The sequence below is a fragment of the Macaca nemestrina genome, chromosome 1, assembly GCF_043159975.1.
Source record: "Macaca nemestrina isolate mMacNem1 chromosome 1, mMacNem.hap1, whole genome shotgun sequence".
Lineage (NCBI taxonomy): Eukaryota > Metazoa > Chordata > Mammalia > Primates > Cercopithecidae > Macaca > Macaca nemestrina.
Genome location: NC_092125.1, coordinates 111279126 through 111350727, shown reverse-complemented (window position 1 = coordinate 111350727; position 71602 = coordinate 111279126). Strand labels below are relative to the sequence as shown.

At 42.9% G+C, this 71602-nt stretch overlaps 2 protein-coding genes, 1 long non-coding RNA gene and 1 pseudogene across 5 annotated transcripts; 2 read left to right on the top strand and 2 right to left on the bottom strand.

Annotated features, from left to right (window-relative positions):
* Positions 1–22568: 22568 nt before the first annotated feature.
* On the bottom strand, positions 22569–23672 carry LOC112426158 (transcription elongation factor A protein-like 8; annotated as a pseudogene).
* A 17133-nt stretch (positions 23673–40805) lies between these two features.
* Positions 40806–41012, top strand: LOC139360261 (uncharacterized). The gene has a single exon (XM_071086735.1). It carries the CDS (start codon positions 40806–40808, stop codon positions 41010–41012), a length of 207 nt encoding a protein of 68 aa, XP_070942836.1.
* LOC105479015 (BCL9 transcription coactivator) lies at positions 40973–54162 on the top strand. 3 transcript variants are annotated; one of them, XM_011736758.3, is made up of 7 exons: positions 40973–41105; positions 42092–42186; positions 43635–43824; positions 45022–45121; positions 48012–50253; positions 51454–51714; positions 53045–54162. In XM_011736758.3, the coding sequence occupies exons 1-7, from the start codon at positions 41053–41055 to the stop codon at positions 54160–54162; spliced, it is 4059 nt and encodes a 1352-aa protein (XP_011735060.1). In that variant the 5' UTR covers positions 40973–41052. The 3 variants fall into 3 exon arrangements, with proteins under 3 accessions (XP_011735060.1, XP_011735059.1, XP_011735058.1); XM_011736757.3 differs by having other exon boundaries at positions 42092–42408; positions 53081–54162; XM_011736756.3 differs by having other exon boundaries at positions 42092–42408.
* Positions 44770–53324, bottom strand: LOC139360263 (uncharacterized). Its single transcript, XR_011617543.1, has 2 exons — positions 53189–53324; positions 44770–45168 (listed from the first exon to the last, which is right to left on the bottom strand). It is a non-coding gene; the product is annotated as an uncharacterized lncRNA (long non-coding RNA).
* Positions 54163–71602: the final 17440 nt, after the last annotated feature.

Sequence of the window (71602 nt, the reverse complement as noted above, 5' to 3'; positions counted from 1 at the left end):
AAAAAAGTAGGTGCAGCTAGAGACCCTCCTTTTCATCAAAGCAAAGCTCCTGGGTTGGGAGGAACTCAATGATCTGGGAATTTGGGGGAGAGTTTGCCACTAGCCCCTCCCCAGGTTATGTTGAAATCCCTGAGTTCTTCCTCAAACGTTGAAAAAGCACCCTTTTCTCTGTATCCCACTCCCATTCTCCTACAGAGAGACCTCAGGGTGATGGCAATCAGACAGAGGAAATGGCCTCACAACAAGGTGTGGCCGTAGGCAGCCCTCCAGACACAGTGGTAAGAAAAGCTGGACCTGCTGAGGGTTGCCTCCTGCAGAGATAACACAGGAAGAGGAGAGAATATGCGCCTTCCCAGATCTCTGCATACCTGAAGCAGCATCTAAGTTTCCTTGGTTTTGCCCCAAGCTCCTGTACGAGAACCCAGGACTCTATTCATTTTCTCTATGCATTTGATCCACATACATTTATTGAGCCTCTACTATCAGCCAGGCCCTGTTCGGGGATAAGAGATAAAACATCATGCCTGTAATCCCAGCACTTTGGGAGGCCGAGGTGGGCAGATCACGAGGTCAGGAGATCAAAATCATCCTGGCTAACACGGCGAAATCCCGTCTCTATTAAAAATACAAAAAAAAAAAAAAAAAAAAAAATTAGCCGGGCGTGGTGGCGGGTGCCTATAGTCCCAGCTACTCGAGAGGCTGAGGCAGGAGAATGGCGTGAACCTGAGAGGCGGACCTTGCAGTGAGCCGAGATCGCGCCACTGCACTCCAGCCTGGGCGACAGAGTGAGACTGTCTCAAAAAACAAACAAACAAACAAACAAAACCCACAAAAAACAAACAAACAAAAAAACAGATAAAACACCATAAAACACACTTCTGTCCTGGAGTTTACATTCTTGTGGGGTATAAGACTAAAGGCCGGGTGTGGAGCAGACTTTCTCAGAAAAGGCTCCTAAGAGGTAAGTGACCAATGTGTTTCCATTTCAACCTCTCCTAACATTGATAGACATCACTTCCAGGACAGGCTAGAGCTCTGCTGGCTGGGAAAACTTTTGACCTGAGCTGACCATAGGTGACCAGCCAGTATGCATTCTGATCACCTTAACACCTCTTTAGAAGGAAAGATTCACAGGTAGAAGTTTTTGTTTGTTTTTGAGACAGAGTCTTGCTCTGTCACCCAGGCTGCAGTGCAGTGGCACGATATTGGCTTATCGCCACCTCTGCCTCCTGGATTCAAGCGATTTTCCCGCCTCAGCCTCTTGAGTAGCTGGGACTACAGATGCACATCACCACACCCGGCTAATTTTTGTATTTTTAGTAGAGATGGAGATTCGCCATGCTGGCCAGGCTGGTCTTTAACTCCTGACCTCAAGTGACCTGCCTACCTCGGCCTCCCAAAGTGCTGGGATTACAGGCATGAGTTGCTACACCTGGCCACAGGTAGAAGAATTCAGTTCTCGGTGGTAACATTTAAGATGAGAAGCTGGGGCTTTGGTCATTCATTTTTGTTTCTCCGGATGGAACAATCCAGCAAAGAACATCTATATGTGTTTGTGTACCCACATATTTGTGGAATGTCTTATTAGCCTTATTTGTCATGGTGTTTTGTATTGGGGTGAGCATCTTATTCTCCATAGGATGGAAGACTTATTAGACACACAATAAAGACTTAATAATTGATGAATATCGTTAAGAACAAGGTTGAGGCCGGGCGCGGTGGCTCACTCCTGTAATCCCAGCACTTTGAGAGGACCATGTGGGTGGATCATCTGAGGTCAGGAGTTCAAGACCAGCCTGACTAACACGGTGAAACCCCATCTTTACTAAAAATACAAAAAAATCAGCCGGGCGTGGTAGTACACGCCTGTAATCCCAGCTACTTGGGAGGCTGAGGAAGGAATCACTTAAATCCACGAGGCAGAGGTTGCAGTGAGTTGAGATCAGGCCACTGCACTGCAGCCTGGGCAACAGGAGTGAAACTACATCTCAAAAAAAAAAAAAAAAGGATAAGGTTGAAAGGCTCTTTCTCGAAGGTGTTTTCCCCGGTTCCTTCAGTTACAAAAGGGAGTGGAAGCAATTCGGTGGGTCAATGATTGAGAGGATAGGCTCCGGAATGAGACCGGGGTTCACTTCCTGACCTTGTCATTTAATAAAAGTGAGGGTTTGTTTTGTTTTGTTTTAAATTATTTATTTATTTAGGTCTCAATTTCCTTATCTCCAAAATGGGGAGCATTGCTGTAAAGGTTAGGTCAGAAAATTCACTTACTACATTCAACACAATGCCTGCTTCACTATATGCAGTGAATATTGTTATTTTCCAGGAAGGAGAAGTGACTTCTTTAAGCCACACAGCTAGTTAGTTAGAGATAACCTGAACTTAACTAGATTTCCTAACTCTCAGTAATGTGTTTTTTTCCCGCTATCACTGCACTATGCCATAAAAGAGTAGCAAGACAGATAAGATGTGGAGCTTAGTTCAGAGGTGGATATTATGGTGCCTTGAAGGAAAAAAAAAAAAATCCTATTGAGGGTTCATTGAGGGCTACTATGTGCCAAGTACTGTCCTGCATTCTATATGTGTTTCCTCTTTAATCCTCGCAGGATCACTATATGACATTGTTATTATCCCCACTCTAGAGATAGAAAACTGAGGCTTAGGTAGACTCATTTACATAAACCCAGGCCCATCTGACCCTCAAACCCATCACTCTATCCTGTGATGACTGTGGTAAGAATATTGAGGTCTAGCAAATGTCACTGCAAGGCAAAAGGCACCCTGGACAAGGCTGTGTGGGGGTCAGCTTTTGCCACTGTCTCCACTCTCAGTGGCAGCCCCTTCCTGAGACTGCAGTTGTCATTTGTGGAAGAACGTAGTGCGATTTGAGTGGACAGTGTTCTTACAGTATTTGTTTCACTGTGTAGGAGAATCTGTGTAGACAAATGAAGAACCTACTGCCATTTAGGACCAGAATTCCGGAGGAACCAACCATCTGTGCACCTCCATGTCAGGGGAAGGTGCTTTATTTCCAGTGTGAAATGCCAAATAGTCCAGGAATGATAAAATCACCCTAGTTTTTCTTATGAACTCCTAGAAGTCATCTTTGTTGGTATAAATGAGATCATTTAGCCTAATTAGTTCCAAGCTTAATTAGCAGTAATTATCCCAACATGGGAGTAATATCCGAGCAGGAAGTGCCGAGTCCTCGATTAGATAGATCTCTAATTGGTGTTACAATATTGTAATTAAAGCGTGTTTGTACGCCTCTGCCACAGCACGCGATTTGTTTCATGTCTGATTAAACAGGGAGACCCAGCAGCCTTTGAAGGGGCCAAAATTTTAGATCTGACTCACATAGCATGTTAACCCTGTGACAAAAAAGATATGGGGACCTACCTCAGTGGCCAAGGTGAGTGTACAGCTCTGAGCCAAAGGCATTTTTGCAGACAGGATGAGTCCTTGGTCTACTCTACCCTTTGACTCCCACGTAGAAAGTATAGGAAAACATAAATATATTGTTGAGGGGCACTTTGTAACCTTTATACCTTTGAGGACTGACTCATATATAACCAGGGAAGACTGTACAAAAAGGACAAATAATAATAGCTAATGTTTATTGAGCATTTACTATGTGCTGGATGCTGTGCTAAATGCTTTAAATGTCAAATTCATTAAAACTTCAAAAAACCCTCTAAGGCAGCTATTACAGTCCCTGTTTTACAAATAAGGTCCTGAAGATGAGGGAGATACTTCACCCAACTAAGTCTGTGTTACCCTTCAGGTCTTGCCTTAAGCATCACTCCTCTAGAAAGCTACTTCTGATCCCTAGACCATGTTAGTTTCCTGACACAGCTCCTTGTAATTTCCCTTCATACACTTTAATATAATTTCATTGTCTGCCTTTCTCACCAAACCGTAAGCTCATTTTTGCCTTGTTCACTGCTTTTGCCCAGTGCCCAACACCAATCTAAGTGCCAGCAATGTAGCAGGTGTTCAAGGAGTAAGAGCCAAATGAATTGTCAGAAGTTACCCAACTGATTGGATGATTTGAACCCAACTCTGTGTGGTTCTGTAGTCCTGTGTTTTCCATTACATCATGCTTCTTTTTTTTTTAATGTTAAAAACTTCAAAGTTTCTAGGTAGCACAAGTATAATAAACATGGATTTTGAGGAAGGATGGGGAATAGAGATTTTCTTTCCTCTCATTTCAAAGTGCTTTTTAAAAATTCTGCAATAGATGCCTTTACCATTCACCATATTTATCTACTTAATGCTTCAACCTTATGTTATAATTTAGATCATTGTGTGCATATTCAAATAATTGGTCACTGAATTTAATAAGCCCAAGAGAATTAGAATAAACCAGATAGAACTTATATGCATTTATACATCACTGGATTCTGCAAATCTTTAAAAATGTACCTAACACTTTCGGAATCTGTATTTCAGTGATTCACAGCTGTGGTTTTGGCACACCCTAAGAATCTCCAGTTATTCTGAATAGTGACATAAAATTCTCAGTTTTTTTTTCAAATTAACTTTTATGAATATTTAAAAGAAAACATGCCACATGATGCATTGTGGGGGAATAAGAAACAGGCTAGATCAGAATGGAGCCAATGCCTTTGACCCTTTGGAAATCATTGCTATTTAATCTTGGTCACTGATGAAATATATTCAGGGATTAAGAACCTTAACAAGAATTTTTGTTTATTCATTAAAAAGTGTTAACATAATTTTTAAAAATTAGTAGATGATACTTGCACAAAGTATAAAATTCACAAAAATATCTAAGTGAAAAGGCCCCTTCCACCTTTCCCCCATCTCCCAGACACTCTAGAGATAATCAGTCTTGCATATCTTTCTGGAATATTCTATGCATATGCAAATATATAATTTTAAAGGTATTATATCTTGGTAAAACACCAGAGTGCACACTGACTCATAAAGGTCAATTCACTCACTTTTCAGTTTAAGCAAAGACAGAAAGTGATAATGAGAAATTCACTACATAGAAACCAAAGGCACAACGCTTTGTAAGTCTGTTTTCTTGTAAAACTATTACTAAACATTGTGGTGATGTATTGTAATGAAATGTGGTAATAATGAAGGAGAAATGCTGCTTGACTTATGACAATAATGATATCCAGTGTGGGTCCTGAATCTTCCTGGGTTTTCTGTTCTGATTAACTCTTAGATGATGTTTCTGTGTGGCGATTTATCTCAATACCAGCAATAAAGAAGCCAAGCTGGTAGGTTCCAGTCACTGTAGGGAACTTAAGTGAGGAAACTTACTGTTGGTCTCTTGTCACTAGAGGAGGCGGGTGAGAAAGTGACAAACGACCAGCAGTAAGTTTCCTCACTTAAGTAGCCTACAGTGTGGAAAATAATGTAAAGATGATACCTTTTATATCAACAGACATTTCTCTTTTGATGGTAATAGATTTGCAGCATCTATCTATTACCATCAAAAGAGAAATATCTGTTGATACAAAAAGTATCATCATTATATTGTTTTGTGTGGACGGGGCTTAATGAATCTTTGGATGATTATTTTAGTGCAAGAAAATTCATAAAGCTTCCTGCAGTTAGTATGCTAACTTTTTTTTATTGTTTCTGGCTTTTGAATAATCAGAAGTGACCGAATCAAGATATTACAATAATTGAATTGCATTTGGACAAGCCTACAGATAAACTGGGTTTAAGTAGTTGTAGCATGAGTATCTTACGATACCCAAGGAGTACACTAGCCAAGGTCATCGTCAGCTTTTGATAATTTATATTTAGAATTTATTGAGCCCTGCACATGCTCGGCTCCGTAGAAAACTTGGTGGCCTACGAACTGATGGTCTTCAGTTATTTATCATCTCCTTTTGTTTATCAAAGACTTGCTGCAGTCCCTGTGGCTTTTCTTTTCTTGGATGGAGACAGATGCTGATGCTCTTCTTTTATGACTATGGAAGGCACTCATGACTGAGTAGAGTGTGATTTTCTTCTGGAATGTGTCTTTGGCAAACAAAAGGACGAATGCCGTGGAATGTTCTGGAGGTATCATCTAAGACCACAGTAATCTTTTGTCTTTATTTTAAGTACTCTGTTCCATTGTTATTTTGTGTCTCAATTTTTGGCTTAGAAAACATAACCACTAGAGCTGGAACAAAGTGTCTCTAGAGTTGGGCCCAACCCTTTTTGCTGTCCTTAGTGGAAAGATAATTTTGTGTTTTGTTTTTCTGGACCTGGATCTTTCCATTGTAATGGTATGTTGGATCAACTGATTCCTAAGACCCCTTTTGTCTTTGGCATTCTACGAGTCTACCATCTGAACTTTGGAGCAGTGCTTCTAAAGTTTTTCTACCAATATCTTTGTGTTTGTGTGTGTGTGTGTGTATGTGTGTGTGTGTGTGTGTGTAAATGTCTTCATGATATCAAGCTCTGAATGAATGTGGCTATAATTGATATGACAAATGGAGACATTATGTCTGTAAAGACAAAGTCCAATTAGTTTTGATACATGAGTTAATTGATTATTTCCCCTTTTATTCAGCTTAGATGTAGAAAACCTTCCCCTCAGAAACCTTAACACGATTTGAGTTTTCCCTCTCAAGGAATAGCTCTTCATGGGCCAGCTTCTGTTTGCCATCACGGCATTTCCAAAAGTCTGTCTGCATTTCTCCTCCTGCTGGCGAATGACTGTGTGACTGACTTCAATTATTCCCCGTTCCCCATTAATTTAGTCAGTACTGCTTTCTTTTACAGCAGGAACCACGTGATACTCATCTTACTGGACTTCCTCCTTCCATGTCAAGTGTTTGCATATAGAGGTTGAGCATCCCTAATCCAAAAATCCAAGATCCAAAAGTTTTTGAGCACCAACGTGAGGGAAAATTCCACACCTGACTTTCATGTGGCAGGTCACAGTCAGAAAGCAGTTTATTCAGTATCCTCAAGGAAAAAATAGAATTACCTTTAGGCTGTGTGTATAAGGTGCATATGAAACATAAACGAATTTTGTATTTAGACTTGGATTTCACCTCCAAGATATCTCATTAGGTATATGCAAATATTCCAAAATGTAAAGTAATCTAAAACATTTCTGATCACAAGCATATCGGAGAAGGGATACTCAATCTTCTACTAGGCATTCAGAAAATGGTTGTTGAATTAAACTGAATTTCTGACAATTTCCTACCCCTGGCATCCTTCAGAACTTCCTCCAAAGAAACCTTTCTGGACTAACTCAATTCAGACTTTGCATTCCCTTAATTTGCATTTCATGACACTTCTGTGCACATGGTTTGTATCATGTTAACTTGTGTAGTTATTTGTTCTTGTTATTCCTTTTGAATTATATGTGAAGTATGAGGGAAAGGACCCAGACTTGGAGTCATGAAACTTGGTTTTCTTTCTTTTTTTTTTTTTTGAGATGAAGCCTTGCTCTGTTGCCCAGGCTGGAGTGCAGTGGCACAATCTCGGCTCACTGCTACCTCCGCCTCCCGGGTTCAAGCAACTCTCCTGTCTCAGTCCCCCAGACAGCTGGGATTACAGGCACCCACCACCATGCCCGGCTAATTTTTGTACTTTTAGTAGAGATGGGTTGCCATGTTGGCCAGGCTGGTCTCGAACTCCTGACCTCAATTGATCCATCTGTCTTGGCCTCCCAGAGTGCTGGGATTACAGGCATGTGCCACTGTGCCCGGCTGAAACTTGGTTTTCATCTCTGCTAATATGCTAGTTGAGTGACTAAGGGCAGTCCATTCAACTTCCATAGATTTCAAATTTTTTTATCTAAAAGATGGAAGGAGAGGTGAGGCAGGAATGGATCAAATGATTCCTAGGGTTCTTTCTAACCCTAGCATTTTGATTTTTGGCATATTCATTCCCTGACAAAATCACGAACTTCTCAAATGCAGAGAATTTCCTTTCTCTACTCTACGGAATATATACACTGCTTGACACAGATGGTGCTTAATAAATGCTTCCTTAGAAAATGACTGCTGTTCCCCCCCTGCTAGCAAGAAGTTAAACCTGAAGGTGTCCCTCTTATAGCCCATGTCCTAAAGGGACTCTCAGACCCAAGCTGGAAAATGCTATCCTGGACTTGGGCATCAGAAACTGAGACTAGCACACTGTATTAGTCATGAATAGGGGCACACCTAACAGCTTTGCCTTTTTAAGTAAATGTGTTTATGGTTTGGGCTGCTTTCCTCAGTAAGATCATTTCCTTGCAAGTAATGAGAGCTGTGTGTGATATGGTTGAAATCCTGTCCCTCGGCTGAGATGGAGAACTCACGTGATGCTGAGTGGGGCCCATTATCCCAACGGCACTCACAGGAATGCTAAGTCTGGCAAATATTAACTCGAACCACAGCAGCAGTTAGGAGGCAGCAAGCAGTCTACCCACCTTCCTATCACTTTGGGTTTTTCTGATTTTCCTTTCCTTGGCTTGAGCATTGTGTTTATTCCCCCTTTCATTCATTCTTCCTCTTCTCTTAAAAAGCAAAAACAAGACATTATATTTCCTCCATTCATCTCTGACTGGAAACTCTGATGTTCTCATTCATTTCAGACAGAAGGCTTTCCCTCTTTCGCCTAAGCGATGTACAACATGTTTATTCATCCTCCCTGCCTCCATGCCACAGGCCTGGGCATTGGAAGAACTCTGGAGTTTTCCAGAGGTCTTGGGGAACAGACTCTCATTGCAGGCAGCTATGGATAGAATAGATGGATTGTGAAAGCCCCTCAAAACCAATCCTGTGTGCTGGAGAAGCTTTCCTTGGAGGAAGAGAAGCCTATGATATTTCCCCATGTGGCAGGGAAAGGAGTGACAGATGAGATGGAAGAAACCTAACACACATCTGAATGTATGTAAAGAAAAGACTTATAACTAAAAGGGAGGAGTTGTGGTTTAGATTAAAACCACAAAGGAAGTGAAGGACGTTACCACTTTCCTCTTTGTGGGTAGAAGATTCTCCTTTGGCTCATCTAATGGGCTCTGTGAGACTGAGTCTTCCTATAGGAATATGTTTATCCCTCCTACCCTTCTAGAAAAGCATCGTGCACAGTGGTTTGTGGTCTTAAAGAGTTTAGACTTAATTTTGAAAGCATAAACATGCCACAAAGCACCTCCATTTCTAATCCATTGTCCCAAACATGCTTCTCTTATTGTAAATAGAAAAGCAAAGAATTAAAGCTCTCTGGGAAATGAAGGGAAGAAAAGCCCTTTTCCCAAGTTACCTAAGCTATTTCCCTACCTCACCTTAATTTTCCTTTGTTTTCCTGGTAGAGACCTTGTGCCTGTTGTGACTTAGCAAAGGAAATTATTAGTAGCTCTGTTCCTCTAATAGCCACCATCATTGAGGACCTACTATGTGCTGGGTATTTCCCCTGTATTAATCTCTGAACTTCCAGTACTTCTGAGAGAGAGATTTTATTACTACCATTTTTATAAGTGAAAAATACTGGGGCTCGGAAAAAACCATTGCCCAACTATACCTCAAGCCTTGTATCCAGGTGTGTGTGATGAGAACACCGGTGCTCCTCCCTGCCTCTCCTTCAAATCTGGTTTTAGAAGTATTTTGGCCAGCGATGTCACAGACTCGGAGGTGGGTTTGAAACCTGGCTCTGACTCTAGTTACCAACGTGACCCTGGGCAAATTATTTGACCTCTCTAAAGTCTTATCTGGTATGTCTTCTCTGGTATGACAACTGCTTAGATAATAGTGGGAAAAGGCTTCCTTATTGGCTTCTTCTTAGCATTAAATGAAGCAACAGATAGAAAGACATGGCATATCAACTGGGAAACAGTAAACTCCCAAAATGACAGCTATTCGCTAATTGTGTGTAGGTCAGGTTCATAGACCAAACTGTGAAATAGCTGAACTCCGCTAAAGGGAACCCTCTGTTTTCTTAAATTCCTCATCCTCATTCCTGTCACTCTCACCTTCTAGAAAAATGCATCAAGGTGTAAGTGGCTGTGAACACTTGGAAGTCATACTTCTTCAATAATGAAACAAAAGAAGCAAGTGTTAGCTGTAGAATTTCATCCTTCTAAAGTGTGAACCGAAGGTTGTTTTTTGGTCTTTTGTTTGGGGGAAGGTGGGTTGCTGTAGGGTAGGAAAAAGGAAACCCCGCGAGTCCCCGAGCCACACTGTGCACAGGACCTACGGCAGCTCTTTAATCTCATGCTTCTTTTTCTGGATACATTCAGTGTAGGGTCAGTTGTAGATTCCAGGTCTCAGCTGCTTTTGATCAGAACTTTTTTTTTTTCTTCCTGTGGTGATTTTGCATGAATTTTAGACGCTGGCGACTTTCAGTTGCCTGAGTCTGTTTTTCATTGCAGATATTTGTCAGATTTTTACATCTAGGTTGCATTTTGAAAGCTTTTCTTTTTTGCTTCTCTGACTATTCTGTGTGAACTTCTGATTCTGGATTTTTTTCCAAATTATTTTAGACATAATATTTATATACTTTCCTGATTACAAAATTAATAACTATTCATTGTGGAGAATTAGAACAAAAGAAGAGAAGATTTGAATCACCCATAAACCCAGCATCCAGAGCACTTTTCACATTTTATTGCATTTTCTTCCATCCTTTCTCTACACATACATGTTTCTGTCTATATATATAAATTGTATGTATGGATATGTTTTGCAAAATTGGGATAAGATCATGTATGCATTTTGTATCTTACTGTTTCATATAACTTTATGTCATGAGCATTTCTTGCATATGATAAAATGTTTCTGTGAAAGACTTATGTCTGCATAATAGTTCATCATATGAATGTACCAAGGTTTATTTAACCATTCCTATTCTGCTCTGTGTTTAGATGTTTTTTGTATAAATTTCTGTCCAAGTTTCTCCATTTCCCTTTGCTTTGTAACTTATTCCTAGAAAGGGAATTATTAAGGCAATTAGGGCAAAGAGTATGAACAGTTAATTTTTTTTATTTAAAAACGTATTTATACTTGGTTATTTTAATACAGACAGCCTTTTAAAAGCCTCTTGCTTTTAGTGCCAAATTAATTTCCAGAAATGTTCCTGTAGTACAGGGTGGCAAACTAAGACCCGAGGGCCAAATCTGTCCTGTGGCCTGTTTTTGTACAGACTATGAGCTAAGAATGGTTTTTACATGTTTAAATGCTTAGGGAAAAAATCAACAGAATAATAATACTGCATCACATGTGAAAATTATATGAAATTCACATTTTAGTGTCCATAAATAAAGTATTTCTGAAGCAAAACTATGCTCATTCATTTACGTATTGTCTGTGACTGCTTTCACTCAACAGTGGCAGAGCTGAGTAGTTGCAATAGAGACTGTATGGCCTGCAAATCCAAAAATATTTACAATCTGCCCTTTACAGAAATTGTTTACTGATCCCTGCTTTAGTATGTAATCCCACAAGCTGCATATGAAAGTGTTCAGTTGACCACACACATACTAACATTGAACGCTGGAAATTTTTTATTCTTTGTTAATTTGAGCAAGTCAACAAATACTTACCAAGTGTTTGCCATGGACCAGGCCCTCATGAAAAATACAATTAACTTAGCATTTCTTTGATTACGAGTTAGCATGAGTTTTTCCATAAGTTCATGAAAATTTTTTTGTATTCATATTCTGTGTATATGAAATATTTACATTTCAACTCAGGCATTTACATTTTTCATATCCCTTTGTATGAGCTCTTTATATACGAAGAATATTAATGTCTTTTCCGTCATTTGTTGAAATCATAGTTGTTGGAAATATTTTGCTTTTATTAGATTGTTTGCCATTTATTTATTTATTATTTATTCATTTATTTTTACTTTTTTTGAGATGGAGTCTTGCTCTGTTCCCCAGGCTGGAGTGCATGGGCACAATCTCGGCTCACTGCAACCTCCACTTCCCAGGTTCAAGTAATCCTCCCACCTCAGCCTCCCAAGTAGCTGGGATTATAAGCATGCACCACCATGCTCAGCTAATTTTTGTATTTTTAGTAGAGACGGGGTTTCACCATGTTGGCCAGGCTGGTCTCGAACTCCTGGCCTCAGGTCATCTGTCTACCTTGGCCTCCCAAAGTGCTGGAATTACAGGTGTGAGCCACTGTGCCCAGCCTAGATAGTTTGCCTTTTAATTGTATGATTTTTTTTTTTTTACACACAATTTTGCATTTGTATGTAGTCAAGTCTATTCAATTTTTAAAAATTTTTGGCTGGGCGAGGTGGCTCACACCTGTAATCCCAGCACTTTGGGAGGCCAAGGTGGGCAGATCACCTGAGGTCAGGAGTTTGAGACCAGCCTGGCCAACATGGCAAAACCCCATCTCTGCTAAAAGTACAAAAATCAGCCAGGCGTGGTGGCTGGCACTTGTAATCCCAGCTACTCAGGAGGCTGAGGCAGGAGAATTGCTTGAACCAGGGAGGTGGAGGTTGCAGTGCGCTGAGATCACGCCACTGCCCTCCCTCCAGCCTGAACGACAAGAGCGAGACTCTGTCTCAAAAAGAAGAAAAATTTATTTTAAAAGTATCTTTCCCTGTCCCCAAGTTCAGATAAATATTAACCTTTATTTTCTGTCATTTCTTTAATGGATTCTTTTTTTTTTTTTTTTGAGATGGAGTTTCACTCTTGTTGCCCAGGCTGGAGTGCAATGGCCTGATCTCGGCTCGCTGCAACCTCTGCTTCCTGGGTTCAAGTGATTCTCCTGCCTCAACCTCCCAAGTAGCTGGGATTACAGGTGCACGCCACCATACCCAGCTAATTTTGTATTTTTAGTAGAGACGGGGTATTGCCATATTGGTCAGGCTGGTCTTAAATTCCTGACCTTAGGTGATCTGCCCTCCTCGGCCTCCCAAAGTGCTGGGGATTACAGGTGTGAGCCACCGTGCCAGGCCGGATTCATTTTTATATTTACCTCTTTCATCCCTCTGTAATTCTTTTTCTTCAACTCCGGCCTATAGAACCTCTGAAATTATTTGTTGTGTGGTATGAGATGAGGATCTTAAATTTTCTTCCAGACAGTAGAAGAATTATTCCAATAGTATTTGTTGACTTATCTTTTTTTTTTAATCCACTTATCTGTGATGTCACCTTCATCAATTCCCAGTTATGTTCAATGGTGTGTGTGTCTCTTGTTTCTGTTGCTGATTCCTTGTGGATGTCCACCTTATTGTTCCTGATTAGGCCTACACAGAATACAGACCCTGGCAGGATTTTCAGATTTATATCTTGTGTGCACCTCCCAGGTACTACTCCTTTTCTCCTGTAAATTTCAGTAGCATCTTTCCTTCATTTGGTCAATTTGTCACGAATGGAGTAGAAGTTTAGCTCCTAAAGTACACAAATGGTAGGGAACCTTCCAACTAAACGAGAGATGAGGGCCAGGGCCGGCCCTTGCACATAGGTGAACTATGAACCGTGATGCTCATTCATAACCACTCCAGGTGACAAAGACTTTAACTTTGTAACCTTGGAGGTTGGAGGTTTTCTGGCCAAATAGCATCAACTGGCATAAAAAGAGCAAATATCTGGAAGGGGCTCCCAGAAGAGCTGTTACATGATGCACAGCCCCTAACCTTCTGTTAACAGCTCACCCCAACCCAACCTTGGTTCACAGTGGAGTTATTTCATTTACCAGGTGTGAAAATTGGATTTTACCACAGAGGAGGGGAGTTATTACCTATCAGGTCTGCTCTTTAGGGGAGCAGAGATTGTGGTGGGATTTATTAAAAGAGATTTGCTATGCATGGAACATATAATTAGAGATGTGTTCCTTTAAAACTGGATTTGCAATCTTTGTCATTTTAGGAGTGCAGTTTTTTGCTTTCTGTTTTTCTGACAGCCTTCTTTTCCATGTAGGTTGCACACATCCTACCTAGGATCTGAATATTTTATATGGCACCATTCTGCCAAGAGACGGACCTCAGGGGTGTGACATGTGACAAAGAGTACAGCTTGGGGGGATGGTGGGGACTGCCTGTAGTTTGGATGCTGATATTAGTCACACATGATGCCAAGGATGGGGAGGGGATGATAAAGCAATTTTCATGTTAATTAATTGCTATGTAGTCCAGACCTCGGTTTCATGGAGGTATTAGGGTCATTCTGAGACCCTCTGATGAGGGTACTCTTGAAAATCGAGTTCAGATTTAATTACCTGTTGTTAGAGGCTATGTAAGACAGCCTCAAAGTTAGTACCTAGTTAACTACACCTGCTTTTAAAAAAGACACCTTGTTTATTATCAGAGTGAACTGGGGGTGGCTGAATTTATTATTGTTTAGCATTTCTAGCACACTTTGTTCTTGCTGAGTGCTTCAAGCATATTTATGTATGTATATTGGTTGCTCTTCGCAGCTCTCCCAAGGGATGAGTGGGTGATAGGTTTTATTATCACCTGCTTTTCCAAGGAGGAAAGAGGAGCTCCTAAGAGGAGAAGGGACTTGCCTGGTTTTATAGCTCAGAGCTCCTGCCACCTTGTTAGGGGATCCTCAACAAAATGGTGATAAATTCAGCCCGCTGTCAGCCCAGGAGTACCACCTGTGCTCCATCCTGTGTCCCACTAACTACAGTGGGATGCAAAATAAAAACCGTCACTAGTATTGGCCTCTCTGTGCTTGGCACTGTATCTCTCAACGGATCACCTTCCCCATAAAGTCGCCTTATTAACTCTACTTTTCTTTTAAAGGCTCTGCTGTTTTCCCCCACCGCCCAGCTTAGCTCCCTGAAGTCATGTGTGACTCAGCCTTTCCACCCACTTCAGTTGCCCGGGGAGCCATGTAGATTCTGCCACCCAAATGTCTTACATTTGTCCCTTCTCCCTTCTTCCCCCTCCCACTACCAAAATTCAGTCCTCATTACCCGCTACCTGGACTACTGTAATAGCGTCTAACTGGGTCTCCACACTTTCCATCCTAAGTTCTTCTGTCTGGTAAACCTTCCTCAAGTAAGACTCTGATAAATGCCACTCTCTCACTGGGTGCTTTCTCAGGAGCCTTCCCATTTAAGTGCAGATTTTTACCCTGCACTCAGAGGTCACTTTCCTTTTTGGCCTTCTCGCCTACTAAGCCACTGAACAACTTTACTGCGCATCAAGAGCTTGGCTAGCAGGCGCCTGCCGTGAGCGATTCTGATTTGGGGTCTGCTTCGGGGCCAGGGGACCCGCCCTTAATAGGCCTCCATGTGATCCCAGTGCTCGGGACCCTCTGGACCACACACTGCTCTCGCAGGCTTTTCCCAAGCCCGGAGTCTTCAGCCCCTGTGCCCGGCTATGCTATTCTTTTACCCTGAAACCCTCTCTCAGCCCCCTCTCCACCTGTTGAAATTTTTCTCATGCTTTAAGGCCCAGCTCAAATACCTCCTTCTTCAAACACCTTCTTCACTGCTTCCTGGCAGTGAAGAATTTTCTGATTGTTCCAAATGGATAAGATGCAAACTCCTCAGCCTTAAATTTAAGATGCCCTGTTTTACAATTCCAGGCCCATCTCCTGCCTTCCTGCCTGGTTCCTCCACTATCGCTAAGCGCTCCCACCACGCCGAAATGGTTCTCAGCATAGGCCCTTTACACATACCTCCGCCAGGAATGTGGTTCGTTCTCTCTCTCTCTCTCTGCGCCCCCCGCCCCACCCAACCCCGTCTCTCCTAAACTTACCCTGCTAGATAGACTCGGCTCATATGTCACTTATTCCGTGCCACATTCATCACAACGACAGTCTTTCTAGACTCTTTCCCGCCCCCATAGCCGCTAAGTCACTCCCTCCTCTGTGCTTCCCCAGACTTTACACGCCCGAGAGAACCCAACGACAGTAGCTTACTTGTGGTTTATCTGTTTAACTTGAACACTAGGCAGTGAACTTGGCTCAGGCTGTGTTCTGAGGACCTAGCCCGGAGTCCACAGGCAGTCAGTCCTTCTAGAATGCACGCATGAATGGATCTCTTGCTTCCCAGCCGCCCTCCCCCGGAACAGGCTTTGCTCTTTGCACCTCTGGCGTTGCGTTTCTCTTCCTGTCTTTTTTGTACTTCCTTTACTCACCCTACTAGATTGCAAGCCCCCTTGAGGGGAGAAACCTTGTGGGATTTTGCTCCCTATCCCCAAGTCTGGCTCCTTAACCATGGCAGGAGGTCAATAAACGTTTGTTTAATTGAGTTGTAGGATGTTGTGCCCAGCTAGCTGCTAAACAACCTCATTTAAGGGGTTAACTAATAACACTCTGAGAAGTTCTTCTCCTTAGGGGGCATTTGCATTTTAATGGGAATCTTAAAAACCCAAAGGAAATGTTCTCTAATGGCGGGATTTCAGGCCTTGTAGGGAGGCGAGTGTGTGTGTGTGTGTGTGTGTGTGTGTGTGTGTGTGTGTGTGTGGTGTTTGATGGGGATTAGGGAAGAGTTCCTCCAGCCCAGGGATGTTTCCACTTTTCTGTGCTATGGGCCCCCATGAACAGTCTCGTGAAGCCTACGAACAGAATAATAATTTTAGATACATAAAATAAATTACTTAGGATTACAAAAATAGGTTATAATGAAATATAATGATCTAAATATTTTAAAAGTCAAGTTTGTGATATAGTAATATGTGCTTCTTTATTAGAGCATTAATTAAAAAGTCTACTGGCAGGTCTTATAATTATTGTACTGCCATAGTGATGACTATAAGCGATATTTGGGATATCTGTGATTCTGCTGGTTAAAACATCATGAGCTGCTCATACCACCTTGATCTGTTGCCTGGATCCATAATTGAAGGAAATGATAATTTTCATTAACTAATGGAAGCAAAGATGTATTTTTTTTCTCCATCCAAGTTCTAGCCTTAGTTTCCGTTGCGGACTCAAGGTTAAGAGGCCCGACTTAGCTGAACCCTCAGTATGATGTGGGTGGTCCTGAAGCCAGTGCCATTTCGGACCCTAGGCTTGCTTTTCTACTCACCACTACTTTTGACCTTGAACTCTCAGATTCTTATTTTTCACCCTTTAACAAAAAAGGACAGTGTACATTTACTTCATTTACAGAAATATGAAATAAGATGAAACAAAAAGGATTGTTTGGGTTCTCCCTCTATCGCCAAGGCATCAAGATGTCAGACTTTAGGAGAAAGAGAGGCTCACTAGTTTCCTAGCGTGGGAGCACCCCCTCCCAGAAGTGCTATCGATGGGGTGGGGTGGAGCGAAGCCAGGAGGAAGAGGAGGGTTTGTCCCAAATTCAGAGGTGGGAAAGCAGTTGCAGAGTTTACCTGAGAGTCTCTGCTAGCTCTTTCTAAAGTCAGAAGCCAATATCGGGACCAAAGAGCACTGTTGTAGGGGTGGTCCAGCATCACATCCCCAGTGACTAAGTGAAATACTGCTTTTGAGACCCTGCACTCCCTAATGCTGATGTGATTTCTAATTTAGGTTAAAGTGTTTGTTCAGTTTTCTTTTTAAACCCAAAATACAGGGAACATATTCAATCCATTCCCAGTTATCTTTGTGTATTTTAGTCATTTAGAGGCAATTTTCCTCCAGACAGATTTACCCTACTGTTTGCCATGCCTTGGGGCTTATACCTCTGCTCTCAGTGGGTGCATGCTTAGAGGATATCAGTGAATTTTAACATTACCTGGACATGTTGTTACCAGGGTGAGCACCATATCAGCCCAGGCAAACCATCATCCCTGCTCCTAATGGTAGTGATACTGAAAGCTTTACCCTTGACATCTTCCTTTTCTCTTGCATACGTTTTCCTTTGGTGAGCTCATTCATTTTCTTGGCTTCAGCTCTCACCTCTGCACCTCCAGCCTATCCTCTCACTTGGCAAGATATCTCCATTTTGGTGTTCAGTCCCCCATAATTCTAAAACTCGACTCTCTTTCGTCTTTTACAAATCAGCTTCACTTTTCTAAAACACAACTTTATTGAGGTATAATTTACAAACCATAAAATTTACCCATTTTAAGTGTATGACTTAATGATTTTTTTTTTGTAAATTTACAGTGTTGTGCAACCACCACTAAAATCCACTTTTAGAACATTTACTTTACCCCAAAAAGATCCCTATACTATCTGCGGTCGATCCCCATTCCCATCTCCACTAATCTGCTTTCCATCTCTATAGATTTACGTTTACAGGACATTTCATGTAAATGAAATCATGCAATATGTAGTCTTTTGCATCTGGCTTCTTTCAGGCTTCTTTTGCTTAGCAAAGGGGTTTTGAGGTACATCCATGTTGTAGTGTGTATCAGCAGTTCATTTCCTATTGCTGTTCATTTCATATTTCATTGTATGGAGAGACTGCATTTTATTTAACCATTCATCAGTTGATGGACATTCAGATTGATTCCACTTTTTGGCTATTAGGAATAATACTGCTATGAACATTCACATACAATTCTTTGTGTAGACATACATTTTTATTTATCTCAGACACCTAGAAGTAGAATTTCTGAGTCACATGGTAAACTTACATTGAACTTTTTAAGAAACTGTTAAACTGTTTTTGAAGGTGACTACAGCATTTTACATTCCCACCAGCAATGCATGAAAGTGATAGTTTCTCCCCATTCTCACCAACACTTACCAATGTCTTTCTTTTTTATTATAGCCATTCCTAGCTGATGTGTGGTGGTAGCTCACTGTAGACCAGTGTCATTTTTTATTTTATTTTTATAGAAATGAGATCTTGCCATCTTGCCCAAGCTGGTCTCTAACTCCTGGGCTCAAGCCATCCTCCTGCCTCAGCCTCCCAAAGTGCTAAGATTACCAGCATGAGCCACCAGCACGTTCTACCCAGTGTCATTTTTGAATTCGTCTCACTTCTGACCATACTGCCCCCACTTTCCACCAATTTTATGGCTAGAAACCAAACACACTATTCTTCCTTCCTCTTACCTTTATATGCTTCAGAAGTAAGCTGCTACAATCTTCTTCAGCTAGCACCTGAATCTCCTACTTCTTCATTTATCTTTACATTGCCCTACCTGGATCTGCATCATTTCACACCTGAATTTCTGCTGTTTTCTGGCTTCTCTCCTTGCCTGTTGTAGCTCTTTCTTCAAATCTTCCTTCCTATAGCTGCAGATTAATGGTTAAAATAGTAACATGAAAAGAGCATGCATGGATATGGAATCGGGGGATCTGTGTTCTAGTTCAGGAATCACCACTCATCATCACGTGACCTTGAACCAGTCTCGTAACTTACCTGAGTCCAGCTCCTTCGTTAAGTTACTTAACCTCTCTGAGCCCGTTTCCTCATATGCAAATTAAGGATAATTATAGAACCTTTCTTATAGAGTTGTTATATAATACATGCAAAACCCTTAGCACAGTGCCCGGATGTATGAAGAACACTCAATCAGTGCTGGCAAATGTTGTTATTTTAATGATTATTATGACTATTATTATTAATCATTATGATGGGAGCTATCTACTAGGCCTATCATATGGTTGTCATAAGGATCAAGTGTGGCTGTGAATATAAAAAATACTTTGAAAAATACCATGCAAATTGCAATGGTGTTATTTTTACATGTTTTTTTCCTTTGCATAAGGAGAAAGGCAGTCCAGGATAGCAGCAAGAATACAGGCTTTGCCATTAGCCTGGCATTCAAATCTGTACAGTGCTTTTTAACCGTTGCGAGGCTTGAACAAATCATTTACCCTCTCCATTTTGGTTTTCTCATCTGTGAAATGGGTATAATTATAAATCACATTCAGGGTAATGCTGTCAGAACGGTGCCTATTCCACAGCCAGTATTCTGTAAACCGTAGCTTTTTTAAAAAAAACCTCAGTGTATTCTTCTTATATACTTTCTCTAAATTGTATTCTTCATAATTAATTCCCATCTTATTTATCTATCTGTATTCCCCACTGATCCTAACACATACATTGAAGAGAGGCTATAATGTGGAAAGATTAAGCATTTTCACCTCAGGCTGACTTTGGCTTTAATCTCAGCTCCACCACTCTCTAGACACATGACTCAGCACAGTTACCTTACCTTTTTACGTATCTGGCCCCTCAACTGCAAAACAGTTGAGGGAGAGCAATTCATACCTCATGGGGTTATTGTGTATATAAATAAGATCATAGAAAGTCCTTAGAATAGTGCTTGGCACATGCACATACTAAATACTCAATAAACAGCGGCTGCTATTATGTTTGTTTCTACTCACCTTTACCACTATCATTTTCTGATTCACTACCCGCACATAAACTGTGCTCCTTTCAGTCTCTGGCTTGGCTCCTTGTCTCTCCCTCCTGGCCATCCTCCCCTGCTGGAACTGCCCAAATCCTATTCTTCAAGGCCAGTTCAGCTTCTGATCCTTCACAAAATTATCACACACTACTCCAGATTCTAATCATTGCTTCTCGTCCCGCCCTCCCACTCCCCGGAAATCTATCATTTGTGCAGTGTCTGTAATTCTGTTTAGAAATTAATTATTAAACATCTTCTGTTGTAGTTGTTTCCTCGACTGGACTGTAAGATTCTGGAGGAGGGGTATTTATTCAGCTTCCAATGAAGCTCTCACTCTGCTTTAGTTTGGCATTAGACACGTAGTAGGTGCTTATTAATGCTTGACTGATAAACAATAACTAAGAAAGCAAACACATAAAAGTAATTGCGAGATTTTACAAACGGGGGTTCCTTAACCACCTGGATAGTGCCCTCAATGACTGTGAATCAAGAGTGATCCTGAGCAGTGTTATTCCAAAACACTAGCAGAGAGTAGAGAAAAGAGCAGTTGATGCAGAGCCCCCAAATCAAGGTCAGCACTGTTTAAGTTAGCAAAGCCTGTCTTTACTGGCACAGATGACCTTGTTTTTGTTTTCCTCATCACTTCTTGGCATCTCTCGCCAATCTGAACCACTTCTTCCAATCCCAGAGGACTTGCTGCCCTCAGAAAGCCCTCTGAGTATCTTTCCCTCTATCTTGAATTTCTGGGGAAAGTTCTCCAAGCTTCAAAATTAGCCTTTTCTTTCTTCCCCACGATATTCCCTCAGTGCAGTTAGCAGTTAAGGAGGATAGAGGTCTGGCCAGATAACTTATTAAAATGAAACAGGGCTAACCTTTTATTATGTTATCCCCCCCAGGGGCTGGGCGAAGTGACATCTTAAATCCAAAGTATGAATTTCTAATGTCAGAATTTACAAGAGTGTGTCAGGAGAGTTGAGGAGATATCAGTAAGCGAGGTTGGGTGTGAGAATGAGTGAGGTATTGAGGGGGTAGCCTTTCAGTGTCCCTAAAATCTCCCCACAGGCCAATTCCATTTTGGAAAATCCAGAGACGGCCAAATGCAACAATAAGAACCAACATTTATCGGGCACTTAACTATGTGCTAGGCACTATTCCTACATGTCTACAGTCACTCATTTATTCCCACACTACTCTGGGAGAAAAATACCTATTATCAGTACTCCACTTTATGGGGGGGAAAACACCCTAGAGAGGTTAAGTAATTTTTCCAAGGTTATACAGCCTGCTCATGGCAGAGGTAGGATTCAAAATCATGTGGTTTTCACCCAGAAGTGGGTTTTTGAATCACGTGTCTCCCCTTGTAAACATTCTGGGAAAACAGAGGAACAAACTTCATGAGAAACAAACCTAGATATTATCATTATTACCATCACCATCATCATCACAGCAAACAAGGTGCTGTCCCTGTGTATGCAGGGCACTGCATGAGGTGCTGAGAAGACGAAGAGGCATCCAGCCCCACTGTATGCCTGAATCAACCTGACCCTCAGATTGCCTCAAGTGCTTCCACCTCTGTGAAGTAGTTCTGCTCATGTCTTCTCCCTCAAATAATGTATTTCCTCTGATGGCCGATTTACTTTTTGCTTCTGCTCTGCCATTTATTTATTACCTTCTATCTTGCATTGTGGTTATTTATATACATTGTCACATTGCTGAGTCCGTTGCCTGGCTGACTCCTACGCATTCTTTAAGATTCCACTCAGGTCTTATTGCATACCCTGACTCTCCTGCCTGGACTAGATACCTTTCTTCTGTATGCCCAAACACTTGGCATTTATTCATATTATGCCACTTATTATAAGTGATTATAAGTGTTTACTTGTCAATATTTTTAACAAGCTAGATCCCAGATCCCAACATCAGGGGAGTTAAGTTATACTTTTTTTGAATCTTCAGAACTTTGCACAATACCCAGCACATGGTAGGCACTTAGTAAACTCTTTTTTTTTTTTTCTTATTAATGAATGAACCCTCCATACAAATCTGATTATACTTTGAAAACAGAATTGAATGTCAGATTCATTTTTTGTATCCCCCAAGCCCTGCACTTAGTAGTTGCTCAATAAATATTACGATAAATAAATAATTGAAAAACAAAAGAGATGTGAGATTCTGCTCTTGGGATATGGGGGAAGACTGGGACCTAGAGCAAAAGTTTGCATATCTGGGCTATATTTTTAAGTTGATTATAATAAACATCTACCACTAAAATAGATGAGAAAGAAAACATTGTTTTTGATCAAAATTACTTGGCTACAAAAATATAGTTTAATATCCAAACCCAGGTCCATATGACTCTAAAACCAGTATTGTTTCTATTATACAATATTGTTGAGAGCTTTTTTTTTTTAATCTGTAATAATTGCCAGTTTATTCCTCTGGCTAAGAGATCCAGAGGTAATTTGAGGTTTACATTTCTTTTTTATTGTTCTTTCATCAAGAGTTTAGGTGCCCCCATTGCCCTCATAAGCTGGTTGCAAATTATTTGACTCTTACTTGTAAAAAAAATCCTTAATTCTTTTTGTGTGTGAGACACGTGTTCACTAAAAAGCACATATAAGCAAAAAGAATAAAAAGAAGAAAACAAATAAAATTTCACATCACACAGAAATAAGCTTGGTTAAGTTTTTGATGTATGTTATATGGATGCATGTATACACACATGCACACACACAAAGTTTGGAATTTTATCCTATATATGTGAGCTGATATTAAATATGCTGCTTTGCCATAACCTGTTATGTTTTACTTTACAACATGGAATGAACACATTCCCATGCAAATGTGTGAAAGTTTCCAATTGAGAAATAGACCTGGAAAATGGGTCAAAATCCAAAATCCAATGAGGTGCTGGTACCAAGGAAACTACCTAAAACAAAATTTCATCAGATTATTAAAAGTAAAATGGAGGTCAAAGATACAACAGAAAATGCTAACAGAAAGCAAGCTTGGGCCAGATTTTAACATTAGGCAAAAATGAATTCAAGGCCTAAAGCACACAGGATAAGGACAGCTGCGTGAATGTCTTTGCTTCCAATGCATCATCACAAACTTGTTTCTTACTCTTCTTCTCTCTTCCCTAAGCCTTTCAAGCTCATCTACTCCTCTTATCATTTCTTCAGGGTTCAAAGGCCTAACGGGTGTGTCCTCTTTAAATCCCTGGCCAGGCTGTTTCCTTCTGCCTCCTGGCTTACACCTTCTTCGGAAGGTTGAGGATTTCCTTCTGCCTCCTGTGGTACATCCTCCAAAGGGCGATCTTCCTCGGCCTTTGGCATGTTCTGTGGTTTTCCCTCATTTTCTTCACAAGACTTTTGCATATTGAGTATTTTTTATTTCCTTTTTGAATACATTAATTCTGAAAGGATCTTGGGCACTTTTCTCCTTCTCCAGCAATAGGGAGCTGCTACAGGGAAACAGGCCCTGGCCTATAAGGCATATCGTTGAGATCTTAAGGTAGATAGAGGGGCCCTCATTGGGCCCAGCAGAACCAGCAGGGCTTAAATAATTAAAAAGGAATAGACACTGCATGAACTATGTAAAAAATGGTGGTATATGTAAACCGCTTTTTAAAGAAAGATCTATCTGGCAAGAGCATGTAGAATTGACTGATAAGGGGAGAGGCTGGAGGCAGGGATATCTATCGCAACAGTCCCATCTTGGAAACAGAAAACAAGAAATTGATTTAAGGAGGAATTTGTGGACACTGGTGATGAGAGGAGACAAAGACAGAAGATGTTGAGTCAGGATTACCACAAAGTTTTAAGTCTAAGTGAAAGATATAGGGAATTCAGAAGTGAGACTTAATCTTGACAGACGGTGAGTTTGCTTTTTGACATGTTAAGTCACTTTAGATGAGCAAGCTGAGTAGGTAGAAATGCAGGATTAAGTTCAAGAGAGGCCTGAGCTAGACCTGTAGATGTGCTGGTCATAGCTAAAGTTCTTTAAACTTCAAAGAGATGATAGCTAAAGTTAGGAGAGTGAAATGACCTAGGGAAAATTGGAGAGAGACAAGATCAAAGAACCAAAGACTTTAAAGAACATCCACAATTAGGAGACAATGGGAAGAATTTAAATCAATGAAGAAGGCAAAACTGTAATATCATCACATCTTGGAATTAACAACTAAAAAGAGATTCAGGGAGGAAAGGATATTCGTTACATGAATTTGGCAATTAGGTTTGGCCATATTGGACAGAGCATTTTGGTAGAATGGTTGGGTTAATTACAAAGGAGGAAACACAATTGTTGTGGCAGAGAATGTAGGTTGCCCTCTGGATAAATTGGGAATTTTTTAAAAAGGGGGAAAAAAGGGTACTAATGTAAGAAAAATTTTACTGAAGATTCTAAAGCAAAGAGTAAGAAGCCAATGGATGGGAGAAGAGTGAGCAAGGTCCTTCAGAGGTGAGATGAGATGACAAGGTTGGTCTTGCAGTGTAGAAGTAGTATGGATAGAATTTGGAATAATTGCTGTGGAAAATGATAGAGACAACAATGAGGATACATAAAAGGATTACAAAGTGGTAAGTAAAGAAATTCAATGTCATCACCTTAATTTTGGTTGGGATCCATTTTCTTGGCTTCATGTTTTTTCTAGCAATATCTGGTTGACCAGATGTGGAAATAAGGAAGTGAAGGTACATCTTAGCATTGGGAATTTCCATGGCCAGAATGGTGGATGGTCAAGGATTCCATGGAGACAAAGTGGCCAGTGAGTGCAACCTGAATGCAAACCATAAAGGTGAAATCAAGGCTGAAATAGTTGGGTAGTAATTCTAGAGAAACTGGGAAGAGATTGATTGTGTGAGCTGGGAAGAGTCCAGTGGGACAGGCTGAAATCAGGAAAAACAAAATAGGTCATCTGGAGGGCAAAATTCCTACGGAAATGTCTAGGAGAATTAAACAAAGTAGTAGAAACACCCAGAATTATTGTTGGGAAAGCAGTTATGAATAAGAAATGAGGCTGGGTTCAGTGGTTTATGCCTATAATCCCGACCCTTTGGTAGGCCAAGACAGGAAGATTGCTTGAGGCTAGGAATTTGAGACCGGCCTGGGCAAACATAGGAGACTCTCTCTAAATAATAAATTAGTGGAAATTGAGGAAGAAAAGGAAAGTGGGATTCTAAGAATTGATGTGAAGAACTGGTATGAAGAGCAAGAGATTTGGAGAGAAATGGTTAAAGCATGTGGAACACGTAGATTGTCCTTTGCTAAGGCATGATGGACAATGGTTAAATAGGAAAAGTGGTAAGGATCAGGATCATTATGTCAATCATTTAGGGCTCAGGAAATGAGAATGTCATAAAACCTGAATTTTAGAAGGTAATGAGAATAGGAAGCACAACCATGCAGGTTTGAGGATGAAAACAAAGGGGAAGCATTGGTGGTAGGATCTGAATGTCACTTCAAAGCTTCATAATAATGGTGACTCTGATTCCCAAGTTGTGAAGAACAGGTATGTGGTGACGCAGAACAAGACTCAAGCTCTCATCGAATGCCAGGGGCCTCAGGTGAAGCTGCAGGAGGAAAGGAGGCGGGAAAATTGATTTCCACCTAACAAAGGAGACAATTAGTTTTAAATTTTCCAGCCAGGGATGAAGCTCTGGGACTCCCCCATTGACTTCAATAGACTGGTGAAAGGTAGGATAAGGAGATTTGTTTCTTTTTCCTAGGAAACCTAAAAAAGAAATAATTTCCTGGCCATGTTATTACAGCATTGGGGCACAGCACTATGAAAGTCAAGAGATTAGATTGACTTTCTAATGGTTAGATGCTATTCCATTCTTACCCTTCATTTTCAATCATTAATGACTCTCTTGATAGTATTTTTTTGAAGCTGAAATTCACCAGTTTTAGTGAACAATGAGGTAGATGAATCGGTAATAAATATTAATAGTACAAGCAGCAGGAGCCCACGGACAAGCTGAGGGCTTTGACCAAGGCAAGAATTTGTTAAGCCTTCTCATAACCCTGATACCAGCTGGCTGAGTGGGCTCAACCTTTCTTAGTCTTGGTTTCATCATTTCTAAGGTAGACTTTCATATTCTCTCCTACAATAATAAATATTGTTAGGAATGAACAATCATTGGAATTTAGAATACTGCTGTGGAGTCTTGGACTTAAATTCTAGTCCCTAAAACTGAGCATAATCTTGGCAAATCATTGAACTTCTATGCCTTAGCATTCTGTAAGACAGGATGGAATTCCTTCCAATCCTAAAATTTAGGTGTAAGTTTATCAAGAACTGAGGAAACAAAAGCACTTGTTGCCTCAACTTGAAAGTGGAGTTTACAGGTGGAAAAACTGGAGGCAAACCTAACATAAATGCTATGATTAGCTAAAGAACTAAGAAGTCAAACTTACATCATCCATGTTTGCAACACAGTGAGTGCTCATCATTATGAGAAGCAAATTTCAGTAAGTGAGAAAATCAAAACCAAGTCTCTTTAGCATCAAAATCCTTTATTTTTAGCAATTTTACCATTTGGGTAAAAAAATGATTTCTTATCTTAAAATTTCTAGAGTAGCAGTAACAGTTTGAAGCTTTTATTCATAGGATGCTTTTTAAAAAAGCATTTCATTATCCATTAATGTTTATGTATATACAGTGTGTTAAATCCTTATACACCAAAATAGAATTCTTTGTCAAGTGAGATGAAAATGCATACAAGGTAGAAAATTCAGAGTGCAAAAATTCTAGTAATATAAACTATTTAATAGAATAAATTCTATTTTAAAACACATTTCTATCCCATCTGCAATGTAGCTAAATTACCATTTCTATGGAACCTCTAACCTTTAGATTTCATGACTTTTAGCATGCTTAAATTCTCAATATTATTATTCTTTTACCCTAGTGTCGTATGTTTAATATTCGTTTGTATTTTTCTTCTGATTCAATAATAAGTTTGAAGTTTGACACATATGGCTGCATGAGGGCTTAACGCTTAGTAAAATGGCTAAGACTTTCTTTTAACATGTGTATTATTGTTATTGAGTTTGTTTTGAGCTTGCTGAGCAGAGGTGATCTGGTCTGGGATTCCCCCCAGGCCAGAGCTTATTTTGGCAGTGGTTTTCTCATACAGATAAGTCCTGTGAGTTCCTTCTTTCCACCTCTTTCCACCTAACATTAGCAATCCCAAATGTTTCTTGCATATTCCTGATTTGGTTGTCTTTTCTAATACCATAGGAAAAGTCCGTTAGGTCCATACCTGACTTTTTCCTCCTGCCTTTTCTTACAAGGGTTCTTAGCTATGTTACATCAAATATTCTATGCCCCAAACTTAACAAAAGGCATTTTAATTATTTTCTGTTTGGAATTCTTCAATTGATCTTAATATTGTTTATACCAACTATTGCCTTTCTTCTTTAATTTATATCCTCAGTCATGACAGAAGACAAAGAGAAAATACCTTGCCACAGTTTTTCATAGGATCTAAGCAGGGGAGGCAGGGTATAGTAACTTACATTGACCAGTTAAAGAGTTTTAAATGATTTCTAAAGCAGATCGGCTTTATCATTTAGGGCTCTCTTGACCATCCTTTACAACTAGCACCATTCCTTAAAAGGTTGCCCAAGGAAGGTTTCCTTTAGGAAGGGAAATCGACACAGGAATAAGTACCCTGGTTAAAACCATGGGTGACAGAAGCAAGAGCAGAAGACTTATCTCGTTCTCCTGGCCATATTGCCTCCATCTGTCTCCAGGGAGAACACGCAGTACACTCTAACATGGGCAGTCTTCACCTAACTGATTCAGAAGAGCTGCGGGGTCAGTGCACAGTTGCCAAAGCAGCTTACTTAGATCAAGACCCCACAAGGCACAAGCACAGAGGTGCAACAACAGTGTATTTTGGGGAGGGTGCAGAGCAGACAGATCTATAATAACAGTTGTTCACAACAGCAACCAGGGCCACACAGATGAAGCAGGAATAGCCCGAATCTGAGCTTTGATTCAGCCACATGCTCTAACCATGATGCTGTCATTTTATCCTTCTGAGAAAAAGTGTAATCTAATGGGCTACCCTCTCACGACAGCGCCGGGATCCTCGGGCTTTGAGCCCTCCAGAGCAGAGATCTTCCAAAAAATTAGGGGAGCTACCCCGGCTGTGAAGCGACGTGAGGTCCTGGACAGAGGTCCCCTCTGTAGGCACCAGGCAGCGATGCCTGAGCCAGGCTGGGCTAGGCCTGATGTGAAAGGAGACCCGGCACCCCTGGCGCATTAGCGGGACTCCTGCACTTCGCAGAGGGTGGAGGAGAGCGCAGTCCCGGGCAGGGGTTGCTCCCCTGCGAGGGGAGAAAGCCGGCCATGGCCCAGGCGGTGCAGACTCAGGGGTGGAGAGAAGGGACCGGAAAGCAGGGTGGAACTGCGTCCCGGAGGTGTGAGGAGGTGGCCTTGAAGGTTGAGGGCTAGGCCGGGACCTGGGCGGCAGGGAAGAGTGAAGGAAAGACCGGCTCTTCAATTCGTTTCTGTCAAAGATGGCCAAATTCCACGCTGCCCTTCCCCCTCCGCGCCTTTCCTAGCCCCGCTGGGTTGCTCCCAGGGCTGCGCGAGGCGGCGGGGAGGTCCGGGAGAGTGCGCGCGTGGGGAGGAAGGGACGGGAAGAGGAGACCCTCCCGGGCCGCACCTCCCGCCCCGCCGGCCCCTCGGGAGGCTCTGGAGTTGCGGACTAGAGCTCTGCCGCTTTAAGCTGGGGAGTGGGCGTCCCCTCCGGCCGGGTGACGGTCTGGGGTGGGCCCTGGCGGGCGTGCCTATGCAAACCAGGAGGTGGTGCCGGCGGTGGGCGGGCCCGTAGTAAAATATCGGGGGCGGGGCGCCGGGAGGCGCGGCTGCCTGGTGGGCGGGGCCCTGCGGGAAGGGGGAGGGAGGAGGCCGCGGCTGGTTGGTACCATCGCGCGCGTCCGGGGAGGGGGACGAGCGACTTTCCCTGGAGGGGCGGGCCCTTCCCGGTGGCGGGGCCGGACGCTGAGGCGGGGCGGGGCGGTCCCGGTTCCCTGCGGGCGGGACGTCGGGCCGAGGGGAGGGGGCACCCTCCGCTCGCGTCCGAGGCGGGGCCGGCTGTACCTTTCGTGGCGCGGTGCGGCGGGGGAGGGCCGAAGGGAGGGAAGGGGCGGGACCGGGAGGGGGGAGCCGGAAAGGGGGAGGCGCCGGCGGACAATGGAGCCTATGTGTGCTTGCCGGAGTGGGACGGCGCCGCCGCCGCCGCTGCCGCCGCCGGGGGGAGACGCTGCGCCGCCGCTGCCGCTGGCCCCGGCCCCGGCCCCCCGGGGCTGAGAGCCGCCCCGGCCCCAAGCCTCTTCCCCTGCTCCGCACCTCCTCTCCCCTCCCCCACTCCTGCCTCCGGGGTAAGTGGCACCTGGGGGAGGGGGAGGGGAAGGACCGGAGCCGGGGGTAGTGGGGGCCGGGTCCGCGTCCGCGTGTTTTGAGCCGGTTTGGGGGCAGGGGTAGCCACAGCCACGAAGAGCGGGGTGGAGGGGGGCAGAAAAGGGGCGGGGGCCAGGGTTGCGGGTTTAGTGAGACGAGTCTGGAGGAACCTGTGGGGGGAGGTGGGGGTGCTTCACGGGCGGTGGGGAGAGATGGGGGCATCTCTTTTTTTCAGAGGTTGTGTCCCAAGCAGTGCTTGGAGAGGTTAAACCAGGAGAGTGAGCACGGTCCCAGGGTCTTGGGATGCAGGTTGGAGGGGCGAGCTGGAGAGCTAAATAAGGGAATTGGGATTGAGTTTGATGGGGTCTGTAAGACCCCTCAGATGGAGAGAGGTAAAGCCGACTTTGCAGGCCAGTGACTTGTTGAAGGGTAGAGGGAGGTGGAAGCTAGGGAGAATGTATGAGTAGTTAAGGGCCGAGGCAGGTGAGTTGGTGATGTCTAGGTCACTGAGTCATTGTGGGGGTCGTGGGACACACCAGTGATTTCCAAAGTGGAGCCCTAGTCACCGGCCTTTGAAAGTTGCAGAAACTATTAAGATGTCACTGATTTAGTGTTGGGTGAGCGAGCCTGGTGAAATGGAGATATCCTAAGTAAAACAACAGCAGGGTTGGTTATTATGTCCAGAGGGAAGGAGAGGGAGGGGCCAGAGGCCTATAATAGTATTGCTGGGGGCCTTATGGGAAGGCTACCAAGCATAAAGGAGGAGGCCAGAAATCTGTCCTCCCAAGAGGTCTGAAGGAGGGGGAAGGAAGAATGGGTTTTTAGTGATAGGAGAGACTTAGAGCCTACATTGGAGTCCAATTGGGGACTAATAAAGTTACTAGATAAGTTAGAGAAATGGACATAAGTATCTCGTAGTAGAGAGTCTGTAAGATGGGATAGAATTGATGCAAAATTTGACTTTGGTTACGGCAAACATAGGTAAATCCCTGGCAGTGATTTCAGTGGGGAAATGACTGTCAATGTAAAGAGTTACATTTTGGTCAATGATGGGTATTGGAGTATTAGTTATCACTTGATATATTCAGGAATTAAATGTTCGTTTTTGGGGCAGAGATTTGGACTCGTGCACTGAGCAAAGTGATGAATTAGAACTAACAGACAGTAAGGATAAATTGTAAAATCATTGAGAGATGGGAGGAGGGGGCAAAAGGATGTTGGAAGTAAGACATGTGGGTTTAGAACCTTTGTGGAAATTGTGCAACATGATTGTCCTGTTTTGTGTTTTTTACTGAATACTAGTGATTGGAAAGTTTTAGCAAGGAAGAGATGTTTGTGTGAATAGTGTAATGGCCCTACATAAAAATTTAAGAAAGACCTCCTTATTCACTATTGAAAAACACCCAAACTATTAAAGACAGAGATGGGTTTATAAGAGGAGCTGTTAGTTAAATGGCATAAGGATGCTTTGAGAAATGAAGATTCCATTAGTTGTTTGAGGGTTTGGATAAAAAGAGAAATTGTATTTTATTTTTTTATTTTTATTTATTTATTTTTTGAGATGGAATCTCGCTCTGTTTCCCAGGCTGGAGTTCAGTGGTTTAATCTCGACTCACTGCAACCTCTGCCTCCGAGGTTCAAGTGATTCTCCTGCCTCAGCCTCCCAAGTAGCTGGAATTACAGGCACATGCCACCATGTCCAGCTAATTTTTGTATTTTTAGTAGAGATGGGGTTTCGCCATGTTGGCCAGGGTGGTCTTGAGCTCCTGACTTCTGGTGATTCACCTACCTCAGCCTCCCAAAGTGCTGAGATTACAGGTGTGAGCCAACGCACCTGGCTAGAATTTTTTTTTTTTTTTTTGAGATGGAGTCTCCCTCTGTAGCCCAGGCTGGAGTGCAGTGGCACGATCTCGGCTCACTGCAACCTCCGCCTCCCCATCCCAGTTCAAGCAATTCTCCTGCCTCAGCCTCCACAGTAGCTGGGATTACAGGCATGCGCCACCATGCCCAACTAATTTTTGAATTTTTAGTAGAGATGTAGTTTCACCATGTTGGCCAGGCTGGTATGGAACTCCTGACCTCAAGTGGTCCACCTGCCTCCACCTCCCAAAGTGTTGGGATTTCAGGCGTGAGCCACTGTGCATGGCCTAGAAGAGAAATTTTAATGTAAATTTGAGAAGAGTTGAGATGAGGGATGGGAGTATGAGATTTGGAAGTTTTATGACTTAGAGATTTGGAATTGAACCATTAAAATATTTTGTTAATAGCCATGTAGAATATAAGATGATAATGATTTCAAAAGAGATGGTAGATAGGGAGGTCATTGGCTAAAAGATAAAAGAACAATTTCCATAGAGTTCTCTTTGTATAAGGTAAGTGTATGTCACTTGGCTCCTCAGAAGTGTCTGCTTCTGTGAATAAAAAGAAAATGCTCTCTGGTTTGTGGGGAAAAAGAATACAGATGTTTCACAAGCATTATAATCAACTAAATGTTTGTTCATGGTGACTTGGTACAGTAATTAGAGCCTTGGTTGTAGAATCAGGAAGTTCATTCTCCCATTGACTTATGTGTGACTTTGAACAAATCCCTTATATTTCTCCAGTTCTCCCATCTACAAAGTAGTAAGACCACCTGCCCTAACCACTCATAATGGCGTTTCTGCCTGACAGGTTAGTGCCTAACTGCAAAGTGCTCTGAACATCTCTTAGAATGAGGGATTATGTAGCCCAACTCTTCCAATTTCTGTAAAACTACTATCTCACTAACAGACCAAATTCAGCTTTGGTAATGTGCTTTATCAAGGAACAAAAAGGAGTATCTTGTACATCTGTCTTGTTCTGTTGTTTGGGTTTTTGTTTTATATTAGTTTTGAAAGGTAATGCCTTTCTCCCTTTAGTGGCAAGACAGTAATAGTGATGACAATTGTAGAAATGTAAGCAAAGGTCCCCATGGGAGAGTAGGAAGATAGATGCTGTGAGTGCTAACCTGGGCTACGCCAACCCCAAATGTCTGTGGCCTTGGATATGTTTCCTGGCTTCCTGGCAGCTTAATTTTCTTCAGCTATGAAATAGTGTTGGTGGAATAACTTCTCTTCCTGCCTTGGTGAAGATTACTTGCTCTAGATCAGGGTTTTTTGTTTGTTTGATTTGTTTTTTTTTTAATTGAGATGGAGTCTTGCTCTGTCGCCCAGGCTGGAGTGCAGTTGCACGATCTTAGCTCACTGCAACCTCCGCCTCCTGGGTTCAAGCAATTCCCCTGCCTCAGCCTCCTGAGTAGCTGGGATTACAGGCACACGCCACCATGCCCAGCTAATTTGTGTGGTTTTTTTTTTTTTTTTTTTTTTTTTTTTTAGTGGAGACGGGGTTTTCGCCACGTTGGCTAGGCTGGTCTTGAACTCCTGACCTTGTGATCCACCTGCCTTGGCCTCCCAAAGTGTTGGGATTACAGGCTTGAGCCACCGTGCCCGGCCAGTTCAGGGGTTCTTAACCTTATAATGTCCCATGTATTCCTTTGGCAATCTAGTGAAACATAGGACCCCCTTCTGAGAATGTTTTTTAAATGCACAAAATAAAATACATTGAATTATAAATGAAATGGAAGCAGTCATCAGAATATTAGTTGTAACATATGTTTCTTTATAACACATTATTAAATAATAAAATACAGCTGCAGGTCTAATGAGACTGTAATTTTTGAAGTAGTGTATATATTATACCAAGATATCTGCAACAAAACTATGTGACATGAAAATGTCTTGTGGTTTCTGTTGGTGACAAGGTCACAGAATTGCTAATGCTATCAGGGATGGTTACTTCCATTCATCATTGAAGGCCATGCTAATTATTACTTAGAGGTTAGTCAAAATGAACATCTGAGCTTTCCCCAGGAGTTTCACAAACATCTTCCCCTCCCCCAAGTCTATCCACAGACCTGTTGAGAGTCAGTGGGATCCCAAGTTAGGAACTCTTACCCTAGACCAACTGATTTTTGAAAGTTATATTATCTCATGGCCTGTTGCATTTTAGGCTTTGCAGTGTTTTTTAGCATCTCCACCATGCTAAGAACAGGAGCACAGAGAAGACATGAAACAAAAGTCCATTTCACAACCTGTGGTGACTGTTTTTGGTTGTGGAAAATGTTAAAAACAATGATTAAAATGAGGCTTTTGTATTTGGTGGCTTTTGATTTTCTAAGCTCCCAGTCATCCATTAGCATGGTTAGGCCTCAGTGGGATGGAGATGGGCTGCAGTGACCCTATCTTGGACTTCTTGTATTTTGAGTTTTAGTGGTTTTGCCTTCCTTCTCCATTTTTGACCTAATTGTTTTCTTACTGTTTCTTCTTCCAAAGATTGCTTTGGCTGCAGAGCATTGGGGAATGGGTGGTTTTCCTTGGAATCAGTATAAATTGAAGTATGAACTTTACTTTTTCCTTATCCCTATAGGACTGAATGTGGGACCAGTTGCTGTCATTCCGCTTTGACCGAAACATTCCCATCTGATTGGGCGGTAGAGATCATTTTTGGAAAGTTCTTCCGTGTCCTGATGTAGAAGAAATAGCAAATTGGACATATTGAAAGGTAAAGAACATCCTGATAAGTCGTTACTTTTGTGATTCAGTCTGAATATGTTGGATTTTTGTTTCTGTTTCTGTAGGGCCTCTTGTAAGTTAAAACTACATTTATTCATTATTCTAAGAATTCTCAAGGCAAAAATCATCAAACTAAATGCAAGTCAAAAATATAAGAGCAATTATCTTACACCTTTCTGTGAGCAGGGACTTGTGCAGTAACTCATTTCATAGGGCCAAGGATAAAGGCAGGTGGTGAGAAGTTAAACAGGTATTTATCATGTCATCTTTAGTTTGTGTGAATGCAAGGTAAAGGTAGCGATACAAGAAGCCCCAAGCTCATTATAATACATGGATCAAACAGCATTAATTGAGTTTCTACCAGGTATCAGGTGCTGAGAGGAGGAATGACAGTGCCCTCAGGGAGTTCCATGTCTACACAGACAGTTTTGTGTTATAATAGTATTGTGATTATAATGCCGGGGGCCATGGAGGACATAGAGAGGAGAGTTAGTAATCAAGGAGAGTTTCACAGAGAAGGGGCATCTGTGCTGAAATAATATTCTGGGTAGCCATTATTCCAGATGGTGATAGTTGAAATTCATTTTTGAATGCTTGAATTTTGTCAGAAATCTTTAGCTTGATATAAAATTTTATTTGCTTAAAGTTAGCTATTAAAAGGTGACAGAGGTGTTTTTACCCCACGAGTACTAAAATGTACATTAATATTTTGCTTGGACCAAGGTTTTCTCTACATGCCCATTGCATAGTTTACTTTTCTCCACATGTTGGGGAAAGTTTGGTTTTTCCTATTGTGTACTTTTTCTGAGAGGAAGCTTTTTAGTAGTTGGTATGCCAGAAGTTAAGAATGAGCTAGGAATGGAATCCTGAGGCCTTATAGTTCCACATTCTAAGTTTGATACTATGCCTTTTATGGAGTAGTGGTCATAGCATAGAAATGAAATTTGTTAAACATGACATCGTTCTAATAAACTGGACTTCTTACAGCAGGGAAATGGGAAAGCATCACTGGAAGAGTTGAAATTGGAATCATAGAGGTGATTCTGAGCTTGGTTAGATTAATTTGTGAATTTACTTAAACAACTTGATGGCATGCCTCTCTAGGAATCCTTTTAAAGATTCCTAAATAATTTAGCCCTAAGACCGTCTGCAACTTACTTCTCCCTTGCTATTTCAAAATTGTAAATTCTGGGCAAAGAGGGAGGCTCAGTGTCGTAATTTTAGTTTATAAGGACTAATGGTGGAAATTGTTCTGCTTGGCCAGTACTTCATGTTTTATTGACTTAGCCAGCTCAATTCAGTACCACACTTTGCACACAGTAGGCACTGAATAAAAGGAAGTCATCTGGTCACGTTATTCAGCTCTTAAGTTCCCCCAAAAGTGTGTGAAAATAAATGTTCTTGCTGGATGTAGAGTTATGGTTGAGAGTAGGGAGAACTGTGAATGATCTTCACTTTGTAAGTTCAGAGACATATCTGGAATTTTGTCTCTTCTCACCTTTACAGTCAGCTTTCAGATCTCTATACTAATAAGGAATGGGAAGAAGCAAAATTATGAGGGGTTTCTTTCTACTACATTTCCAGAATTCTAAAAAGTAGAAAACTTGATTTGCACTTTATATTTCTCCAGCCTCTGAAAATAAAATGTGCTGTTGGGAAGGAGGAAAAGCCACACGAGCCTTGAACTGGCTACAGATCAGATATAACTCTTTAAAAATTGGGAGTTGATTCTATTTGTGTGGGGGATGACAGCTTCCTCTGAAACTGATATTCTGGAATAAATAAGAAACCTGTTTTTGTCTTAAGATAGTCATTGACAGATTGATGTTTTTGATTTTTTAAAAAATCTGCTTAGGACTTTTTTTTTTTTCCTCTTCTAGACGAGGGTCATCTTTGAGAAGGGGGTTCCTGGACTCCTCACCTCCAGGATGAGCACTGCAGTGTCGTGACCCTTGGGGTTTTGGTGAGTACACTGATGGCTGATAGCACTGGAGCACATGCCTGGCTTAGAAGAATGAGCTTAGGGAAAAACTTCAGCTTTTATTTAATGATTTTTTTTCTTTACATCACCCAACCCTCACCCCGCCACCTCCACCCAGCCCCTGCCCTTGGTCACCACCACCATTTTACTGTCTGCTTCTACTGCCAACTTTTTAAGATTCCACATATAAGTGAGATCATGTGGCATTTGTCTTTCTGTGCCTGGCTCATTTCACTTAACCTACTGTCTCCAAGTTCATCTACATTGTTGCAAATGACAGGATTTCCTTCTTTTTAAAGGCCGAATAGTATTGCATTGTGCATATATACTACATTTTCTTTATCCATTCCTCTGTTGATGGATACTTAGTTCCCTGTCTTAGTTATTGTAAATAATGCTGCAGTGAACATGGGAGGGCAAGTATCACTTCCACATACTGATTTCATTTCCTTTGGAGAACACAACAAATTTTTTTTTAAGCAAATACCATCTGCTAGGCACTGTAGTAATTGCTGGGTATACAGAGATGAATAAGTCAGTTATGGTCCCTACCTTCATGGAGCTTGTGGTCTAATTGGAGAGATGAATATTACACAGATGATCACATAAATTGCGTATATAATTACAAAGCATGAAACATAACCCTAGATGCTTTAAAAAGAATGTAATATAAAATTTCATGTAGATTGATGGCATTAAGGGATTCTTCTTCTCTGAAAAAGAAACACTTAAGCCAAGACTTCATTCATTCAACAAAACTATTCAAACTTGATATAGGAAAGTTGAAGTTTAGGGAGAGAGGTGTCAACAATGACTTCCGAATCTCTGGCATGAGCAACTGGGTGGATAAAGGAGCTATTTATTAAGATACGGAAAACTGAAGGAAAAAGGTTTTAGGAGGAAGGCTATATACAGAATCGAAGAATTCATATTTGATCCTGTTAAGTTTGAGACATCCAGGGAGATGTCAAGCAGGTAGATGTATATACAGACCTGCTGGACTGGACCTGTGAATTTGGGAGTTGTTGGCATGGAGAGAACTTAGAGCATGAGAAGAGAAGATGACTCAGAGTAGAGTCCAGAGGATCTCTAAAGTTTAGAGATCAGGTAAAAAAGAGGCCTGCAAAGGAAGCAGATGAAGAAGGCCTGGAGAGGTGGGAGGAAGGCTAGGAAAATGAGGTGTTATGGAAACCAGGAGAGGAGTTACAAGAACGAAGTGAGCAACTGGCAGAATCTAAGAGATGGAGTAAGATGAGATTAGAAAAGTGGCCAGTGGTGACCTTAACAAAAATAGTGGTCGCTATGATTTGGGGGTGGAAGTTGGTTTAAAATGATTAAAGGATGAAGTGAACACTGTGTCTTGTCAACCCTGTGCAGAAATTTGGCTCTGAAGGGTAATAGAATGCTAGACCTGGGTTTTGTTTTGCTTTTCTTTTTTTGCACTGGAAGATTCTACAGCCTGTCTGAATGCTGATTGGAAAGATCCAACAGACAGAGGGGATGGCCAGAGGGGAGAATGAGCTCTCAGAAGGCTGGAAGGGATAGGCCTAGTTCACCTGTGGCTGGACTGACTTGGGAGAAAGTGGGCTATTTTTTTGTTTCAGTAATAGAAAAGAAAGAAGAGATAGCTATTGATGAAAATTGGTTTGTGTATTTACTAGTGAGAACTTTCTGCCTGGCAACATCTCTTCTTATTAAGTACTGGGCAAGTCCAGGTATTGGGAGTGGGAAGGAAGGAAGGAAATGTGGTACCTAGGAGATGTAGAAGGTAATTTGAAATGGATTCAGGCATGATAAGCCAGCGTGCTCGCTAGAGAGTAGTAGTAGTCATAGTGATACTTAACGCTGGAGTGCTTACAGCATACTGCTGAGCACTTTATATGAACTAGCTCACCTTGCCCACCAAGGCTCTACTTTGACAGGCACTACAGTGATGAGGAGCACAGACTTTGGGGCTGCAGTGACCAGAGTGCTGGTTAAAGGCCCACTCTACCATTTACTAGGGTGTGAGCTTGGGCAGGTTACTTAACATTGCAGAGCCCGTTTTCTCATCTCTAAAATAGAAATAGTAGTGGCACCTGCCTCCTGGGGTTTTTGTGACTGTGTTAACATGTTTGTACAGTACTCAGAACAATGCATGGCACATAGTAAAAACTTTAAGTTTTAAATTAAGAATAGAAGAGAAAAACATCGTATAAGTGGATCTAAGGTGTTAGGAGATGTAGTTATGTTGGGGAAAGAAAAAATCTCTCTGGCTATAATGATTCTATGGAAGATCCTTTACAGTCCTTAAAGGTTAAACATTGAACGCTAACCTCCTGAAGAGCCTAATTTTATTCTTTGGAACTATGTGTGTGGCAGATTTTTTGCTCAGTCGTTTTGATCATCAGAAAGGCTAAAAGTAGGGACAACTTATGTCCTTGGATTAGGGATTGAGAAACCTAGATTTTGATCCCAGTCACTGGGTGAGCCCACATGCTTATTTCAACCTCCATGCTGCCTCTCCCTCCATAAAGTAATGGGAAGGAAGATGGCTTCAAGGAAGGAGCCAGGGTCTGAGAGCAGTGACTGGAAACCTGGAAGAAACCATTCACACCCCATGTGCTCCATTCATTCATCTCTAAAATGCCTGTCAATCAAAGTCAGGCGAATTGTGAGAAAATGAAACTGTATGTAGAAGTACTTCGAAAATAAAAGTGTTTTATGTTCACAGCATTATTATTAGAAATCATCTTTGCTACCAGCTCATCATAAATGCTTGGCAGATTAATGAGGTGATTTGATAATTGTAATGTTTTGAGTTTCTTTTTAAGACGTGTGTAACACAAATGCCAGGTGTTCCTGTTATGGGAGAACCTGAATAAGTCACAGAGGATCTAACTACATTCTTAGTACATCATGCTGAGTATTGTAGAAAAACAGAAGAACTTTAAAACAAGGTTCTTGTCTTCTAAGAACATAGTCTTAACAGGGTGATAAAATACACACCTAGGATTATTCAGTACGACATGTGATGGAGTGCTAGAAGCAGACAGAAAGTACTAGAAGAAGTTATGGAGGGAGACTATATAGATGGTAACTGCTTTTCTTTTCCTGAGGTAAATGTTTTCTGATGGCTTTGTCCATGCAAGATTCATTTTCTACTTCTATTTTCCCAGTGATTTCTAATGTTCATTGAGAGGTTACAAAATGGTTTATGATTATATATGTCAAACTTGACAACCACAATCCATTTCTTAGTCTAAACAAAAAAAAAAAAAAAAAAAAAAAAAAGCTGGAAGATGATGGGGGATAAAAATAGAACCTTAAACATAATCAAGACCAAAATGTTTTTTAACATGCTGTCTCCTGAGGTCGGCATAGAAACATTCATAATGTTTTCATTCTAGTTCTTTTTCCTGACTTTTTTATTTAAAAAGGAAAAAAATTAATTGGATGTACTCAGAACTTCCATAAATTTCTTTCACTGTCCCAGGTAAAATAGCTGGGCCTATTGCAGATTTCTAATTGAATAAATAGACCTTTAACGTGTGACAATGATCACAGTGCTACAACCTCCTGGTTTTTAGCCCAGTTTCCGTTCTCTCAACGTACATGTAAGCTGCAGCACCTGAGCTGTTTCTAACTCCCTTTCGTTCTGTAGTCACTAGTCCTGCACCTAATAATCTCCTGCTTCATTGCTATACTTTGTCAGTAAGATACTAGAAGCTGGAAGGGGGTTGATAAGGGGATAGTGGTTACAAGAAAACCATAATGGAATTGCCCTGGGAGGGAGCAGAGACTTAAAGTATGTCTTGGTTTTACCTGAATTCGTCTAGGCTTCCCTAAATAAAGGACTTTCTCATTTGTTCTCTAGCTAGGTTTGGGAATATTTTCTTGACCTTTATGCTTCAAATTAGCCTTGCAAATTGGCTCAAAAAATATCTTAGCCTTCAAAGATGTTCTTTTACTTTCAGAATTATGGATCATTCCCATGCTTACCCATGCCTGCAGTCCCTGTCATTAAGCAGTGAGAACACGAAACACATACTTGGCATAATTTAATAGAAAGATCATGGAAATCAGGGGGCAGAACTGATTGTATTTGGTGTTGGCTCAATATTTGATTTCAGAAGTATCTCCTTTTAAGTCCTCCACCCCCAAGGCCCTGAGAGTATAAACGTAGAGTAATTTGCATCATGGTTTGAAATTGAGGGTTGTTTCATTTCAGTGCTATTGTTTGCCATCAGAACTGAAACACCAGAGAGTCACTATGGATCTGCGGTATCAAGGGGTTTCAAAGCATTGTTTTGAAAAAAGAAAGACACAAGTTTTTGAGGGTTTTATATTCAAAACTGCAGAAATGTAAGGGAGAATACATAGCTAAAGAGAAAACTGCCTTTCTCACCCTGCTCACCCTTGCCTGGTCCATGCTACTTGGGTGGGAGGCTTGCATGCTTGACAGGAAGTCCTAGTCACCCTCCAGCTGGTGTGGCCCCTGAGCATTTGTCTGCAATGGGAGCATCACCCTTTCCTTTCACCCTGCTGGAAGTGGAGGCATGGTCTAGCTGCTTTGCTGAGTTGGCTAGTGCTTTCACCTTGATCCGATCGTAAGGGTGTTTTATGTCTCTGTTTTTGCTCCCAACTTTTTTTGGGTGGCCTTTTCCTGTAGTGTGCCCTGGAGATGCGAGATTTTCCTTTGGCAGCAGGAGGTACGCACCCAGAGAATGCTGGAGCTGCAAGGGGAAAGGACCCACTTCCACAGCAGAGAAAAACAAAGAGGAAAAAGGCGTACAGGCAGCCAGCGCTAAGGAACGCACCCAGCAAGCAGTGGGCCAGTGCCACTGCCTCCAGCAGCTGTTTCTGCTGTAACCCGAGAGGAACTCGGTGAGCCTGTCCCGTTTGTGACTGCAAGCTCAGGATTTCAATCAATGCATTCCAGTAACCCTAAAGTGAGGAACTCTCCATCAGGAAACACACAGAGGTAAGGGCTAGGGCCTCTTCCTGCAGCCCCTTGGGGATGCCATAGTCACACCGTGAACACTCATTGGTGAAACAGTATGTTGAATTAGAAGTAAATGAAACCCAAATGAGAAAGGAAGAGAAAATAGACTAGTAAATAGTAATATAAGAGTAAGCAGGATACAGTGTAATCAAAGATTATGTTAGAGTTTTCCTTTGTTATTCTTCTGTTCATCATTCCCTGACCTCTCCACCCACCTCCCTGCCAAAGCACAAACAAAAGGACCATAGAGACCAACCAGTACAATCTGCCCAAGTTGGCAAACAGGGAAACTGAGGCCTGGAATGGTGAGGAGGCCTGACGCCTTAGAACTAAAACATTATTCCCCAGACTCCCACCGTGACGCTTTTTCCTCTGTTTCCCAGTACTTAAACTGTTACTCTAAAAGAATTTTGTCCTCACTCCCTGAGGGCAGCGGTTGGTTTATCTGCTTTGGTGGAATACTGCTTGTTGGGAGGGATTAGTATCCTGGAGGATTTCCCTAACCTGACAATCACCAGCTCCCGTGCTCTTTGGGACCTGCTTGCATTTTCCATCAGGGAAGTGAGGCTCTCCTACAGCTGTTCTTGTCGTCAGCCTGGGGCTGGGTAGTATTTTGATCTTAACGATGCCTGTTTGTTTACTCTGAGCTAGTCTTAGTGTAAGAGTCACTTCTCTATGTACATAGAAACCGTTGTCCTTTATTGACAGAAGTCCTGGAGATGGGTCCCCATGTGACTCTAGGGTTCCTGAAACCTGGCTGGCCACTCTGCTTGATCCTCCTCTCTACTGATAGCTCTGAGATGGGATCGGGGTGGTGGGAGCAAGCAAATGGCTGAGGTGAATCATGGGGTGGTTATTTTAGTCCTAAGGGTTTCCTTGACCCCCAATAGAAACTGCTTCTCCCTAATTTGTGCTGACCAGTTGTGTCTGGTGTCTGATCTTCCTTTGTTATTTGTTTCTTTTAGTAGCCCTAAGTCAAAGCAGGAGGTGATGGTCCGTCCCCCTACAGTGATGTCCCCATCTGGAAACCCCCAGCTGGATTCCAAATTCTCCAATCAGGGTAAACAGGGGGGCTCAGCCAGCCAATCCCAGCCATCCCCCTGTGACTCCAAGAGTGGGGGCCATACCCCTAAAGCACTCCCTGGCCCAGGTGGGAGCATGGGGCTGAAGAATGGGGCTGGAAATGGTGCCAAGGGCAAGGGGAAAAGGGAGCGAAGTATTTCCGCCGACTCCTTTGATCAGAGAGATCCTGGGACTCCAAACGATGACTCTGACATTAAAGGTATGTCTATAAGATCTTTGAGACTCAGAGGGAAGTAGGTGTTCCTGAGGGAAAGCCTCTGACATTCGACAGAGGCCAGAGAGCCTAGTATCAGACAAGTGGGGAGAGTAGGTATCAGATGCAGGAGTTCTCACAGTTTATGATGGAACTATTTCTTCTCAGTTTGTTACTAGCTGAAGAATTGTTTGGAACCTCCTAGTTGAGGAGTTCTTGCCCTTAAGGATGCAATGATTTAGGGGTTATGGTAGGATGTTTCACAGGCCTAACCCTGTTTGTACACATGTTTCTGGCCTCCGTGCTGTTTGTACTTTAGTTTCAAGCCAGTCACTCTAGTTTGTCTGTGCCAGCGGCCCCCACTGGGGCAGTGTTTCTGGTATCCCTTCTCTTCTCCATCAGAGCAATCCTCCAAGGCTTGGGGCTTGTATTCTCTAGTTGCCATTTTGCCAGACTCGCAGACACAAGAGGAAGCCTTTATGGCCCTGGCAATAGTCCAGATTTGTTACAGCTGATTTTAGTGTAGCAGGAATGAGTGGCTACCAGATGTGTAGAGATTTGGCGAGTACCAAAATGGGGTGAGCCAAGAAGGGTATGGGACCAACAGCTGTGGTTTTAGGCTTTTTGCCTCCTAGTATAAGACCAAAAGTCTTAACTGTAGGCCAGAACATGAAGTTAGTATTCAAGGAATGGAAGTATGATTTTCCAACCCAAATTAGAAATGAAAACCTGGGTGATTGTTTCTCCTCCCTTCCTCCGCTCCTCCCTCAAGTGTTTTGGCAGGCCTGCTATAAGTGCTAGCACTATGCTGGGGGGCCATGGTCAGCAAGATAGATAGAGCTGTTGTCCTCAAAGATTTGCATGCACGTAGAAACCTGATTATTAGACAGTTACAGTAAAAGATGATAAATGCTGAAATAAGAGAAGTTAGAGGGCTGCGAGATCCATCCCCAGTTAAGTCTAGGAGGTTTCAAAAAGGTTACCAGGAAGAAGGGACATTTACGCTAATATATGAAGGAGGTGTAATAGGTAAGGAAGTGGGGGAAGACTGCTCTATGATTAGTCATTTGAGAGAGAAGAGTATTTGAAATTTTATGAGTAGAAGAGGTTTCCTCTTAGCAAGGTGGTACTTCCTTGAAATTCTCAAGGTTGGTTTGTGTTGTGATGCTATAAATGCTAGCAGAAGAAAGGAAATTGTATTCTTTCTATGACGAGTCATTTTATTCTTTTAGAATGTAATTCTGCTGACCACATAAAGTCCCAGGATTCCCAGCACACACCACACTCGATGACCCCATCAAATGCTACAGCCCCCAGGTCTTCCACCCCCTCCCATGGCCAAACTACTGCCCCAGAGCCCACACCTGCTCAGAAGACTCCAGCCAAAGTGGTGTATGTGTTTTCTACTGAGATGGCCAATAAGTAAGTTGATGGCTGTGTCTTGCTGTTGGGCAGGGCTTGTCTGGGGACCTAAGTTCTTATTCCCATTGCAGATTGATCTTTTATTATCACCTAAAGTTAACAGTACAGAAAGAGATAAAACATAAAACCTCCCCAACCCAAACTCCCCCAGAGGCAACCACTGATAATATATCCTTTGCTTCCCTTTCAGAAATTTTTCATGCATGTACAGATATACTTATATACCTCTTTTTGTTTTTTTGAGATGGTGTCTGTCTCTGTTGCCTAGGCTGGAGTGCAGTGGCGATCTCAGCTCACTGCAACCTCCACTTCCTCAACCTCCACTTCCTGGGATCAAGCAATTCTTCTGCCTCAGCCTCCTGATTAGCTGGGATTACAGGAACCCATCACCACGCCCAGCTAATTTTGTGTATTTTTTAGTAGAGATGGGGTTTCACCATGTTGGCCAGGCTGGTCTTGAACTCCTAGCCTCAGGTGATCTGCCTGCCTCAGCCTCGCAAAATGCTGGGATTACAGGCATGAGCCACCGCACCTGGCCATATATACCTCCTTTTAGAGAAGAAATTGATTGCACAATACACACTTTTCTGCAACCTACCTGTTGTTATTTTCTAAACAACACAAGTAATAAATGTCCATTCTAGAAAAATTAGAAAGTATAACTAAAAATTAGTATCTCTGGAATTTGCAGAGATAACTACTGTAAACATTTTTATATATAAATTTCTAGTGGATGGATGAATCAATTTTTATTTATCAGAACTGTGATTGTACCCTACATATGGTTTTCTGACTTGTTTTTCACTTAAGATAAAAAGTGAATCTTAACAGCCTTAAACTGTCACTAGGTATTGTACGATCTTATCTTCCACCTTCTTGGGTTGGGATTTTGAACTCAGATTCTCTATAAAACGCCTACCACAGTGGATTGGTTTCCGGAGAAAATCTTGGTCTTTGTTTTTTAATGCCTCTTTTGGGATTTGCAGATGGCTATCTTTTAATTTTAGAATTTTGATGGTAAGTGGTAAACATAAATAATGAAGCATGTTTGTCTTGATTTCTTCTTCAACATTTGTGGTGGTTCTTTATATTCCTTCTTCTCCCTTACAAGTTTATTGTGGGGTTAAAGTGCTTTGGAATTACAGTTAGTGAAATAGAAACAATTTCTAGTGTGTGCTGTCTCTTCCGTCTTTGCAGAGCTGCAGAAGCTGTTTTGAAGGGCCAGGTTGAAACTATCGTCTCTTTCCACATCCAGAACGTTTCTAACAGCAAGACAGAGAGAAGCACAGCCCCTCTGGTATGTTGTTTCAGAAACCGAGTAATGGTTTAATGATTCCACAGTGACTGCAAAGGAAAGGAGGTGGTGAATTTAATTGATAGGAAGGTAGTCTTGATGGTATGAGCTGTGTTCTTGGCATTTAACCTAATTCTGACATTGTGGGGCATTAGGCATATCATACTATACTAGCGTCTTCTACGAGAAAGATAGTAGATTGATGAATTGCTAGGGGGAAGAAGATGCAAACTAAAAGAGGACCTACAAAGATATCTTTGGGTTTCCTTCATGTAATCGTCTCTGGGAAAATCTAAATTCAGACCGTGTGTACAGAGCAGGTTTTTTAAAAATAACACTCTTGAGCTAGTTGAATAACAAAGAACAGAAAAAAAGCAGCAACTACAACTTCTGGAGTACATGATGACAATATCATAATCAGAGCCTCATCAACTTTCAAAGTGATTCATATTTATTTCAAAGTGATAAGACCATTGAAGGCTTTTAATTGCTTGATATTTGTAAAATTGTAATAAATGTTAGTCTGTTTTCTATCTGGATCTTAAGCACCTGCTATAAACTCCATTAGAAAAAGCATACAGTGGATGTAGTTTATCAAATTGAACCAAAAGATATTTCTTGTATCTGGCATCATCAAGCCATTGCACCGAATGCTATGGGAGATACTAAGAGGTTCAAGACACAGTCCCTGCTTTCAGGGAGCATGAAATCTAATACTGGGATGAGTCTTTTTTTTTTTTTTTTTTTTTTTGAGATGGAGTCTTGCTGTGTCACCCAGGACGGAATGCAGTGGCGCCATCTTGGCTCACTGCAAGCTCTGCCTCCCAGGTTCACGCCATTTTCCTGCCTCAGCCTCCCAAGTAGCTGGGACTACAGGTGCCCGCCACCACGCCTGGCTAATTTTTTGTATTTTTTAGTAGAGATGGGGTTTCAACGTGTTAGCCAGGGTGGTCTTGATCTCCTGACGTTGGGATCTGCCTGCCTCGGCCTCCAAAAGTGCTGGGATTACAGGCGTGAGCCACCACGCCTGGCCCTTGGGATGAGTCTTAAACATGGGAAAAGTTAATTGACAATAAATGATCAAAGTGACAATTCAAGATAAAATAGGTGGCATCTTTCCTATTTTGTGTATCAGGAAAGTCTCCATCTTTGTAGACATAAGCAGAGCTTAGGCCTTCCTAAACTTAGAAAAGGAATTTCACATTCCCCATGCATCTTGACTACTCAAGGGTAGAAGATGCATACCATTATATTTAAAATGCGTATTGTCCTGGAATGAATACGGTACAGTGCAGCTGAAACCAACCTTTTATTGACTTAATGGTAGTTCTTAATATTAATACTATACCTACACCTTCTCTGGTACTAAAATCAGGAAAGGAGTTAAGGAAGGAATTGGGAATAATCCATTGTTCCCCATCTAAATGTTTTCTGCTGTCATGGTTTCCTTATATGAAATCACTACCCACCCACAACAAACAAAACCTGACTAACAAAACCAAACTTAAAATGGCACTAGAAGGAAAATCAAGGTGACCTCTACACTCCAGTTAGTAGTTGTGGACATGAAATATACTTTTGACTGTACAGAATCATATAAGAGTCAGCCGATCTTACTCACACAACTCGATACCTACAGACAGAAGTGCATGGATACCTCCAAATCCAACATTTATGTATGTATTCACAGAATATAAGTACTCAAAGATATGTTTTCGTGTATATATAACACAAATTGCAGAGGTACACATAATTATTTGTTTGCATATTTGCACACAGGTAAACATTCCAGAGAGTAGGTGAGGAGGTAAGAGCCTGAAGGGTTTGGAAATATGGACTGGATTAAGTGAACAAGTAGGAGCAAATGAACATGAAAAAAGGGTCTGGAGAAAGGCCTTTGGTGAAAGGTCTCTGAGACAGAGTTTGTAGATCAAGCCCTTCTATTTGTCAGTGCCCTCTTACATTTCAGCAGTGCTATTGGTTTAGACCCAGAACATATACATCCCTCTTCCAAACATTCAAGGTGTCCATGTCAGCTATTGTAGGTGAGTGTGTTTCTACCCTGGACTTATATAGCATTGGTACTTAATAAATAATAATAAGGCAATCATCCAGCATGTTATAAAAGGGCAGTCTACTGTCTACTAGAAAGAACAGTTCAAGAGACACCATAAGCTAGATAGCCTCAGATTTCTCCACAGAAGCTTCCTGTCTGCAGATTATCTCACTACAGTTAATGTACAAATTCTTATCAAATATGGAATCAGTGATCACAAACCAAAAACAGAAACCGGAGATGTCAGACCCCCTGGAAACTCCAGGAGGGGAGCGCCTCAGTAGTCACCCTGCCAGAGGAGACGTTGAAATGGAGCAGCCTTACCCGCTTCCTCGGCTGGTAGAGTACAGAGCTGCAAGTGACTTACGCTTTCTCTTTCAGATGGCAACATCAGGCCTTTTGATTGACAACGAGAAGTCTACATACCCAGTTATACTTTCAGGGAAAAGAAAAAGGTGTTAGGTACAGCCTCCCACATACCAAGAAACTAATCTCTCTCTGAATCAGAAACACATAGTAGACATGTGATATCAAACCTGTTCCTCAAAATAGATACTGAAATGTATTCACTTTGGCAGAGTGGCTCTCCCCTGGCATACTTTTAAAGTTATTGAAATCTAATCTTCAGCACGGGAAAGAGGATGCCATTTGACAGTAAGTTTGAAAAAAAAAAAAAGAAATCCTTGCCCAAAAGAGGGTTGTACATGAGCACTTTCTATAGCCAGTGTCAGTTAGATTTATGTGACTGGGTACAATTCCTTTATAACATATCTTGCTCTTTTAATTGCCCTTCTGTTCAGTTTACCAGTGATTTTTAAAATATTTGTTTGTCTTCAGAACACACAGATATCTGCCCTTCGGAATGATCCGAAACCTCTCCCACAACAGCCCCCAGCTCCAGCCAACCAGGACCAGAATTCTTCCCAGAATACCAGACTGCAGCCAACTCCACCCATTCCGGCACCAGCACCCAAGCCTGCCGCACCCCCACGTCCCCTGGACCGGGAGAGTCCTGGGGTAGAAAACAAACTGATTCCTTCTGTAGGAAGTCCTGCCAGCTCCACTCCACTGCCCCCAGATGGTACTGGGCCCAACTCAACGCCCAACAATCGGGCAGTGACCCCCGTCTCCCAGGGGAGCAATAGCTCTTCAGCAGATCCCAAAGCCCCTCCGCCTCCACCAGTGTCCAGTGGTGAGCCCCCCACACTGGGAGAGAATCCCGATGGCCTATCTCAGGAGCAGCTGGAGCACCGGGAGCGCTCCTTACAAACTCTCAGAGATATCCAGCGCATGCTTTTTCCTGATGAGAAAGAATTCACAGGAGCACAAAGTGGGGGACCCCAGCAGAATCCTGGGGTATTAGATGGGCCTCAGAAAAAACCAGAAGGGCCAATACAGGCCATGATGGCCCAATCCCAAAGCCTAGGTAAGGGACCTGGGCCCCGGACAGACGTGGGAGCTCCATTTGGCCCTCAAGGACATAGAGATGTGCCCTTTTCTCCAGATGAAATGGTTCCACCTTCTATGAACTCGCAGTCTGGGACCATAGGACCCGACCACCTCGACCATATGACTCCCGAGCAGATAGCGTGGCTGAAACTGCAGCAGGAGTTTTATGAAGAGAAGAGGAGGAAGCAGGAACAAGTGGTTGTCCAGCAATGTTCCCTCCAGGATATGATGGTCCATCAGCACGGGCCTCGGGGAGTGGTCCGAGGGCCCCCCCCTCCATACCAGATGACCCCTAGTGAAGGCTGGGCACCTGGGGGTGCAGAGCCATTTTCTGATGGTATCAACATGCCACATTCTCTGCCCCCGAGGGGCATGGCTCCCCACCCTAACATGCCAGGGAGCCAGATGCGCCTCCCTGGATTTGCAGGCATGATAAACTCTGAAATGGAAGGGCCAAATGTCCCCAACCCTGCATCTAGACCAGGTCTTTCTGGAGTCAGTTGGCCAGATGATGTGCCAAAAATCCCAGATGGTCGAAATTTTCCTCCTGGCCAGGGCGTCTTCAGCGGTCCCGGCCGAGGGGAACGCTTCCCAAACCCCCAAGGATTGTCTGAAGAGATGTTTCAGCAGCAGCTGGCAGAGAAACAGCTGGGTCTCCCCCCAGGGATGGCCATGGAAGGCATCAGGCCCAGCATGGAGATGAACAGGATGATTCCAGGCTCCCAGCGCCACATGGAGCCTGGGAATAACCCCATTTTCCCTCGAATACCAGTTGAGGGCCCTCTGAGTCCTTCTAGGGGTGACTTTCCAAAAGGAATGCCACCACAGATGGGCCCTGGTCGGGAACTTGAGTTTGGGATGGTTCCTAGTGGGATGAAGGGAGATGTCAATCTAAATGTCAACATGGGATCCAACTCTCAGATGATACCTCAGAAGATGAGAGAGGCTGGGGCGGGCCCTGAGGAGATGCTGAAATTACGCCCAGGTGGCTCAGACATGCTGCCTGCTCAGCAGAAGATGGTGCCACTGCCATTTGGTGAGCACCCCCAGCAGGAGTATGGCATGGGTCCCAGACCATTCCTTCCCATGTCTCAGGGTCCAGGCAGCAACAGTGGCTTGCGGAATCTCAGAGAACCAGTTGGGCCCGACCAAAGGACTAACAGCCGGCTCAGTCATATGCCACCACTACCTCTCAACCCTTCCAGTAACCCCACCAGCCTCAACACAGCTCCTCCAGTTCAGCGCGGCCTGGGGCGGAAGCCCCTGGATATATCTGTGGCAGGCAGCCAGGTGCATTCCCCAGGCATTAACCCTCTGAAGTCTCCCACGATGCACCAAGTCCAGTCACCAATGCTGGGCTCGCCCTCGGGGAACCTCAAGTCGCCCCAGACTCCATCGCAGCTGGCAGGCATGCTGGCGGGCCCAGCTGCTGCTGCTTCCATTAAGTCCCCCCCTGTTTTGGGGTCTGCTGCTGCTTCACCTGTCCACCTCAAGTCTCCATCACTTCCTGCCCCATCACCTGGATGGACCTCTTCTCCAAAACCTCCCCTTCAGAGTCCTGGGATCCCTCCAAACCATAAAGCACCGCTCACCATGGCCTCCCCAGCCATGCTGGGAAATGTAGAGTCAGGTCAGTATGCTTGCATCCTCACAGTTGCACCTTGTAGCTGGAGACTGCTAGAGCCTGATACAGTTACTTTAAGAAAACTGGTGTCTTGAGTACACCTCTGGCAGTCTTTGTTGAAATGGCCGTATTTGTGGCAAGGTGCATAATCAGTGTTTCCATGGGGTTATGCAGAAGTGCCCAATCTCAGCAAAAAATATGTGTATCAGAGGGACTGTTAAGAGGGGAAATGGGGATTATGTATTGGGTTCACAGAATAATTTACATTCGCACAATGAACAGATGCAATAAAATGTCTTAACAGTGGATGAATGTGGCTTCATTAAATACTGGACCCACTGCAAGCGGCTGCCCTTGAATCGAGATTCTGGGTATAATCCTAAACAGACAGGGGAAGCTGCTGTAAGACTTGTGTGGTTCTTGTAAATACCTGTTGACCACAGAAACAGTTACCAAAACCTTCTCCTTAGTAGACCACAGTTTTCACACATCAGCTACAATTTAGGAGGATTTTCTTCCTGGGAGAGATTCTTGCTGATGATGATGGTTTTGTGAGTGGGACTTGAGGTGGTCAGTGGAAGTAGCGCCAAGGTGTAAATACTAGGTTGGCGCTGTCTCCACCTGAGAAAGACTAGAATCAGAGCAAGACAGAAGATTTATCCTACCAAGCTAAAGTGTCTCTCCGTGGAGTAGCAGTTCACTGAAGCAGTACAGTGGAACAGCCCCCTCGGACCTTTTTGGTTCAAACATCTTGGTTGTGGAAATTAATCAAGAATGCGTGTAGGGTGATGTCGTTAGTACCTGGGGCTATATCACTAGTCTGGCTTCATGGCATACTAATACCTGAGTCGAATTCTAAACTGATTGGCAAGGGAAAGAGATCCACTAATTTCACATTCTATTCAGTGAAATGGTTGTCTGTAAACCATATTTTCCCTAAGCTTGAACTAATATTTCTAACACATACTGGTGTGTTTGTCTTCACATCTGCTGATCCGTCATGTCACCTCCATATCACGCCGCGGTCTCCCTCTGCACTCACACAGAGCTTGACTAGAAGATTGATGATTTGTGTCTGGGGTCTAATAACACTGTCCTGTTCATCTGTTTCATTCCTGGCCTTGCTAGTTCATAATCATAGGGCCCAATACCCTTCAAAAGGAATCTAATTCCCTGCCCGTTTTGTTGTATTTTGCTTCCTTTTAGGTGGCCCCCCACCTCCTACAGCCAGCCAGCCTGCCTCTGTGAATATCCCTGGAAGTCTTCCCTCTAGTACACCTTATACCATGCCTCCAGAGCCAACCCTTTCCCAGAACCCACTCTCTATTATGATGTCTCGAATGTCCAAGTTTGCAATGCCCAGTTCCACCCCGTTATACCATGATGCCATCAAGACTGTGGCCAGCTCAGATGACGACTCCCCTCCAGCTCGTTCTCCCAACTTGCCATCAATGAATAATATGCCAGGTAAGAAATCAGAAAGGCAGGTTGTGGAGTGAGTGCTAGACCAAAGGGAAACCTCTTCAAGCGTTTTCTCAATGGCTGTACACCTGAATAGGTGGAAGTTCAACAAGTAGAAAAAATCTTCCATCTAAGGTAGTTTCAGTAGAATGAAAGTGTCTTGACTAGAGGAAGATAATTTCTTATTAGCTTGATTCCTTATTTGTAAGAAAGCAGGTTTCTTTATAGTTCTGATGCTTCTGTGTACCTGGATGGTTTTGAGGGTTTGTTTTTGTTTTTTTCTCTTTGGGTCCTCATGTAGCAATAGAGAGAGCAGTTTCTAACAGGCTGATTGGAAAGTCTTTAGTTCTCAAGTACTTTTTTCTGGAAGAGCAGCCTCAAACCACAAGCAGCCACAGGATTTCAGACAATGGAAAGCTCCTATTTCCTAGAGAAGCTTTTTTTTTTTTTTTTTTCTTTTTTTTAGGACTAGGGAGATAATAAAATCCTTCCCTTCCCTACACATTCGGTACACCTTCATTCCTTATACCCACCCCTCACCTCGACCCCTGCCACCTGACTAACAGAAAATGATCAGGATGGTGAAAGCGATCAGCAAAGAGACCATGAGTTTTCAGCCATGAGTTTCTGGTTCCAGTTCTATTCTGATTGTTATGAATGCTATGGATTTATCAGTAACTCTAATTAACCAGGTTAGTACATGTACCAGGAGGAGCATAAGCCTCATACCACACTCGGTGGTAATTCCACAGAGAGACCAAATACTTCAGTGTCCCAGGGACTGTATTAGAATATGTTACTTTCCTTTTCTATTAAAAGTTATTTCTTGAACATGTCATGTAATCTCGAGTTTTAAATGCTTTCTCTATAAGGCACTATAAAATAATGCCAAATGCCAATTGGAAAATGACCTGTTGATAGTTTGTTATGATTCCTGATCACTGGGATTGTAGTACTGATTTCGCCAAAAGGACCGTACTTGAGTCATTCAGGCAAATTGTTTTCTTCTGTGTTAAATGTCTCCAATGAGGAAGACGAAACTCATTTATGTGCTAATTTATAACTTTTCACACATGAGAATTTCTCCCTTGCTATCTTCTACACACTCTTAAATCATACAGTTTAAGACTCAATAATATATTGTCCTGTAGAGCTCTTGGTTTGTATGTCCCCAGATGTATTATGATCTTATTGATGGCGGGGATTGTGTGTTGTATGTTTTCCCAGCATTGTACTATGCGCATTGGATGCACAATAATTTTTTTGTTAATTTATTATAGTTTTTCTGAGTTGATTTTTGGTTAAGTTGATTCCTTTGATATCTTTATTTTTCTAGGAATGGGCATTAATACACAGAATCCTCGAATTTCAGGTCCAAACCCCGTGGTTCCGATGCCAACCCTCAGCCCAATGGGAATGACCCAGCCACTTTCTCACTCCAATCAGATGCCCTCTCCAAATGCCATGGGACCCAACATACCTCCTCATGGGGTCCCAATGGGGCCTGGCTTGATGTCACACAATCCTATCATGGGGCATGGGTCCCAGGAGCCACCGATGGTACCTCAAGGACGGATGGGCTTCCCCCAGGGCTTCCCTCCAGTACAGTCTCCCCCACAGCAGGTTCCATTCCCTCACAATGGCCCCAGTGGGGGGCAGGGCAGCTTCCCAGGAGGGATGGGTTTCCCAGGAGAAGGCCCCCTTGGCCGTCCCGGCAACCTGCCCCAAAGTTCAGCAGATGCAGCACTTTGCAAGCCTGGAGGCCCTGGGGGTCCTGACTCCTTCACTGTCCTGGGGAACAGCATGCCTTCAGTGTTTACAGACCCAGATCTGCAGGAGGTCATCCGACCTGGAGCTACCGGAATTCCTGAGTTTGATCTGTCCCGCATTATTCCATCTGAGAAGCCCAGCCAGACGCTGCAATATTTCCCTCGAGGGGAAGTTCCAGGCCGTAAACAGCCCCAGGGTCCTGGACCTGGGTTTTCACACATGCAGGGGATGATGGGCGAACAAGCCCCCAGAATGGGACTAGCATTACCTGGCATGGGAGGTCCAGGGCCAGTGGGAACTCCGGACATCCCTCTTGGTACAGCTCCATCCATGCCAGGCCACAACCCCATGAGACCACCAGCCTTTCTCCAACAAGGCATGATGGGACCTCACCATCGGATGATGTCACCAGCACAATCTACAATGCCCGGCCAGCCCACCCTGATGAGCAATCCAGCCGCTGCCGTGGGCATGATTCCTGGCAAGGATCGGGGGCCTGCCGGGCTCTACACCCACCCTGGGCCTGTGGGCTCTCCAGGCATGATGATGTCCATGCAGGGCATGATGGGACCCCAACAGAACATCATGATCCCTCCGCAGATGAGGCCCCGGGGCATGGCTGCTGACGTGGGCATGGGTGGATTTAGCCAAGGACCTGGCAACCCAGGAAACATGATGTTTTAAGCTGCTAAGATTGGATGTGCCGATCCTTGTCAAGATGAGATTCCAGGTCCTGAGAGCTGCTTTGAGGGAGTTCCAGGAGTACTTACTATTGGTCATGCAATAGGAGAACAGAGACCCGAGGGCTGCTTTGGGGGAGGGGGGAACTTGAGAATGTATGGATTTACCTGAAAACAAATTATTCATTTAATCAACAGGTGTGTTTTTTTTAAGATTTATTTTTTAAAAATTATTTTTGTGGACTTGGGTATCCATGATGGCACCTACTTTTGGGAATCTGTAGCTGTGCTTTGAGAATTGCCATCGGTCATGTGTTGCACCGTTCTCTGTATGTTTACGTCCTTTGGACTGGCTTCTCCCAGGATTCTTTTCTGTTTTTGTTTTTTGATTTGGGCTTTATTTTTTTTGTGTGTACTGTACTATATTGTAAAAGGGATTTTAGCAGAGACTTTAGTCTTTGGGGCAAGAGGAGAACAGGAATGCTGGGCTGTTTACTTTAGGTGGAGAATCCATCTTCAGACCTTTGGACTATTTTCTTTCAACTCCAGTGTATAGAAAAACCAAACAGCGACCTCAGAGCAGAGTATTAATGAAAAGCACAAAAAAAGGAACTAAGTTCAGCGAGGGGTGGGGGGAGGGGGGAGATTTTTCTTTTGAAAAAATAATGACTCTTAGGACATTTGTTTTTCAGTTCAAGTGCTCTTCAGCACTGTCTGTCTCCCGATATACCAACCCACTGGCACATTTTTCTCGTTTTCTCTCTCCCATTTTGCTCTGTCTCAGTTAAGTGTTTCCTTCCCTTGTGCCCCCCGCTGGTGACCCTCTGCTTCCCTCTCTCTTTCCCTTTGGCAGCTGCAATACACAGTGTTATTTTGGGGAAATAAATCTAGCAAAGCCTCGCCTTCCGTGCCGAGCGTCCTCCTGGCTCTGGGAGGGAGAGGTCTGTCCTTGGGATGCTCTCTGGTCTTTTCTTCCCCTAAGTCTTTCTCTACCCCATCATACCCTTCCCTGCCCACCTTGTTTTCTGTTCTCCTTTTATTAGGAATTCCCAAGTGAATTTTATTAATGTGGGAGTGGAACAGATGCTAAAAGCTATCCAGGATTTTGTTTCTGTTGGTTTTCAATTTTGTGGTTCCTTCCCTTTCCTCCCCCTCCCATGCGTAAGACGTTCTGTGTAACCTCCATTAAATTTGGTACAAAACCACTCGCCAGAGCTGTGGTGTCAGAAAAATAAAATATATTGTTTCTTACAAAATTGAACTGCCTTTTTTGTTCATTTGGATTCCTGATTGTTTAGTACTAGGCATACCGGTTGCCATGTGACCCAGAGGCGTAAACTCTTTGTATTGGAGTTGATCAATAAGGTGATGGTTAGGGAAAGTAAATAAAAGTACCTTCTCAAAGCATATTCCATGCTGTTAAGGAATAACTACTCATATAGGTTTATTCTGTACTGTTCCTATCTCAAGTCATGAAATCCTAGTTATAAGCAGAAGAGTAACCCTGGTCCCATTGCTGAACTTTACCTCCAGGGCAATTAATGGTCTTCATTAGGAATGTTTGTGAGAGCCAGTTTAGTGGTATGAAGTAATTAAGAAGGCCAAAGGTTGTATGTTTAGTTATTTGAATAAACTATGAGATGTCCCTGGGTCTTGTTAAGGTAGAATATTATTACCATACCTGCAACTTATGGGTTTCCACAGTCCGTGGGTTTCCGTGGTCCTTTCTGGCTCCCCACCTCCCCCCATCTCCATCACCTCTGCTAACCCTGCTCAGTCTGTGTGCACAGTTCAGTTCCCACCACACACATCTTCAGCAGATCAGTGTGTATCCTGCAAGTTATGTGTCTAATGGACTCGCTGTTGTGCTTCTGTGCAGTTAATTCTGTTCTGGTGTGTGTATTTCTTTTGAATAGTTGTAGGTGTTTTTAGCTCAGCGAGTGGGCGTCTGTGTGCGTGTTTGTTCTTAGGTGAGAGAATCTAAGCGAGGAGCGGCAGGTGCAGAGTCATCTGCAGACAAACTTGTACAAATTGGGCTCTGCTGGTGTTTCACAGTCTGAGCTTTTCTCTCCGACAATTGTTTTGGAGAGCCATTTTCTCTTCCTTTTCAGCAGCCCTGTCTTCCCAGTAATGCAAGTGTCCCAGACAACAGAAAACGTGGAGATGAACATTTGAGTGCCTACTCTACCAGTCGTCTCCGCGCACTTCATCTTGCTGATTTTTAAGGGGCTCTATGACGTGAGTGGTAATAATCTCGTTTGCAGATGAGAAAACGGAGCTCACAAGTTTAAGAATTCTGATTCAATCTGGTGTATTGTGTTGGTGCTGGGTAGTGAAACTTTCATGTTGTAGAGAAATTAGGATAGTAAAATGAAGATTTTGTTTCACAAACTTAGCCATGTTTCTGGGTTCTCTGGCTTTAAAGTCTATAGATGAGAACAGACTGACAGCCAAGCATGGGCAGCACAAGATGAGAACCTGAAGGAAGGGCCCTACCTGGCATTTGCCCACTGGTCTGGCTTCTTGGGGCGCTCCCCTCCTTGCTGTACCCAAGTGTTGCAGTCACTAATGGTGTGTGGTCCTGTTGTTACTCTCACAGACAGGGAGTCGAGGCATAAAAGGTACCCACAAAGCAGAGCAGGTACCCACTTAGAGGGCTAGCAAGAGACCGGTGGGTCTGGCTGCTGTGGGCAGCTGGATGTGTGGCACTCCTCTCACAGCCCCCTGCTGGAGAACTTGCGGCAGTGCAGAGCAACTTCCCCACCTGGTTTTTAAAAATACCCCACCATACATCTTCCTTCACTTTTTAAATCAGCACATGCCATTTCATCACGATCATCTCTGACAAGCCAAATTTAGGGTCTAAATACAACAATTTCTCATTTACTAAGATTGTTACAAAATAAAATTACATTTAGACTGGATGCTACTGCATGGAGAACTGATGCAAGATTTTAAAAAAATCAGTGAAAGAGTGATGAAGATGTTTCATATTAACACATTCCTGTGAAAGCCCAGCCAATCTTCTATCCTTCCTCTCCTGAATTTTGGGACTGAATGGAGAAAATGCAGTAGTGACTTGTTCACTTCAGGATAAGTGGTGGAGTGTGTGTGACTCATAGCATTTTTTCTTAAGGACTAACTAGAAGTATGTGGCATTTTCCCTGAAACAATGTAAAATAAAATAATTTTCTTTAGAAAAGATTCTACACTTATAAATGAAAAGAGACATAATTATAGGAGTCTTATGAAGGAGGCGGCATGAGAAAATAAATTGAAAATAATTTTACATATTTAAAGCTACTCCTTAAAAAATGGATCCAACATCTCTCGCAGCCTCCCTGTGCTCTATATTTCTTGATGTTATCATCACAACGCAACTGTGGTCATCAGGGCCAGCCTCATGGATGTGCCACCTGTGCAGTTGGACAGGACCCAGCTTGCTTTAATGCTCCACCGTCACTGTTTGGAGTTCTTCATTATTGAATAGGGGCTCCACATTTCCATTTTGCCCTGGGTCCCACAGATTGCTTAGCCAGGCTGTTATAAACAGAAATCACAACAGCTCCACAGAGGTGCTGCGACCCCAGTCTCCATATTTATTCTTGCTACTGAACAGGTGGCCAGGATACTTGCTGTGTTCCGCTTAAACTGTCTACACTTCAGTCATTTCCTTTTCCTTTTCTGAGTAATTTCAAGGTGCTGAAAGGAGAGGGAAGTTGCATTTTAACCCAAGGAATCATTTATTTAGCAAATATTTATAGGGCACTTACTGTGTATCAAGAACTGTGCAAAGGCTGGGATGTGGAAACAGGTGTGTAAACCAGTAATTGCGATAACAGTGACTGCTACAGTGAAGGTATGGACAGGATGCAATGGGCCAGAAAGGAAAATTCAATGAATGCTCAAAGGAAAGGTGATTTTCTGAACTGACTCTTAAAGGAGAGAGCAGTCCTGGAGGATGGTGGTGAGCATTGAAGCAGAGGAAATGGGAACAGCAAGGGCCTACTGATGGGATGGCCTCTTTAAGGGAGGAAGAAGTAAAGAAGTAAGAAATAAGCCTAGGCCGGGCGCGGTGGCTCACACCTGTAATCCCAGCACTTTGGGAGGCCGAGGCGGGCGGGTCACGAGGTCAGGAGATCGAGACCATCCTGGCTAACACGGTGAAACCCCGTCTCTACTAAAAATACAAAAAATTAGCCAGGTGTGGTGGCAGGCGCCTATAGTCCCAGCTACTCAGGAGGCTGAGGTAGGAGAATGGCCAGAACCCAGGAGGCAGCGCTTGCAGTGAGCCGAGATTGTGTCACTGCACCGCAGCCTGGGCAACAGAGTGAGACTCTGTCTCAAAAAAAAAATAATAATAATAATAATAAAATAAGCCTAGAGAGAGAGTGGGTCACGGAGAGCCCAGTGTGGCCCACTAAAGAGTTTGGACGTTGAAGTTTTAAGCAAGGGATCAGGTAATCAGATTGGCTGGGATGTGGAAGATAGGCTGGGCGCCGGGTGAGAGAACCACAGGAAGACCACTTGCAAAAATTTGCTTATTCTACAAAATCCTTAGACTCATCTCTTTTGCTTTAAATAACATTAAATTGTATCATATTTCCCATGCTGTTTAGACAACTTGAGCCTCACTGCCACTTTCTTTTCTCTAACTCAGACCTGTAATTTTTTTCAAAGTCACAAACCCTTATATTTAAGAAAAGTCATGGAGTCCTAATTTGGTGGTAAGATTTTAGTAACACGTTTAAAGCAATAAGTGTATAAAGCACAAAACCAGTGGGTGGCCAAACATTTCCTATTGGAGGGAGCTAAATCATAAAAATAATGTTAAAAGGAAGGTATGCTATGAGGATTGTAATAGAAGTTGTCTCTATCTAACATGGCTTCTTACTGTTAAACAGACACGAATCTATTTTCTGCCTATAGGTGACCCCACGTCAGCTGTTAACTTTCTGTCTCAGTGCTTAATTGTGCTTGGTAATCAATACTGTCAGAGGAAGGCGGTGAGTATATGTATGATGATAGAAAGAGAAAATAAAGAGAGGAAACGGAAATTATTTCCTCACACATAAAGCATGGGAAAATTCAGTTATTTCACCAAACACGAAAGAACTCAGATTTCTCTTGCAAATACCCGCTTAGCGTCCCCAAACAATTATGTGGGTACCCTGGGGTTCCAAAGAACAGGATAAAGAAACCCAGCCCTAGGAAACTGCATGTCTTCACTGGGGCCGGCGGGGCGTGTTGCTGTGCGGTTCTAGGTGGTTGGGTTTCTCATACCTCACCAGCTGCACCTAGACCAGCAACCCCCGTCCTGAGGGGCTGACCCGCAGTTCTGTGCTAGCCACGCTCTTTCGTTCTCCAGAGGCTGGAGACAGGGTCAAGGGCAGAAACAGCTTACAAATCTCAGTTATATCCAAGTGTCCAATTAATTAGTGTTGAGGGTGAATTTAAGTTTTCAATAATTTTTTTCTGTTTGTTTGTTTTCTACAGCCAAAGTTCTCTTTATTAAAGACCCCGGGAGCTCATGTTTGTTTCTTATCTTTACCAAGCTTCCAGGAGCTTTCATTTTCCTCACTTCCCACATAGAAGCTCAACAGCTACCCCGTGAGCTGTTTTCCCTGGAGACTCCTGCCCATCCCCATGAATCAATCTGTGATCTAAGGCCACGCTTTTGACGGTGCTTTATGGGCTCTGGAGTACTGGCTTCTGGCTGCTCGGTTCTCAACGTCAGATGAAGACAAGGGCTGGGCCTGGCACCTTGCTAGAAACTGAGTCATTGTTATTGGGTTCAGTCAAAATGTATTTGATTACAGGGGATGGTGGATTACTGTGATTTATTTTATTCTCCAAACTGCAGAAGGTCTCCTGGGCTTTGGTAAAGTTCTCTAGGATAGCTGTGAGTAGTCGAGCTATTGAAAACTTTTATACACACATATACACATACAGATTTACTTATACACGTGTATATGTACCTTTAATATGTGAAAGTGTGTAAATAATTAAATGCCAGTTTTGAAATATCAACATTGCAATGAAGAGTAGTTTGTTTTCTCCTTGTCAATGAGGCTGGAGAAGCCCTAGAATTTTCTTTATTCCTGTTATGCTCGGTACCTGCAAGGCCTTTAAAATAAAATCATCATTATTTAAAAGTGTGATAATACCAATGAGGAAATACAAGGACCACTTCCATACAAAGCATGAACCAGGCCCAGGAGAGAAATTATCTGACAGGCACCTGAAACTTAACATGTCTTAAACTTAACCTCTGAATTTCTCTCAAATCTTATCTCCATATCCCACTTCCCCATCACAGTAAATGACATGTCCATCCCCTAGTTTTCATGTCAGACACCTGGGAATCATTCCTAATTCTTTACTCCTCACGTAAAACCATCAGCAAATCCTTTCATGCCAATTTCCAAAACATACCTTAAATCCATGCACTTTTTTTCATCACTCTGGAGGAAGTTACTATCTTTCACCTCATTTAGTACGTGTGTTTTTTTTTTTCTTTTTTAACCAGGGTTTCCACTCTAGCTCTTCAGTCTATTCTCCACGATATAAACAAAGTAACCTTAAAAAGTATGAATTGGCTGGGCGCTGTGGCTCATGTCTATAATCCCTGCATTTTGGGAGGCCGAGGCGGGTGGATCACGCGGTCAAGATATTGAGACCATCCTGGCCAACACGGTGAAACCCTGTCCCTACTAAAAATACAAAACTCAGCCAGGTGTGGTGGCACGCACCGGTAGTCCCAGCTACTCAGGAGGCTGAGGCAGGAGAATTGCTTGAACCCAGGAGGCGGAGGCTGCAGTGAGCCAGAGTGAGACTCTGTCTTAAAAAAAAAAGTATGAATCATACCACTTTCTTCCTTAAGAACCTTTCATGGCTTCCTAATGTAATTAGTATGAAACCCAAGATTTTTGGCAGGCCTGCCAGGCCCCAGTGCCTCTCCAGTTTCGCTTCATGCCCTTCTCGCGCCACCCACTATGTTCCAGCCGAACCATGCTAATTTCAGTATCTCCAAAGTGCCAAGGCCTTCTTGCCGCAGGACCTTACCCACGCCAGTTCCTTGGACTGGCATACTTGACTCCAGGCTTTCCCAATGGCTGGCTTCTCCATGCCCCTCAGGTGTCTCAGCTTATTTGTCATCTCCTCAGAGAGGTCTTCTCTGAGTACCCTGTCAAATACCTACCTATCCCCAACACACATACACACCCCCCCCATCATTTTGTATCACAACCCCGTTTGTATCCGTCATAGCAATTATGTATTTTATCTTGCCCACTGTGTGAAGTCAGGAACCAAATTTTTCTTGCTCATCATTTGTTCACCAGCATCTGGCACAGTGCCTGCACTCTATCAAAGATCAGTAAATAGCTGTTAAATAAGTGAGAGGGAAGAAGGATCTGTATGAGCTTGGGTGGCCAGGAGAGATTTCATGCTGGTTGTGGTACATGAGGTGGACCCAAATTGAGGCTGGGGGTGGAGGACACACAGGGGACAACAGGAATGAGGAAATGGCAGTGGGAATGGACGGATAAAGAAAAGCAGGCCAGATGACAGTGAAGGGAACAGCTTAAACAAAATTGATCATGTGCATAATAGAATGTGAAACTGAAAAGGGAAGGAAGAATGAATAGCCCCAAAAGCCAAGAAAAGGAATTTCATCTTGATATGGGAAGCAACTAGGACCCACTCTTTGGTCTTAGAGACTTACATACTAAGTATTTTATCAAATGAGTCTGGCCGGGGCAAGCAGGATGGATTGAAGCAAGGACAGGCTGGAAGAGCTGACTGGAAGCATACACGTATTCTGGGGTTGAGGAGGTGAGGTTCCTGGCGATGCAATGGAGAGTAAAGGGTGAAGCAAAGGCAGCTGTGAAGGAAGAACCCCCAAGACTTCGTTGGATAATGGGGGCAATCATGGAGATACTGGAGAAGAGGCAGAAATCAAACATGATGTGGTGATTTTGAGACTGAGAGGCTGAAAGAAAGGTAGAATCGTGTTGGAAGGGGCCACCCTACTGCCCTACAGTATCCCTGACAGGTGGCCAGCACCTCCACTTGAGCCATCCGATAATGGGAGGTCATTCTACTGAACGTCATTAGCACTAATATTTAGAAAATTCTGCTGCCTAATGAATCAGGCTTCTTTTAGCTTTTTGCCCATTCGTCCCAATTCTGACTGTAGGAGTAAACACAGAGTAACAGCAGTCCTTCTTTCTCATCCCAGCCCTTCAGATAGTTGAAAACAGTTATTACTTCCCTCCTAATTTTCTTTTTCCCAAGCTAAATGCCCTGGTCCATCAATCAAGACCAATGAGATGAGGTTTTGAGTTCCCTAACTGCCCTCATCGTTTTATCTTGTTTTATCACAGTTTACACATACCTCAGAAGAAGAAATAAAGTGTTTGGTGCCCCAGTACTATCTGATCAGCAGAGAACACAGTGAGACTATTACTTTCTTCTATCTGAGCATAGTTTCACTAATAGGCAAAAGTTTCTTTTATCTATTTTTTTTTTTTTAACTGCTATGGAGTTATATTGGAATTTTAGGAAATGAAAGCCTCAAGATCTTTTTCATGTAAAAAAAGTCATCACTCCTAATTCTGTATATTATTTTGCTTATTTAAATCCTATATTCAGAATTCTAGTTATTCCTATTTAATTTCAATATTCATTCTGATCTGTTGTTCCACAATCTTAAAGTCCTTAGAAACTTATTCTAACAATCTTTATATTGGTTCTAATTTATCTGTCAAAAGCAAAGCTGGTAATATTTTCATCAAAGTGATACAAGGACCCAGGATAAAGACCTGGAGCTCATAATTGAGGTGCTTTTATCACCCATTTTTAAAAATTGCAGTAAAACATACATAGCAAAAAACTGACCATTTAAACCATTTTTAAGTATACATTAATGTGCTGTGGCATTAAGTACATTCATATTGTTGCATAATCATCATTGCCATCCATCTCCCTAACTTTTTCATCATGTAAAATTCTGACTTTGTATCCATTAAACAATAACTTCTCATTTCTCCCTCTGAAGTTTTTGAGGAATTGCCATACTGTTGTCCATAAGGGCTGCACCATTTTGCATTCCCACTAGGAATGTATGAGGGTTCCAATTTCTCTACATTCTTGTCAACATTTATTATTTTTGTTTGTTTTCTTATTGTGGTTTTGGTTTGCATTTCCCTGATGAGTGACATTGAGCATCTTTTCATGTGCTTACTGGCCATTTGTGTATTTTCCATGGAGAAATGTGTATTCAAGTCCTTGGCCTGTTTTTTGATGAGGATTTTTGGTGGTTGTTGTGTTGGAGTTCTTTTTATCTTCTGGATATTAATTCCTCATCAGATACATGATTTTCAAATATTTTCTCCCATTCCATGGACTCTCTTTTCACTCTGTTGATTGTGTCCTTTGATGCCTAAAAGTTTTTTTTTTTTTTAATTTTGATAAAATCTAACATATCTATATTTTCTTTCCTTGCCTGGGCTTTTGGTATCATATCCAAGAAATTATTGTGAAATACAATATCATAAAGCTTTTCCCCTGTGTTGTCTTCTAAGACTTTATAGTTAGAGCTAATCTTTAGAGTGACATCAATTCAGTAATTTTTAAATGTTTTAAATATACTTATGTAATCACTTATAATTCTACCTATTATCATCCAGCTCTCATTCTTCATCTACCTATTGAGTAATTGGCTCTTTGATTGATTCATCAGTCTCTACAAGGCTAGGAACTGTGGATGCGGCAGTGAACTTGGTCAGGAGTGGTCCCACCCTGGGCTCATCAAACCCAGAGTCTATTGAAGAAGTCGAACACTGAATAAGCAATTACAAGCACAGTCATGGCATGAAAGAAAAGGAAGCTGCCCACATTGAAGACAGGGAAATGCAACCTAAAAGATTTTATCAAATTTCCTGAGAATCGTCTACCTACTCGTCTGTTAACCCAAAGGAGAAAGGAAATAGTTCAGCCAAGTACTGATTCCTAGTGACGATTGCTGCTTTCTTTCTTAAGTGCTCACAGACTTTTCCTTTGTTTAAAGGTACACTGTAGACCAAGGAGCTCTCCGGTCTTTAAATTCTGGAGTCTATCATTTTATGGGTTTTAAAAACTAGGGCCACATTTGCCTTTGTATTTTGGTTCTTTGAGACTAGAAATCTGACAGTATCTTCATTTCTCATAGATTACTGTCTGAAGTGACATCTATAACTTAACTTTATTTGCCCCGGGGTATTGCCTACCAAATAGGAAGATCTGAACTCATTGAAATCAACCAGGTACTGTCCTCACCTCTCTAAGGTTTCAATTCCTCCCAGCAATCTTGGGCCATTTGTGGCTTAAAGGTAGATTCTCTTGTTAGGAAAGACTTACTAGGAAAGAGAGGGACTTGGATTTAACTGCTTTCATTTTTCTCTCTCTTCTCTATTAAATCTTCTCCCCCAGATGCCGAGCCTGTCTTTTACTTCTTCATTACTTTTTTTCTCAGAATACAGCTTAAGAGCCCTTAGCTTCCCCTTCCTGTCCCCATCTTGCCCAAGCTTCTGCTATTATCATGAGTAAAAATTGGGGAAGTTGGGGAGAAGTCCTTGTTGGGGGTTGAGAGAGTGTTGAGTATGAAGTGATGAAGTGGTGTCTATGTGTGGACAGTTGGAAATTAGGGACAGGGATGAGTGAGCAGTTTGGACTAGCTATGGAGATGTGAATTCCTCCACATGGAGATGAACATAGATTATTTCTCTACAGGAGTGAGAGAATAGAGCGCCAAGTGGAGGGCCAAGAACTCAGTCATGAGGGATTGGCACAGTCCACAGGCAGGAAGAAGTTCCAGCAAAAGAAACTGAAATTCACGGAATAGGAAGAAAACAGAAATTATCTAGTCCACTTCTCCCATCTAACTGATGAGGAAATGGTTGTCCAGATAAAAATGAATCCGTGACTAAGGCAGCTATGAAAGTATAGAGTTGCATAAGTCCTGAGGGGTTGGGAGAGTGGCTTTCAAGAAATAGGAAGTGGTCCACAGGGCCAAATACTTCTGATCAATCAAAAAAGGTGAGGGCACTAAGGATGGTACTTGAAATTGATTTATGTATTGGTCTCCCAGAGTGTGGCTGTGGTAAAGCAGAAGAGAAACCTAAGCATGCGGGGGAAAGGGTGTAAGTGTGAAAGAGGCAAAGAGATACTGAGTTATACATGCTCAGTAGGTTTGGCAGTACCAGGCAAGAGAAATAGGATGGTTAGGTAGAAGAAAAATATAAATAAACGAAGTTTAAGACAATGGAAATACTACTAATTTGAGACAGAAAGGAAGGATCCAATTAAGTGGGAAGGATTGAGGACAAAAAAGAAGTCCTGCCATCCTTGGCAGGAAGATCACAAGAAGCAGGACAGGAACTGAAGCACAGGTAGTGGTAAACTTTGGGGAAAGAAAGATACCAGAAGTGAAAGGAGAAAGGTGCCACGTGTGATGAAGCAGGTAAAGCAAAGAGACAAAGGGACACATCCCGGAAGCTAGACGTGCAGATATGGAAGGAAAACCATGCTGATCCTCAGGTCAAAGGTGAAAGTTTGAGTCCTGCCTCTGCTTCTCCCTGGATATTTGACTTTGATCTCTTTGAGTTGGCTGCTTCACATTTGGATGTCATAGGCTTTTTGTGAAACTGATATCAGATAACGTGTGTATGCCTAATATGAGTTATCAGAGCATTTTTGAGAGATGCCTTAGGCTGTAATGCAAAACGATATGAAATGGCTGCTCTGGTGAGTAAATTAGAAAGCTCACAGGATACACCAGCTGGGCAGTAAGAGGGTTCTAGCTGGAGCAGAAAATCGTGATTCTTCTTTCAGAAGCGATACCCAGGGACCCCTCTTGCTGCCCTCCTGGGCACTGAAAGGTAGCACAGAAAAGCCATAGGGAAAGAAGCAGCACAGTGGAAATTCCACGATGGGATGGTGGTGGCCACAGCAGGAAGGCGTTTTCAAGAGCTACTAATCCCTGGAGTCCCCAAGCCCAGCCAGCCCAAGGTGGGGATAACAGCAACACTTTAATAGGGTTACACTGGGGTCACCAGATTCTCAAGCACATCTCTCCTCCTGCTTTTAAGGTTCAGAATCATCTAATTAGAGGACCAAACTCCATCCCTGACCACATGAAAAGCAAAATGAGGCCTGACTCTGACTCAAACTGTTCACAGGGAATGAAGGATGCTGTGGAATCCTGGAACTTCAGATTCTCATGGTAGGCAGGGACTGGCCCGTGTGTGACCCTCTACAATACTTTGGCTAAATGCCAGTGTAAGCTTATAATCCTCTAGTAAAAGAACCCTGTAAGGTAGCCCAATTCATTCATGGTCAGCTCTGATTATTTCAAAGATTTTCCTTATGTTGATCTCAAGTCTATACATCCCTGCAACTTATACAATACTGTTCTGCGTGTGGTCCTCAGTGCCCACATAAATCAAATATTTGATATGCCCTCTGTCTCTTTGATCCCTCCCTCTTGATGGTCTTTCTCCAATTGACAAGCTTGTCTAGCTCTGCTATCAAGTCTGGCTCTCAGATCTGAGCACAGTTCCCTGGCTGTGCTCTGAATTGTGCAGGACGGAACATCACTTCCTTCATTCTGTTGATAAGCCTGTGTATCTTTATTTGTGCAAAAGGACTCTAATATAGCATCTCCCTCATGGAATTATCCTAGGAATCACATAGATGAGGTATGGAAAGCACCTCCTAATATGAAAAGTGTTATACAAATATAAGGCATTGCCAGGATAGCCATTGCACATTTAGGACTTTAAGGAACACATCATACTATTGATTCACACTGAACAAATCCCTCCCTAAAACCCCTCTTCAGTTGTGGGCAACTGACTTTGAGGACTCAAGATCAGAACTCTGCATTTGTCTCCATTAAGTTTCATCTTAAAATATTTGGCCTAGGATCTAAAACTGATATGAGCACAAACATATTTAAGACATCTATCATTTATTCAGTCATTCAGTTAGTCATCCAGTAAGTGATTTTCCCCAGTTTTATGTCTTCAGTAAAGGTGACCAGTCTGTACCCTGTATCTTTACTCAGCTGTATTTTATGTAAATCTTTGAAAAAAATGTGTCCAACAGGGCAAAGGCCTATCATACAACATGGGATACTTCCCTGAAGAACAGCTGACCACTGAATTAGTTTCTTTATTAATTCAGCAAATTCATTCAATAAGTACAAACTGAGCCCCTACTACATGCCAGGCCATGATCTACAGATAGCATCCAGCATGTTCACTGTATACAGCAGTGAACCAGCCAAAGTTCCTGCTTCTTGCAGAGAAGGATACAGGGGATAATAAACCCTTAAAAACAAACAATCACTAATATTTTTTAGCTTGCCTATGTGCCAGCCATTGTTCTAAATGCTTTATGTGTTTATTCCTCACAAAGCCTTATGAGGTAAGTACTCTTCTTGTTCCCATTTTATAGATTAAAATGCAGAGAAGTTGTCACTTGCTCAAGGTCATATGGATCCTAAAGGATGGAACATCAACCGGGGTGGTCTATCTGCAGAGCCTGTGTGTTTAGCCACTGGGCTTCTACTGTGTCTCTGTAGAAATAAACACTCAGTTAAATATATACGTATACACATATATTCCCACATGAGAGAGGGTGATATTTAAGCTGAGATCTAAAATGACAAGAGGGAGCCAACTCCTTGAGATCTGTGGGGAGAGTAAAAGGGAGTGTGGCAGAGGATGAGGCTGGAGAGGCAGGCAGGGGGCCTATTCCATGAGGCCTTGTACATCAGGGATTGGGGCTCCAGTAATTTAACCAGTGGTGAACGTGCCTAGTTGCTTCAGTATCCAGCCCATCCATACCCATCTTGTCCACAAATATACTGTGAACGATTTCCTTTCCTGATCCCCATACATGATCAAAGGACACTCCCTTTATACTCCAAACCATTACCTTCCAGTCTTCACCATCAGTGTGGCACAGAAAAATACACTGTTTTGTTTTTGCTTTAGTTTTTGTTTTTTTTGAGACAGTCTTGCTCTGTCATCCAGGCTAGGGTGCCGTGGCATGAACATGGGCCACCACAGCCTTGACTTCCCATGTCCAAGCAGTCTTCCCACCTCAGCCTCCTGAGTAGCTGAGACTACAGGCACTTGCCACTATGTCAAGCTAAATTTTAAATTTTTTGTAGAGATGAGGTTTTGCCATGTTGCTCAGGCTAGCCTCGAACTCCTGGGCTCAAGAGATCCTCTGACCTCAGCCTCTCAGAGTGCTAGGATTACAGGTGTGAGCCACCTGGCCAAGTACTCCAGATGCACAATCACAGTTCAGAATCCATTAAATCTCCATGGTGCTATATGACCTCGGCCAAGCCACAGGCTCTCTGATCTTCAGTTTCCAGGGATTTTTCCCCATTGTTCCATAATATTACCTTACTCCTAGAACTGAACCCCTAAGGTATTCAGCATTTTGGAATATTTGACCTAGAGAACAACCATTCCTTCAACCTTTCCCCTTCCTGATCTCTTCTATCCTTCTCTCTGCAAGGCCCAGGTAAGCTGTGCCTACCTTTATGCAGCTGGCTTCAGTTACTAACAGCTCCAGGGACTGCTCTCTCATCTCCCAAAAGCCCTGCTGGTTTGACCCCATCAAGTTCTACTTACCCAAGTGTTATACAACCCTCCCCTTAATTACACACTCAATCAGTTCCTCCCAAGCTCAGCAATTTGTGGTCTCTGGGCATCCCCCAGCTGCTTTTCCGGAGGTAGCTCCTAGGCTGGGTCTTGGCAAGCCTCTGAAGCACTGCTTGGGTTTTTAAGGCCACAGTGCCCAGAGTTGAAAGCCTTGCAGCTATTTCACACTCTATTTCCTTCTAAATTAATTCTCTGGTGAATACTGTCCTTTGCAGTGATTCAGTGCAGGCCATTTCCTTACATCTTTCCCTTACCTTTGAGACTTTTAATCTCTCTCAAATCCAGATTTTCCTTTGTGAAAGGCTTGCCTCAGAGAAAAATGCCCTGCTTTCCTACCAACATAAACAGCTCTACCAACACTGGTCCCAGCCTCCCAGCACACTCCCTTTTACTGGTTGACCTAGCCGTACCTTTGATTTCAAAGCATACATACTTGCCTTCTCTAAAAATCCCTGTACAACAGAGAGCAACTCAAACTTCTTGGCATACAGTAAGCTGCTGGACCCTAGTTTCCTTAAGCCCCAAATACAAGAAGATGCAGGTTCAAAATTTGTATCTGAGGAGGTAGCACCTTCCATGCCCTTTCATAGGGTTATTTTGCTTACACCCCCTCCCCCACCCCCAGCAGATAGTATCACCATCCTACCATATGGATAAATAGAAACTCTGCAATGCTAAAGGAGTTGCCCAAGGTCACAGGGCCCAGGAAAGTGGTAAAACTGGAATCCAAATCCCTGGCTCTTGTCTTCAAAGTAGGTGCTTCTTTCAACATCCTTCATGTGGCTTAAACATCCCCTAAAACAGCCTGGTCTTCAGCCACCAAGATCTTACCACCCAGGGGCAAGCCATCTAGGTCCAGGCACCCACTGCCCACAGCCCTGAGGAATGCTCTAGAGGAGCCACAGAGAGGCTTCTCTGGCATAGCAGGAGCAATGCCTCATATTTGTATAACACGTTTCATATTAGGAAGTGCTTTCCATACCTCATCTATGTGATTCCTAGGATAATTCCATGAGGGAGATACTATATTAGAGTCCCATTGCACAAATAAAGATATACAGGCTTATCAACAGGAAGTTAATGAACTTGCCCAAACTCACACAGGTAGTAGGTACAGAGCAGGACTTGAACGCAGAGCACATGACTCCAAGATCAGTGGTCTCTTGAGTTCTCAGACATGGTGACTGTGGGCCACTGCCCCCCTCCCAATTTCTTCAGGAAAAGGCACATTTTATTTAAAGGCTAAATAGAGAACGGAATCCTGAGAAAACCAGCTTTTTACTGGGGAAAGTGTTTTTTCAGTTCTCTCCAGCCAGCCTTAGACAGGGGCCAGGTTTCTAGAGGCTGGCAGGGTAGACTGGGAGGGGCCAGGCTGCGAAGTCCCCTTGGCCACTGGAGGGCAGGGTCTGAACAGAGCACACAGCCGTCTCCTGGGAGAATTCCCCTCCCAGCAGAAGGGACTCATCGCTGCCTAGCAGCCCCAGGACACGCTCTAACCCAGAGCTGAAGAATGATCCCTTCCTGGCATGTAGTAGACAGGGCAGGTGCCCTTAGCCCACCCCTCCCCCCACAGCCCACCCAGCCTCCTCTGCAGGTAGATGACAGTGCCCTAGAGGATTCCAGCTGAGGAAAAGGGGTGCCAGGTGCCACTGACAAAGACTTGAGTTTCCTACAATGAAGAGAAACAGGTCAGCCCGCCAGATCCCGGTGCTTCGAGGACTAGGGGAGGGTGGGACGGGAACTCTCTCCTCCTCCCTCTTCAGTTGGGCCCTTCAGGGTTTCTGTCCCCTTGCTGTCGTTTTTAAAGATCCACGTGGAACTGTTACAGGGGAATTGACACACGGCAGTGAAGGGTCTTGTCTAATGACAGTCCTTCATCCCAGGGCCTGCCAGAGCCAAGAGCTCTGTAAGATAAGCCACGAGGCCCTCGGGAAGAGCTATCAGGGCAGCCGCAGATGAAGTCGGCCTCCCCTGGCAAGCCTGGCTCTCCTCCGTCCTGGGAAGCCTTTTACTTTGCCATACACGGGTGAGAACCTGCTGTGGGAATTCTTTAACCTCAACAGCACCCTGAGGCCCCTTAGAGAAAGGAGTCAAGGCAGGGACAGGTTAGGAATTTATGAGGAGCTTTTCACACCCTATTTTCCATCCTCAGGACAAATCATCAGGTAGATAAACATTAACTTTCCCGCTTTATAGTTGGGAAAATGGAAGCTCAGAGAAATTAAGTGACATGCCCACAGTCACACAACTGGTGAGTGAGGGAGTCAGGGTTCTGTACAAATCTCCTGCACACACAGGCACAGTGCCCCGGGAAGGGCAGGCGGAGACGGGGCGCTGCCTGCAGAGGAGCATCGCCAAAGGCTCCCTTGGCTTGGGAAACCTACCATAGTTAAGAATCTCGTGGGAAGTGAGATGAAAAAGGGAAAATAAGCACATTTGAAGGCACTTATACGTTTCCTTAATTAATTCTCACAACAACCCTAATTAGTACTATCATTATGCCCATTTTCACATGAGAGGAAAAACAGACTCAGAAACACCCATCCAAGGGTTGCAAAGAAATAAATACGCTGTCAGAATTTGAATCCAGCTAAAGCCTTGGTGTTTTCCTTTACTCCATGCTGCCCCCTAGTGGTGTGTGGAAGGAGAGTGCACAGAAGCCACCCGGGTGCCAACAGAAAAGAGTTAAGTCTTAGTGTTCTGAACTCATTTATTCATTCA

Bases quoted from the DNA above. Each gene is read 5' to 3' on its own strand.
- LOC139360261 (XM_071086735.1), top strand. From the start codon at position 40,806: ATGCGAGATTTTCCTTTGGCAGCAGGAGGTACGCACCCAGAGAATGCT.
- LOC105479015 (XM_011736756.3), top strand. From the start codon at position 41,053: ATGCATTCCAGTAACCCTAAAGTGAGGAACTCTCCATCAGGAAACACA. The intron at 41,106-42,091 runs GTAAGGGCTAGG...TGTTTCTTTTAG, and splicing joins CCATCAGGAAACACACAGAG to TAGCCCTAAGTCAAAGCAGG. The intron at 50,254-51,453 runs GTCAGTATGCTT...GCTTCCTTTTAG, and splicing joins GCTGGGAAATGTAGAGTCAG to GTGGCCCCCCACCTCCTACA.